Raw genomic sequence first — 72,089 nt, 5'->3', positions numbered from 1 at the left:
GGAGTGTAAATATGCTAGGGGTGAATGAGCTGAGGGTATTTTCCTACCTGCACTTCAAAGAGGTCCCGCTAAGCCAGAGACCCTCAGTCTAGCGAAGTGACAGGGATGAAACACCTTAGAGCACCAAAGTGTAAACATGGCCGTAATCTTGATAAGTGCCAGATCCTGGGCCATTGACATCTTGGGACCAACCCCCAGACTAAGGGGCACCGTAAAAAGGGTGTATCCCAGGTATGCTTAGTTGCATGGGTGTCAAGCTGACACGTGCTTTGCACACCGGAAAGCCTGTGTGCCCGGTTTTGCAAACTGCGGGCAAAACGGAGATTGGTGGGTTACATATTCACACGGAGGGGTTGGGTGAACATGTTAGGGATAGACTGGATCACCCTATAACTGTGCCTGCCGGACTATCCCCAGTGTGTTCCAGATACGATTCATGATGTGACTATGCTTTACGCAGGACTTCGTTCAAGCACATCGAAACCAATAATTTACCCCAAACTTTGGAATTCGCTAGCCCTGGTGACTCCCGAATAAATGCCTATGAACTTTAACGAAATTCTTTGATTTGGCAAAGTTATTAGATCGGCAACTTGCAATCTAGCCGACGGGACCTTTAAACAGAGACTGCATTTCTTGCGCTTTCTCGCAAAGGACATTGTATTTCATTTTCCCATCCCAGTATGTGTTGTATTAAGTGTATTCTGAAGTTGTCGTGTGTTTGTCTAGTAAGGAAATAAATCACAAATTATTTTGCTCCTTTTGTGTTCAATCGAGAATCCCAAAAATATAAAAAGTGTTGATAAGTTTGTGTCCACCGTGACAACTGGTACCCCATTTATGCTCACTACTGTGGCCTTGGCATTTACTAGCGTCAAATCGTCTAGTTGGGCAGAGGCAAACTTTACGGGAGCAACTTGTAAGTCTTGAAAATCTAGTTCTGGGGGGTCCTCAACCGCAGGTCCTTCGCCTGCCATACCCTCTAACAGAGAACCAGGGAGTACAGGATCGGGGACCTCAGACACCAAGGGCACATCATGGACACAATCAGACTTTCTTTCCCACAGTTCCCAAAACCACGGGAAATCATGACCCACTAATACCTCGTACATCAGATTCGGCACTACCACGACGTGATGATGTACTGGGCCGATAGGGTTTTCTATGTACACTCATGCAGCCGAGTAAGTGCGATCATCCCCATGGATACAGGTTACCTGTAAGGAGATTCCTGACAGAAACCCAGACTTAACCAGATGTGCAGCGACCAACGTGTTTGTACCGCCAGTATCAAGCATTGCTCTTACAGGTACCCCATCTATTTTGACTTCACACATCGTATTCTTCTCTAAATGTCCCTTCTCTATAACAGTTTGCTTAACAGCAGGAACCCCGCCCGAAAAATAACCCACAGAAATGTCACATTGCATTCGGTCAGAGTTCATAGAACAAACTGCCGCCACATGTCCAAGTTCATGGCATTTGTAACATTCAATGTACTTCCCAGAACTGGGTCGGGGGGGTTTTCTCTAGTCTACTGGAAAGAATGGAACTGGAGTCCCTCCGATGGGCCGTGAGACTTCCAACTCCTTTATGTGAGTCTATGAGTCCTTGTGGCCTGTTAGGCCGAGGAACCGTCTTACCAGAACTCCTGACGTGTGGGGATCGGCGACCGGGAAACTCGTCGGGACTTGGACTCCGGGACATCTCCTCAGCAGCAAAGTGGCATTCCACTAAAGCGACCAACTGCTCTGCATTTGGGGGATCATTCTGGCTGACCCACATCTGGACAGTGTGAGGAAGACCCCGCAGAAACCGGTCTATGACGGCCCTTTCGACAACGGCGGCGGCTGTACATTCGTCAGGCTGGAGCCATTTTCACGCAGAGTGGATGAGGTTGTAGAGTTGGGAACGTGGAGTCTTTCCTGCATCATAATGCCAGGAGTGGTACTGCTGGGCCCGATGCGCGACAGTGACATCTAGCCGTGCCATAATCTCAGCCTTCAGGGTTTCAGAGTTTTTCGCTTGCTCTGGCTCCAAGTCATAATAGGTTTTTTGTAAGTCACCCACCAGGAAGGGAGCAATTAATCCAGCCTACTGCTCGGATGGCCATCCTTCGCGGGCTGCTGTACGCTCAAAAATTGATAGGTATGCCTCAACGTCATCATCCATCGTCATTTTCTGGATGAGGTGAGATTTTATCTGGTGAGCAACCTGTGGGGCCCCGCCAGTCTGGGCGGTAATTCTCTCTCCCAACACACTGAGCTCCTGGTGTTGGCAAAGGTGCGCCTCGTGTTGCTCTTCATGTAGCGTCTGATGTAGGGACAGCACCATCTGCTGTACTAACAACGCAGTGCTTTAAGTTTGTGACTTTGTCAGCCGCTGTATATTCTCATCATGGGATTTTGACAATTGTTGCAATCCCTGCATTAAAGTAGCAGCACACTGTTTGGCTGCGCTGTAGAATAGCCGTATTCTCTGCTTGAGCACGCTGTACTGTGGTGAGATATTCCTCCATAGTTTCCACTACTCAGTGCCATGTGGACTGCCCGCATTAAACTCCACCAATTGTGACGTCTCAGTCCCAGCATAGGATCTTACAGTATGTCCACATCAAAGGCAGGAAAACTTAGAGTTTGTGCACAGGAGGGTTGATTTACAAGGTACAAATCAGGAACAGGATTAACTCATAACACAAAACAGAAATAAAAGACCTAACTTTTCAGGAGTTCTGACTAATACAGCTTAGTCCCTAACTAACAGTGGGAGAACTAACCTCTTTCCCCTCATTACACTTTGTACCTGCAGTCTCTCACATGGCTGCCTGTGTATGTGTCTTCAGATCAGCACAGCAGCAGCAGCACAGGAAACTGTCTGTGCTGCCTTTTACATGGTACCTCATTAATTAAGGCTCAGGTGAGAGGTAAGGGAACACACCCTGGAAGGTGCTGGGTCCTATGTACCTCCCCTAAAACAGCTTCTGCTTCAACACATCACAATAAATATATATATTTATATTAAGTTATGGTGGATGAAAAAGGCGATAAAAAACCTCCACCGTTGGCATTTAGCCAATAAAGAATATAACTTATGAGCACATTCCCAGTGTGTCACATTTTGCCTGAAATCCATTTTTACATGGAACTCTTATAAGGAAATGATCTGCTGTTCACACAGCTTTTAAACACAGCATGGGCTTAGATGCATAACCAGTCAAACAACAGAACCTCTAGTTCTATAGGTTACCATTGAAACTAACTTTTCATCAGCCACTTCTCCTATACTACAGCATTTTCCTCCTCATTGTGTGCTCCTATTTATCAACTTTCCTCCTCACTTGAGTTACAGCTTATGATTGGTCATTATTGTTTTTTTTTTTAATTTATTGTTGCTTATATATGTTTTTTTATATCTTATATATGGTTTAATAACATAGGAACCTTGATTGTCCTGTTTTATTAAAATGGTCATATTTTCATATACTACTGGCATTTGCGCTCTTCTTTTTTGACGCACACGCACACGCACACTCCTTACTCAGTTGGCTCAGCCGTTTGTCCGGATCCACTAGAACATGGTCTTTTAGGGTGAGTGACATGAGGAGACGTGAGACAAAGTTCCCTTAAAGCAGGCTTCTGCCTGGTTTATTCAGTCCCAGGCACTGGGACTACAACACTTTGAAAACAATGTACAAAGTGAACCCTGCTCAACTGAGCAATAACTAGACACAGGTTGGGCGGGTTGCCCGCTTCCAAAAGATAAAAATAGCAAACGTCACCGTCAAAGGTAGTACAGAAATGATTTACCCTTTTAGGGGGAAGGGTTCTCCCCTTTCTGCTTGCTGGCAGCCTTCCAGCCTTCCTGCCTCCAGGCTCTTGGAGAGGGGGAGATGAGCCAGGAAACCAGCTTTAAATACCTGTTTTCTAATTAGCAGGACAGGTGACAGAAATCAGTCAGCAGACAAACTCTTATACAAACAGATACAAGTGCGCAACTATATACCTCTAGTGTAAAATAATTTTCATTAACCCATTAACCACCTATGTGATAAAGTGGTTGAAAAAAACAACCTCTAGATTGAGAATAGGCGTCTGCAGCTATAATGTTAGGGATGTTAACACCCCTAGAACAACTGAAATGCAAAGAAAACAAAAGCGCAGACGCACATGGTGAAGTATGTACAAGAAATATATATATATTATTAAGGTAAGATATCTGCGTACATCAGATTAAAAAGTTATCAGCATTTCATGTGCAATGACATTGGTTACCTGACGTCACACAGCCACTTTTGGGTCGACGGATGTTCACTTTGCTGCCTTTGGAAGAGATCTCTGTCTGGGAACACGCTGCCACGGCACCTGGGAAAGACCCTCCGCTCGTCCTGAAGGTCCAGGTAAGGGCCGTTGAAACCACCACTGCGTCCGGCTGATTGCCGATGGAGCGCCCTCAGGAGTCAGAGCTCTGGAAAACCCCGCCGGGCTGGTTCGTCGAGTTTCCCGTATGTGGTTCATGACCCGCCGCAAAGTGAGGATGGCCATAAAGTGAGATAGCGCGTCACTTCAGTAATGCCAAAGTCCACAAAATTTTGTGAAAGACTGAAATAGATAGTCAGCACGCAGATTGTGATCAGAAATACAGTAGGGGCTAAAAAATCTATCCAACGTGTTTCGTAGCATGAGCTACTTCATCAGGGATATTAATTACATAAATTCAGGAATATATATACCCTAAAGCCACATCTGATAGGTCAAACACAAGAGCATATTGCACCAATCGAATTGCGAATTAGCCATGTCACACATATGTGTGTATAAATAGGTCATTATTAGCCTCTATTCTTAACAGGTTTAACCCCATCAGGTGTGGCCAAGATAACATTAACATTACACAAAACACTTTTATTATAATTGGATAACATATCAATAAAAAAACAATATACTGTATATTTATAAAAAAACTGCCATAATGATCAATAAAAAGTATATACAGTATATGTGGCTCTGAAATAAAACAAACAAGCAGTTAGTACTTATTCAGGAGGAATATGACAAATATTGAGAATACAGATCCAACACAATAGATTTGCAAGACAAAGCACAGAAAATTATTCTTTTGGACACATTCAATATAAACACCATAGGTCTATATTCTCATTTAGACCATTGATACCTAATGTATCAAGTTTCTGTATCCAGTATGTTTCTTGGACAGAAACATCCTTTAGTCTATCCCCTCCTCGTCTGCTCCGAGGTATATGTTTGATCCCTTTAAAGGTTAGGGATGAGGGATCTTTATTATGATGGGTAGAATAATGGCGACTTACGCTGTGAGTCTGTAGGGCATTTTTAATATTTCTCACATGTTCTTGGAAGCGGAGTTTAAGACTACGCTTCGTGCGGCCTACATATTGCAGGCCGCACGGACACTCTAATAGATACACTACAAAGCTAGTATTACAGTTTATAAAATCCGTAATATTGAATGATTTATGATTCTTACATGACTTAAATGTTTTTCTTTCAGGATGAAGGAATCTACAAATGCAACACCTTCCACACAGGAAGTTCCCTATTAAACTAGTACCAAGCCAGGATTGTCCGGATTTGGGATTCACACACTTCCCGATATCACTTGGAGCTAGAGCATCTTTCACTTGGAGCTAGAGCATGCCTTCCTGTAGATGAATTTGGGAAATGAGCTAATGTGACCACTTAGAATCGGATCCGTCTATATAATTCCCCAATGTTTTTTAATAACCCCCTCTATCTTTTTGTACATTGAGTTGTAATTAGTAATAAAAGGAACCACTATTTTGTCACCAGTTGTATCAGTATTGGTCTTATTCTTGGGTATCAACATTTTGCTACGATCCATATTCCTAACTTTCTCTAATTCTGACATAAGTTGTTTATAATCATATCCCCGTTCCATAAATCTCAAAAAGAGAAATTGTGCTTGTTTCTCGAAATCGGCTTCATTGCTGCAATTCCTCTTCACTCTCATAAATTGGCCTCCAGGTATGTTACTTATCCAAGATTTCTTATGGTTACTGGAGGCCAATAAGAGGTTATTAGTATCGACCTTTTTGAAGAAAGTGGATGTAGTGACACCCATTTCTTCTGACGCTAGTAGGTTCAGATCCAAATAGCTGACATTCTCTGTGTGTGTGACGTGGGTGAATACCAAATTATGGTCGTTTGTGGATCGATTCACCCAATATATTAACACTAACGACCATAATTTGGTATTCACCCACGTCACACACACAGAGAATTTCAGCTATTTGGATCTGAACTTACTAGCGTCAGAAGAAATGGGTGTCACTACATCCACTTTCTTCAAAAAGGTCGATACTAATAACCTCTTATTGGCCTCCAGTAACCATAAGAAATCTTGGATAAGTAACATACCTGGAGGCCAATTTATGAGAGTTAAGAGGAATTGCAGCAATGAAGCCGATTTCGAGAAACAAGCACAATTTCTCTTTTTGAGATTTATGGAATGGGGATATGATTATAAACAACTTATGTCAGAATTAGAGAAAGTTAGGAATATGGATCGTAGCAAAATGTTGACACCCAAGAATAAGACCAATACTGATACAACTGGTGACAAAATAGTGGTTCCTTTTATTACTAATTACAACTCAATGTACAAAAAGATAGAGGGGGTTATTAAAAAACATTGGGGAATTATATCGACGGATCCGATTCTAAGTGGTCACATTAGCTCATTTCCCAAATTCATCTACAGGAAGGCATGCTCTAGCTCCAAGTGAAAGATGCTCTAGCTCCAAGTGATATCGGGAAGTGTGTGAATCCCAAATCCGTACAATCCTGGCTTGGTACTAGTTTAATAGGGAACTTCCCGTGTGGAAGGTGTTGCACTTGTAGATTCCTTCATCCTGAAAGAAAAACATTTAAGTCATGTAAGAATCATAAATCATTCAATATTACGGATTTTATAAACTGTAATACTAGCTTTGTAGTGTATCTATTAGAGTGTCCGTGCGGCCTGCAATATGTAGGCCGCACGAAGCGTAGTCTTAAACTCCGCTTCCAAGAACATGTGAGAAATATTAAAAATGCCCTACAGACTCACAGCGTAAGTCGCCATTATTCTACCCATCATAATAAAAATCCCTCATCCCTAACCTTTAAAGGGATCAAACATATACCTCGGAGCAGACGAGGAGGGGATAGACAAAAGGATGTTTCTGTCCAAGAAACATACTGGATACAGAAACTTGATACATTAGGTATCAATGGTCTAAATGAGAATATAGACCTATGGTGTTTATATTGAATGTGTCCTAAAGATTAATTTTCTGTGCTTTGTTTTGCAAATCTATTGTGTTGGATCTGAATTCTTAATATTTGTCATATTCCTCCTGAATAAGTACTAACTGTTTGTTTGTTTTATTTCAGAGCCACATATATATACTTTTTATTGATCATTATGGCAGTTTTTTATAAATATATATATATTTTTTATTGATATGTTATCCAATTATAATAAAAGTGTATTGTGTAATGTTAATGTTATCTTGGCCACACCTGATGGGGTTAAACCTGATAAGCATAGAGGCTAATAATGACCTTGTGACAGGGTAAATAAAAGCCACCAGCTACACTGGCGACACACTTTATTCGAGCGTGGCTAGTCCCACGAATTCGGGTATACCCGGGTGTATTGAGGTTTGTGACTGTTTTCTGCCCGAGTACATTGAGTTATTTTCCAAGCAGGGATTGAAGCATTTTATTCCCGCTGGCTGCAATACTGCACAGTATATATATATAAACTGCATTACAATTCATGAATTTATGCCATCTGGTAGACACGCGAAGCATTGCAGCTTATTAAACCCTAATCATTATCATTTAACAGATCAGCCGCCCATCAGCCAGGCATGAACCCAGGCTGGGAAGGCAAATGCAACGGGGCTTGTCAGAGGTTAGGAGTGGCGCATTCCAGGTATCTGCCAGGTACATACCGGGTATTTGCTCGAATAAAGTGTGTCGGTGCAGTATATGCCTGGAAAACCTATGTCTAGTCTGCAGTGCAGCAGTGACTAGGTTAACTCCAGCTGGGAACCTCAGGACAATTAGTTGGATCCCAGCTGCCTAATCAAGGTGTGTTAAAACCCCAGGCTGTAGACACATGGGGGCTGGCTGTTGAGGAGAGAGGAGTAAGCTACTGAAGAGATTACTGAAACAAGGTCTGTTATCAAAGTACATGAATTATGAACTGTCTATCTCCTGCATAGAAAAGGGTAGCTGCCTGATTTTTACAGTCTGCTAAAGAGAAACTGTTTTGTTTTGTCTGCTGAAGAAAAAGCCAGTTTTCTTTTTGTTTGCTGATGAAAAGCTATTTTTGTTTTTGTGTGCTGTATATCTTTTATTTATTTTTTTCCCAAAAGTTTTTTATTAGGCATTATTTGATATACATTGTATGCTGAGTAATCATCATATTGCCTAATACAGGTTTTCTTGTTTTAATGACAGTGAGAGGGAAAGACTCAACGCGCCCCAGACTTTCAAGCGTGGGTCGGCAGGGTTGGCGTGAGGGTAGAAACAGAGAGTAGGGGGGGAGGGGGCAGAGAGGGAGAGATAGGGGGGGGGAAGGGGTCTGAGGATGGGAGGGCCCTTCCTCCTCAGTCCAGCGCACGAGATTCCTCATTTATTACGGTCCTCTGTTGTGGGGGGTAGCCATCTTTAGTCTGCCATACGGGTCAGCCATGGTTCCCATGTGTTGTAAAAGGGCTCCGTTTTCCTTTTTAAGAAGGCCGAGAGCTTTTCCATTAACATAACTTCCTGTATTCTGTTTTTGACTGTTTGCCTAGTGGGGGGAGACACCTTCTTCCACGAGGCCGCCACCGCACATCTAGCCGCCGTAAGAATGAAGGAGATCAATTTTCTTGTTGGGTGGTCAATGTTCTCGATTGGCCTTGCCAGCAAGTAGGTCAGCGGATCAATGGGTATTGTGAGGTCTGTGACCTCTGTGATTAGAGTCTGTATGGTTTCCCAGTATTTCTGAATTTCTGTACATGACCACCATATGTGGGCCATGTCACCCTTTTGTCCGCAGCCTCTCCAACATAGGTCGGAGGCCAGAGGGTAGATTTGATTTATTCTAACTGGGGTAAGATACCAGCGAAACAGTATTTTGTATATATTTTGTTTGATTGTGGTACATATGGAAGTTCCTGAGGCTGAGTCCCAAATACTTTCCCAGTCCTCTCGGTCTATAACCATGCCCAATTCTGCTGCCCAATGGAGCATGTAGTCATGAACCGGGGCATCTGTTGCCCTTTCTAGTTCTGAGTATATTTGCGTTATTAGACCTTTTTGGTGTGACGTTTCTTTGCATAGTCTTTCGAAGTTCGTGAGAGGGGGAAATTCCAACGTTGGTGATATTGATTGGATGAAGTGCCGGATTTGGAGATATTTAAAGACGTTCAATCCCCGTATTTCGTATTTGTTTTGTAGCCTTTGGTAGCTCAGGAACTCTCCTATGCTCAAGAAGTCGGCAATCGCCCTTATCTTTTTAGTCGTGAATTGCTCAAATTGTCTGGGCTCACAGCCTGGTGGAAATTTGGGGTTTTGGGTAATTGGTGTGAGTTGGGATTTGGCGGTTGTGAGCTTAAATTTCAGTTTGCATTTCGTCCAGGTCTCCCATGTGTGTCTCATCGGTCCTAATTGGAATTTGTTTTTCTGCAAATCTTCCCTGCTCAGGGACCAAAGGCATGCTGGCAGAGAAGGCGTGCTGGCGTATTGCACTTCTATGTCTAGCCAGCAATATTGGCCGGGCTCCGCGTTCCATACTACTACTACCTGTCTTAACTGGGTGGCTTGATAGTATCGCGTAATATCAGGGACCCCCAGGCCCCCTTTCCCCCTCGAAGCAAGTAGAACTGTCCCTGCGACTCTGGGTTTTTTCCCCTGCCAGATGAAGTGGAGAATTTGTTTCTGGATATTTTTCAATTCTGTGCCAGGGATGTGGATCGGGAGTGTCTGGAAGTAATATAACAATCTGGGGAGTATGTTCATTTTCACTGAGATCATTCTCCCGATCCATGAAATTTGGTATGCTCCCCATTTATCTAGGTCTAATTTAATTTTCCGAAAGAGGGCCGGATAATTATGATGGTATAGAGAATGGTAGTTCCCCGATATCTTTACTCCCAGATATTTGATATAGGAGGAGCTCCATCGGTAGTTAAAATTTAGCTTAAGAAGTTTCATCTCTGGCTCTGGCAGGTTGAGGTTTAGTGCTTCGGATTTATCGTTGTTGATTTTATAGCCTGATATAGCTCCGAAGTCTAAAAGCTCTTTTTGTAGGTTTGGGAGGGAAATCTGGGGTTTTGAGAGTGTTAGTATTATATCATCCGCAAACAGGGATATTTTGTAATGCGAACGTCCAATTTCTATCCCTTGAATATCTACGTTATTTCGGATTGTAGCCGCTAGGGGTTCTATAGTTAGTGCGAAGAGGAGGGGGGACAAGGGGCACCCCTGTCTCGTACCATTTTTAATGCTGAAACTCTGGATACTGCCCCCTGGTAATTTTACCGTTGCGGATGGATCTTGGTAGAGTCTGCGGACCCCTTCTAAGTATGCGTCTTTAAAGCCAAATTTACGCATGGTATGGTCTAGGAATAGCCAGTCGATTCTATCGAACGCCTTCTCTGCGTCTAAGCTAAGTAGTATTGCTTTGGTTCCTGTGAGGTGGATATGCTCAATAATATTAATTATTTTACGTGTGTTGTCCGAGGCCTCTCGACCTGTCACAAATCCGACTTGGTCTATGTTTATTAGCCTCGGTAGGATGGGCTTTAATCTGTTGGCCAAAATTTTGCTATATAGTTTGAGGTCGTTATTGAGAAGGGAGATTGGACGGTAGCTTCCACATTGCATCGGGTCTCTGCCTTCCTTATGAATTATGGCTAGGTTGGCAAGGGACATGGAGGTGGGGATCGAATTTCCCTCCAAAAAATGGTTGAACATTTTTAATAGATGCGTGGATAGTATGGGCAAGTATCTCTTATAGTAGACATTAGTGAAGCCATCAGGGCCAGGAGATTTGGAGATCTTCAGTGCTTTTACTGCTTCTTCTAATTCTTCTTTTGTGATCTCCGCGTTGAGGACCTCATTTTCCTCTTCAGTCAGGGTAGGGAGTTGACATTTGTCTAAGTATTTTTTGATCGATTCTGATGCTTTTGGTTCTGGTCGACCAGTTTTGGATCTTAAGTTATAAAGTTCTGTATACTATTTTGTGAACTCAGCTGCTATTTTTTTGTCACTGTATTGTGTCTCACCAGACCTATTCTTGATCGCTGTTATTTGAGACCTCTTTTGAATGCCTCGCAATCTGCTGGCCAAAAGCTTGTCAGCCTTGTTACCCTTATCATAATAATGTTGATTAGTCCATTTAAGGGCTTTTTCCACGTCTTCCATTTGGGCTTGTTTGAGTTTTTGTCTGGCTATTGTTAAGGCTTTAAAGGTTTTTTTTGCGGGATTAGCTTTATGGGATTGCTCTAATTTTAAGATGTTATCAATGAGTTCCGAAATCAATTTTTGTTTGACTTTTTTCCTATGAGAGGCAAAAGAGATGAATTTGCCTCTAATTGCCGCCTTATGGGCTTCCCATAGGATCGCTGGAGATGAGACCGATCCTGAGTTAAAGAAAAAGTAGTCCTTGAGGGAGGCTCTGATCTCTCTCTCTATCTCAGGGTGGTTCAATAGGGAGTCGTTCAATCTCCAGGAGTATGATGTCTTTTCGAATGGTGTGGATAGGGTTAAGGTGATTGGGGCATGGTCTGACCACGTGATGGGGCCGATGTCTGATTTCGTGGTTGCCTCTAAGATATTTTTGGTCAGCAGAAAATAATCTATGCGCGAATAGGTCTGGTGAGGTGCTGAGTAAAAGGTATAGTCTCTCTGGCCCTGATGTTGGGATCTCCATATGTCCACCAATGAGAACTCGTCCATTAGTTCTCTGAACCTTTTCCCCGTGATTTGGGAGTGGGTTGTACGGGGGTGACCCATTGCGGTTGATCTGTCCTCGGTGGGGTTAGAGACCATGTTTAGGTCTCCCCCACTATCATCGATGACAGATATCCCGGGTCAATGCCCTCAAGCACTGTTTTTAGGAATTCTGTTTGGTTTTCGTTTGGGGCATATACATTGATTAGAGCGATTGCTGAGCCCGCTAAGGAGCCATATACCACGGGAAATCTACCCTCTGGATCCATGGTTGTTTTGACATGATTAAATGGAGTTCCTTGTCTGATTAGTATAGCCACTCCTCGCTTTTTACTACTAAATGATGCAAAAAGCATGTTGGAAACACTTTTTTGAATAAATTTGGGGGGTCTTGTGATGTGAAGTGGGTTTCCTGTAGGAATACGATGTCTCCCCCTGCCTGTTTCATGTCTTGGAGGGCTTGCCTCCTTTTTCTATTATTTTGAAGTCCATTGACGTTAAGTGATACTATCTTCACTGGGCGTTAGAAGTCATTTACTGCTTTTTGCGGTCGTGATTTTTAGGATCCCTCCCTTCCCATCTGGGGGGGTCTTGATTTTGTAGCTTAAGTGTGCTCTTAGCCCTGGCAAACATCTCGGGGTGGCATGTTTTTTTTGACAGGTTGACTGAGTGGACCGAGGAGGGAGGGGGGAGGGGGTGTGGGGCGGGGTGGGGGGTAGGACTGCTGGGACAGGATCAGCAGTAAGGAGAGGAAGAAGATAAGGTTCGCGTTTGAACCTAACTGGTAGTTGCCTGGTCCTTGGGCGACTTTCTTTTGGGCATTCGTGCCCATCGGGGTTGACTCCGGTGTCGGCAGCCGGTGGGCAGTAAAGGGGGGGCCGAACCCTCTGGTTCTTTTTTCTCCCCTGAACCCTCTTTCATGTCCTTTGTTCTCACAAAAAGGGGGGGGGTTCTCTCGGGGTAGGGGTTGTCCTTTCGGGGGCTGTAGGTCGTGGGCATTTTCGCCTTGGGGTATACGAAAGAGAAAGAGGGGGAGGGGTGGGAAGGGGGGGAAAGGCGGCAGGTGGGGGGATGGGAAGGGGGGAGGGGGGAAGGGGGTGAGGGGGGGGGGAATAGATAAGACAAAAAAGAGAGATCATAGAGGGCATTTCAGCGTCACAGATAAAGGTATGTGCACAGTAGGTAGATAGGTATTGACATTAGGCTATCATGCATACTTTTATGTATCAATGTTCGTGGCAGAAAGAAGTGGGAACTCTCTTAGATACGTCCAGATCTTGGAGAGATACTTGTGAAGGAGATCAATATCCTTACCTTTCCCATGTTTATACATTGTTACTCTTGCGTGTCGCTGAGTCTATGGGAGCATGGATCATGGGGAGAGGAGGGGGGGAGATGAGGTGGGGGGGGGGGGGAGAAGAGGAGGGGGGGGCAAGAGGAAGGATAGGATGGCGGTGGGGACGGGGGTGGGGGTGGAGGGGAGTGGGTGGTAGTGGGAAGGGGTAGTGGGGAGCATTTCGGCGCATTGCTTTGGTTAACTTGTACAGTAGATATACAATTATTCACCTTATTAAGTCATACAAACAATTATATCATGATAACCTCAGCTTTGGTTGCATAAAGAGGGGTGGGGAGCCCTTGTGATGGGGTTCGTATTCATTGTAATACCTGGGGGGGAGGGGGGGCGGGGGGAGGAATAGGGAGGGAGATGGAGGGGGGAGGGGAGGGTGGGGGGAGGAGGGGGTGATTGGGGGTAGGTCCATGGGAGGGTTGCTGTGAATCCATGATTGGACACCTTTGGGTATGTGGATTGACTTGCTAGCTACATTCGGCGTAGCGGGCGCTTTAAGCAGTGTGGTCATCTCAGGACACTGTTCCGCTCGTTATTCTGTTTTGAGTTGCTTCTGGGACGTGGCACCCTGTGTTTTTGAAGTGGCAGGTGAGGCGATCTTTGTGCTGGATGGCTAAGTGGGGAGCGTTTTAGGAGGGGGGGGTGGTGGAGGGGAGTGGGTGGTAGTGGGAAGGGGTAATGGGGAGTATTTCGGCGCATTGCTTTGATTCACTTGTACAGTAGATATACAATTATTCACCTTGTAAGTCATACAAACAATTATATCATGATAAGATCAGCTTTGGTCGCATAAAGAGGGGTGGGGAACCTTTGTGATGGGGTTCGTACTCATTGTAATATCTGGGGGGGGGGGGCAGGGGGAGGAATAGGGAGGGAGGGGGTAGGGGGAGGAGGGGGTGATTGGGGGTCGGTCTGTGGGAGGGTTGCTGTGAATCCGTGATTGGACGCCTTTGGGTATGTGGATTGACTTGCTAGCTACATTCGGCGTAGCGGCTGCTTTAAGCAGTGCGGTCATCTCAGGACACTGTTCCGCTCGTTATTCTGTTTTGAGATGCTTCGGGGGACGTGGCCCCTTGTGTTTTTGAAGTGGCAGGTGAGGCGATCTTTGTGCTGGATGGCTAAGTGGGGAGCGTTTTAGGAGGGGGGGATGTGGGGGAGGGGGGGATGGGGGGGAGGGGGTGGAGGGGAGTGGGTGGTAGTGGGAAGGGGTAATGGGGAGTATTTCGGCGCATTGCTTTGATTCACTTGTTCAGTAGATATACAATTATTCACCTTGGTAAGTCATACACACAATTATATCATGATAAGATCAGCTTTGGTTGCGTAAAGAGGGGTGGGGAACCTTTGTGATGGGGTTCGTACTCATTGTAATATCTGGGGGGGGGGGGCGGGGGGAGGAATAGGGAGGGAGGGGGAGGGGGGGAATAGATAAGACAAAAAAGAGAGATCATAGAGGGCATTTCGGCGTCACAGATAAAGGTATGTGCACAGTAGGTAGATAGGTATTGACATTAGGCTATCATGCATACTTTTATGTATCAATGTTCGCGGCAGAAAGAAGTGGGAACTCTCTTAGATACGTCCAGATCTTGGAGAGATACTTGTGAAGGAGATCAATATCCTTACCTTTCCCATGTTTATACATTGTTACTCTTGCGTGTCGCTGAGTCTATGGGAGCGTGGATCATGGGGAGAGGAGGGGGGGGAGATGAGGTGGGGGGGAGATGAGGTGGGGGGGAGATGAGGTGGGGGGGAGATGAGGGGGGGGGAAGAGGAGGGGGGGTGATGGGGGGGTTGGGCAAGAGGAAGGATAGGATGGCGGTGGGGAGGGGGGGAGGGGGTGGGGGTGGAGGGGAGTGGGTGGTAGTGGGAAGGGGTAGTGGGGAGCATTTCGGCGCATTGCTTTGGTTAACTTGTACAGTAGATATACAATTATTCACCTTGGTAAGTCATACAAACAATTATGTCATGATAACCTCAGCTTTGGTTGCATAAAGAGGGGTGGGGAGCCCTTGTGATGGGGTTCGTATTCATTGTAATACCTGGGGGGGGAGGGGGGGGGGGGAGGAATAGGGAGGGAGGAGGAGTGGGGAGGGGGGGGGGGGGGTGGGGGGAGGAGTGGGTGATTGGGGGTAGGTCCATGGGAGGGTTGCTGTGAATCCATGATTGGACACCTTTGGGTATGTGGATTGACTTGCTAGCTACATTCGGCGTAGCGGCTGCTTTAAGCAGTGCGGTCATCTCAGGACACTGTTCCGCTCGTTATTCTGTTTTGAGTTGCTTCGGGGACGTGGCACCCTGTGTTTTTGAAGTGGCAGGTGAGGCGATCTTTGTGCTGGATGGCTAAGTGGGGAGCGTTTTAGGAGGGTGGGAGGGGGGGTGGAGGGGAGTGGGTGGTAGTGGGAAGGGGTAATGGGGAGTATTTCGGCGCATTGCTTTGATTCACTTGTACAGTAGATATATAATTATTCACCGTGGTAAGTCATACAAACAATTATATCATGATAACCTCAGCTTTGGTCGCATAAAGAGGGGTGGGGAACCTTTGTGATGGGGTTTGTACTCATTGTAATATCTGGGGGTGGGGGTGGGGGGAGGAATAGGGAGGGAGGGGGTAGGGGGAGGAGGGGGTGATTGGGGGTCGGTCCGTGGGAGGGTTGCTGTGAATCCGTGATTGGACGCCTTTGGGTATGTGGATGGACTTGCTAGCTACATTCGGCGTAGCGGCCGCTTTAAGCAGTGCGGTCATCTCAGGACACTGTTTCGCTCGTTATTCTGTTTTGAGATGCTTCGGGGGACGTGGCCCCTTGTGTTTTTGAAGTGGTAGGTGAGGCGATCTTTGTGCTAGATGGCTAAGTGGGGAGCGTTTTAGGAGCGGGGGAGGGGGGGTGGGGTGGAGGGGAGTGGGTGGTAGTGGGAAGGGGTAATGGGGAGTATTTCGGCGCATTGCTTTGATTCACTTGTTCAGTAGATATACAATTATTCACCTTGGTAAGTCATACACACAATTATATCATGATAAGATCAGCTTTGGTTGCGTAAAGAGGGGTGGGGAACCTTTGTGATGGGGTTCGTACTCATTGTAATATCTGGGGGGGGGCGGGGGGAGGAATAGGGAGGGAGGGGAGGGAGGGTGGGGGAAGGAGGGGGTGATTGGGGGTAGGTCCGTGGGAGGGTTGCTGTGAATCCGTGATTGGACACCTTTGGGTATGTGGATGGACTTGCTAGCTACATTCGGCGTAGCGGCCGCTTTAAGCAGTGCGGTCATCTCAGGACACTGTTCCGCTCGTTATTCTGTTTTGAGATGCTTCGGGGGACGTGTCACCTTGTGTTTTTGAAGTGGTAGGTGAGGCGATCTTTGTGCTGGATGGCTAAGTGGGGGCGTTTTAGGAGGGGGGGGGACGGGTCAGTGAGGGGAAGGGAGGGGAAGGGAGGGGGTGGGGGGGGCAGGCAGGGGTAGGAGGTGGGGGGGGGGGGTAGGAGACTCTTTGATGGGAACCATATGTGGTGCATAGTTGGCTGTTTGTTTCTGGGAGTGCAATGTTAATCGCGGTTTGGTGGTTATTCTGCTGTGCGCCCATCTTGACGCGCTGGGGGGGGATGGAGGGGGGGGGAGTGAAGAGGATGGGGGGGACTACTGGGGGGGGATTGGTCCGCTTTTTAGTTTGTTGAGGCAGATAGTGAAAAACATTTTAACGTAACTGTAACATGATTCTTAACAGGGATTTGAACTGCATATAAGAGTGGCGGGGGGAGGGGGGGTGCAACATGGAGGGGATGTTCAACAGTCTCAACGGGGGTAACGGGTCTTCTTGTATCAGTCTAAGTAGGGGGCCGGCTATATCTTGCCGATATAACGTTTATCTGGGGGGAGGATATGCAAACCTGGTGTGGGCGAAGTCCGCTGATAGGTCGAGGAGTTCCCAGCGGGGCTTGGCAGGTGAGGCTGCCAGGTGGATCGGGTTTCCCCTCTCCCGCCTCCGCGCCTCTCAACTCGCCTGTTCTGCTAACAAAGGTGTATGTGTCGGCTCCCGCCGACCATGCCATGGGGTGCCGGGGTCTCTCGGATCAATTGGCCAACAGGATAAAGGCAAACGGATCCGTATGGGCCCTCCACCCTCCCCTGGGGCCCTCAAAAGGAAATCAAAGGCCCTGGATCGCAGGGCTTCTCCTCCGGGCGATCAGGTTTGTTGCTCCAGTTGGCCGGTCAATCTCTCCGACGCTCTGATGGGTCTCCGCTCCTGACTTGCTCCTCGTGTCTCCCTCCGCGCGTTGTCCCGTGCAGGCGGCAGTGTCAGGCCTAGTTCGCGGGCGAATCCCTGCATCTCTTCTGGCAGTCTGAGTGATCTCTGCTTTCCTCATCTGTTTACTACGAGCCGGAACGGGAATCCCCACCGGTAGGGTATGTTGTTTTCCCGCAATAGTTGGGTGAGGGGCTTGAGTTCTCTGCGTCTCTCAACTGTGATCCTAGCGAGGTCACTAAATATTTGCACCGGTTCATTCTGAAAGGTCAGGTTGTTCGCCTCTTGGCTCGCCGCCATCACTTTCTCCTTCGTGGAGTAGCTATGGAGGCGTACTATGATATCCCGCCTTCGTTTCGGGTCATTTGAGCGGGGACCCAGTGCGCGGTGTGCGTGATCTATTTCTAGGTCTCTTCCGTCCAGGCCCATGCAGAGTGGATTGAAAAGATCAGTCAGGTAAGGCTTTATTAGTTCAGGGAGAACCGTTTCCGGGACATTCCGAATCCGGAGATTCTGCCTCCGGTCCCGGTTCTCCTGATCTTCTATGCTGTCTTTCAGGAGTCTGACTTCTTCTCCCAGGTGCATAATCTCCTCATCTGCTGCAGCTTGAGCTTGTAAGGATTCTTCTAATTTGCTCTCTAGGTCGTCTGCTCTCTGTGTGAGAGTTCCCAGCTCTTCTCGCAGGCCTGACACTATCTCCTTAAGGTCCTGCTGGAGGGTTTTGTGGAGTCTGTCGTGCATATTTGAGAGAAGTTCCTCTAGGTAGGAGCGTGTTATTTCCCTTTCTAGGGTTGGTTCCTCAGCGGGCATGTCTCCGTCACGATGCGGGGATGTGGCCGCGTGGTGTCCGACGCCATCTTGGGGTCCCTGCATGCTCTCAGGGCCGCGTTTTTGCTGCGGCTGAAAGTACTTCGGGACGCCCTTTGAAGCTTGCGCTATTGCCTTCTGTGGCATGCTGTGTGGTTCGGACGTCTTTTAAGGGTCGTCTCTGCTGTTTTTGTAGGGGGTAAAGGTCTTTTCTGATCGTTTTATGCTCGAGGGTTCTTGGAGCTCCCTGACTAACCCACCATCTTGGATGATGTCACCGGAAGTCTCGTGTGCTGTATATCTTTTAAGGCTAAATAAATAGGCCGTGTCAAGAAACCCACGTGTGTAGTTGCATGTACCCTGCAACATATGGTGTTCAGAAGTCCTGGGATTTTTTCAAAAGGCTCCTGCAGTTAAAGGGCCACACACACACACAAGAATGGAAAAAATGTTGAAAGAGTTTCTGTGCGAGCAGACCAGACAGCAGGGACAGTTAATGCAGGAGCAGGCCCGGCTGCAAGCGGAGAGAGATGAAAGACTACAGGCAGAACAAGATGAGCAGATTGCCAAGCTGCTGACCCATTTCCAAGGGTCTGCCAGTCCAGAACTTGCAAGCAGACCCCTGATACTCCTGAGGAAATTGGCGCCGAACGAAGATCCAGAGGCTTTTTTACTGACATTTGAAAGGGTTGCCGAAGCTCAGGGCTGGGCTACAGATCGCTGGGCAACTGCTTTGGCCCTGCTCCTCATAGGAGAAGCCCAGGCCTCATATCAGGGTCTCCCAGCAGATCAGGCAATTGACTACCGACAAGTAAAAGCCGCCATACTGGATCGCTTAGGTCTGACCCCAGAGACCTACCGGCAGCAGTTCCGGAACATGAAGTACACCGCTAAGATGAGACCCCGGGTCCTCGCTCAGCGATTATTGGACTTGTGTACGCGCTGGATACAACCCGAGGAGTGCACTAAGGAGGCAATTCTGGAGCAGGTGGTTTTGGAACAATTTCTACAAATAATACCCCCTTCCGCACGCTCTTGGGTAAAGCGCCACGCTGCTGAAACCCTAGCTTTGGCGGTCCGACTCGTGGAGAACTTCCTTGGGGCTGAGCAGCAGGTGAGTGTCCTGGACCCGACTCCACCGGCACTTGCGGATGCCCAAAAAGGGAGGTCGGATCAATGGGGAACCTACGGCCCGTCCATACGCAACCGCCAAGTCCAACGGAAGGAGCAGTCGTTCCAGCAAGGATGAAGTCCAAATGGTGGTCCTCGCCGAGACCCTCATCTCCTTCCAGATGTCAGCTCATCGCAAAATGAGAGGAACTTCTGAGGACGTCGCCCACAGGACCCACCAGATGCCTGGTCTCCAGTAACCAGTTCAGCGGAGCGCTATCCACAGCCCCCTCCTGCGAGGGACCCCTCCCCATGTTCCGCCTGCGGAGAACAAGGCCACCGGTATGTGGACTGTCCACAGATGGATTGTTCATTCAGCAGAACCGTCGCCTCTGCCTTTACTGGGGAAAATTACAAGCCCTGGCTACTTCCAGCCCTGATTGGGGGAAAAACCGTCCAGGCCCTTGTAGATTCGGGCACTGGGAAAACTCTGGTCCTCCAGGAACTGTTACCGCCTAACGTGTGTTCTTTTGACTCCCCATGGAGCATAGAATGTATACACGGCGATGTAAAACGCTATCTGACGGCCAAAATACGGCTACAGGTAAAAGGTCAGGAGGCTTACCTCGTAGTAGGAGTCGCTCCTTGGCTCTCTGCCCCCGTTGTGCTCGGTCGGGACTGGCCTTGCTTTTCGGACCTCATGGCCCCAGTCTTTCATGAGGAGCCTCCTTCTAGGGCTCAGGAGAACCCTGGCAAACTGTTCCCCTTCTCGGCTGACCTTTTTCCAAGTAGACACCGGGTTCAAAAGACTCGGAAGCAAAGACGCTCGGACAAACAGGACTGGTTGCAGAAATCTGGGTCTCAAGGTGACCATTCTAGTAGCCAGAAGTCACAAATGATGGCTGGAGATGGCCAGAGGGAGGGGGATATGGGCCCTGGAGATTTACCAGACCTGTACCTCCCTGACTTTCGCCAGAAGCAAAGGAAAGACCCAGTCCTTACTAGACAGTATGACAAGGTGGTGAAAATTGATGAGCAGATTGTAGATGCACAGGGGGTGATAGTGTTCCCCCATTTTGAGCTATCAAATGATATCCTATATAGGGTGAATAGGCAGACACAAACAGGGGAGGTCACCAGACAGATATTGGTTCCCAAGGCGTTTGTTAAATCTGTGTTCACTCTAGCCCATACTGTCCCTTGGGGTGGTCACCTGGGCAGGGATAAAACATTGGACCGTATTTCATCCCGATTCTATTGGCCAGGGATGCATAGTGATATTGCTAAGCTATGTGCGGCATGTCTGGAGTGCCAGCTAACTAGTCCAGAAGGACAAAAACCAGCCCCTTTGGTTCCTCTACCCTTGGTGTCAATTCCCTTTGAGAGGATTGGGGTAGACTTCTAGACCTCTAGAACCTTCTGCGAAATGACACAGGTTTATCCTTGTAATAGTTGATTATGCAACAAGATATCCTGAGGCGTTCCCCCTGAGAAAAGCAACGGCGAAGCAAGGAGCAAACAAGTTGTTGGAACTGTTCTCATGGGTTGGACTTCCCCAGCTTATGTTGACAGACCAAGGTACAAATGTCATGGCTAAACTGATGCAGGATGTCTTAAAGTTACTAGAGGTCAAGTCTGCTCGGACATCGGTCTACCATCCACAGACTGACGGATTGGTGGAAAGATTTAACCGAACTCTAAAAGGGATGCTGAGGAAATTTGTAGATTCAGAGAAGAGAGCCTGGGATGAACTTCTTCCTTTTCTGCTGTTTGCAGTGCGGGAAGTTCCCCAGGCCTCCACGGGATTCTCTCCATTTAAATTGCTCTTTGGCCGCCAACCCCGGGGTATCCTAGACCTCCTAAAGGAGTCGTGGGAGGAACAGCGGTCCCCTTCTAAGAATACCCTGCAATATGTACTAGACCTTAGGAAGCGCCAAGATGTGGTCGGCCATTTTGCCAGGGAGAATCTTAGATCAGCCCAGGACAGTCAGGAGAGACATTACAATCAGAATGCTCGCATCACAGTGTTTCACCCAGGAGACCAGGTGATGTTATTGTTACACAGTTGCGAGAGTAAACTCCTGGCCAAATGGCAGGGCCCATTCGAAGTACTCTGCCGTACGGGTGATGTGGATTACGAGATCGCTCAACCAGGGTCCAGGAAGGGTAAACAAATTTACCATGTGAACTTGCTAAAACCCTGGAAGATGCAGCGGTCTCTATTCATCCACCCGGTGGAGGAGGAAACGGACTTGGATCCTTAGTCTCCACGGGAGAACATCGTGAGTGATGATAAAATCCCAATGGGTAAACAGTTGTCCTCTGAACAAAAAGGGGACTTGTTAGCAATAATTACACAATTCCATGATGTTTTTTCTGACTTACCAGGACAAACTAACTTAATTTCCCATGCAATCGAGACAGCACCTGGGGTAAAAGTACGTTCCCGTCCTTATAGGTTGCCTGAAAGTCGTAGGGCTCTGGTAGAGAAGGAGGTACAAGAAATGTTACACTTAGGAGTGATTGAGGAATCATGCAGTGAGTGGTGTTGTCCACTAATTATGGTCCCTAAACCCGATGGGAAGGTAAGATTTTGTGTGGACCTCCGAAAGGTCAATGCGGTATCCAAGTTTGACGCATATCCGATGCCAAGGGTGGACGAATTAATTGACGCCCTTGGTAACGCGGAATATATATCCACGCTGGACTTGACAAAAGGATACTGGCAAATACCCTTAAAGGAAAAGTCCAAATGCAAAACAGCCTTTGCCACTCCCATGGGTTTTTACCAGTTTGTGACAATGCCATTTGAACTGCATGGAGCCCCAGCCACATTTCAGAGACTCATGGATAAGGTACTGAGGCCCCATAGGAATTATGCCGCAGCCTACCTAGATGACATTGTCATTTATAGTAAACACTGGCGGGCCCATCTAAATAGGCTGAAAGCAGTCCTCAAATCTCTAAGAGAGGCAGGGCTCACAGCCAACCCTAAGAAATGTGCCCTGGGTAAGGCGGAAACCAAATACTTAGGGTATGCAGTGGGAGGTGGAAAAGTAAGGCCACTAGCCGACAAGGTAGTTGCCCTAAAAGAAGTTCCGACCCCCCAAACAAAAACGCAAGTACGCTCTCTGCTGGGCTTAGCAGGGTACTACCGGCGGTTCATCCCCAACTATTCGGAAGTGGCAGCCCCTTTAACGGACGTCACAATAAAGTGTGCCTTACACAAGTGGTATGGTCAAGGGATTGTCAGAGAGCCTTTGAGGACATAAAAAGGTGTCTATCAGAGGGTCCCATCCTTAGAAGCGCAGACTTCAACAGCCCTTTTATAGTGCAAACAGATGCATCAGAGATAGGTCTAGGGGCAGTATTGTCACAACAGTTTGAGGGAGTTGAACACCCTATCCTTTTCTTGAGTAGGAAATTGTTCCCGAGGGAAAAAAACTACTCAGTGATTGAGAAAGAGTGCCTCGCAGTAAAGTGGGCAATCGAGGCTTTGAGGCATTACCTGGCAGGAGTCCATTTTACTTTGGTGACGGATCATTCTCCACTGAAGTGGTTAAATAGTATGAAGGATTCCAATGCTAGATTGACTAGGTGGTATATGGCCCTCCATCCCTTCTCATTTGAGATTCAGCACAGGCCGGGAAAAGAGAACGCAAATGCTGACTTCTTTTCTAGAGAAGGGCTGGATGGTCGGGCTTTCAGCCGTGTGTAGCCCCAGCCACACACTAACAGGGGAGGAATGTGACAGGGTAAATAAAAGCCACCAGCTATATGCCTGGAAAACCTATGTCTAGTCTGCAGTGCAGCAGTGATTAGGTTAACTTCAGCTGGGAACCTCAGGATAATTAGTTGTATCCCAGCTGCCTAATCAAGGTGTGTTAAAACCCCAGGCTGTAGACACATGGGTGCTGGCTGTTGAGGAGAGAGGAGTAAGCTACTGAAGAGATTACTGAAACAAGGTCTGTTATCAAAGTACATGAATTATGAACTGTCTGTCTCCTGCATAGAAAAGGGTAGCTGCCTGATTTTTACACTGTCTGCTAAAGAGAAACTGTTTTGTTTTGCCTGCTGAAGAAAAAGCCGGGCTGGTGGGGGGGTGGGTGTGAAAAACGGGCTAGTGGGGGGGTGTGATGCTGACATGTGAGGGGGGGTGGGCTGCTGACATGTGAGGGGGGGCTGCTGACATGTGAGGGGGTGTGGGCTGCTGACGTGAGGTGCAGGGGGGGAAGTGATCTGAGGTGCAGGGGGGGAGAGAGTGATGTGAGTTGCAGGGGGTGGGTGTGATGCGAGTTGCAGGGGGGGAGAGAGTGTCATATTGAGGGGAGGGGGATGAGGATGATGATGAGAGGTGCTGGAGAAGAGATGATGATGATGATGATTTAACCCGTGCGGCCCAATTTTTTTTTCCTTAGAGCAGTTCGGCCCTTCTCACTTTACGAGTTGGGTAGGCCTGCTTTAGGGTATATATATTCCCGAATTTATGTAATTAATATCCCTGATGAAGTAGCTCACACTACGAAATGCGTTGGATAGATTTTTTAGCCCCTACTGTATTTCTGATCACAATCTGCGTGCTGACTGTCTATTTGAGTCTTTCACAAACTTTTGTGGACTTTGGCATTACTGAAGTGACGCGCTATCTCACTTTACGGCCATCGTCACTTTGCGGCCGGTCGTGAACCACATACGGGACACTCGACGAACCAGACCGGCGGTGGTTTCCAGAGCTCTGACTCCTGAGGGCGCTCCATCGGCAATCAGCCGGACGGAGTTGTGGTTTCGACGGCCCTTACCTGTAAGGGTTCCTTACCTGGACCTTGAGGACGAGCGGAGGGTCTTTCCCAGGTGCTATGGCGGCGTGTTCCCAGACAGAGATCTTTTCCAAAGGCAGCAAAGTGGACATTCATCGACCCAAAAGTGGCTGTGTGACGTCGGGTAACCAATGTCATTGCACATGAAATGCTGATAACTCTTTAATCTGATGTACGCAGATATCTTACCTTAATAATATATATATATATATATATTTCTTGTATATACTTCACCATGTGCATCTGCGCTTTTGTTTTCTTTGCATTTCAGTTGTTCTAGGGGTGTTATCATCCCTAACATTATAGCTGCAGACGCCTATTCTCAATCCAGAGGTTGTTTTTTTCAACTACTTTATCACATAGGTGGTTAATGGGTTAATGAAAATTATTTTACACTAGAGGTATATAGTTGCGCACTTGTATCTGTTTGTATTCTGTTCCTTCACTTTATTAGTGCTGCACATTTTCTCACTGTATAATTAACTCACTTATATCTGCGTAGATAACATATCAGTATGGTATGGAGCCTAACAGCGTGTAGAGCCAAACGTGAGGAGGCCTTCTCTTTGCAGAGGAGCCCAAAGTGATTGTTGAGCCACTTAATGATCATGCATGTATGAAAGAACATTTTAAAAATCTAGAAAAATTGTTAATAACTGAAAGTAAACAATGGTTTGAAAGACGTACCATGCAAAGGTACCTAGATTGTGGGAGATTGCCCAGAGGGCTTCGTATTTTAAAGAACCCTACCTTCGGTAGAGACAACGAACACTTTATGAAGGAGTGGATACGTATTTGTGATTAATGTTCCAATGACCTAATACGCCTCTTCATCTTTGAAAGGAGTATATCACTCAAAGAGCTGGGAGCTTCAATTGATGAGCAAATTAAAATTATGGAGCCTCTAATCATAAGTGTAGATTGCTCTGAGATGGACCACGAAGTGTGCGCCAACTTAGAGCAACATGATGATGAGACTGTCAAGACAAAGCACATTAAATTTTTCAGAGATAAAAATGATTACGACACAAATAGACAAAGAAACTGGGCAAAGGACGAGGGTAAGAGAAAGGGAGCAGACACTAAAATCACGAATGAACCTAAGGGGGATAATAGTGGTCGTCTCATTGAAAATATAGAACATCAAAATGTTTATAGAACAAATGAACAATCAAGAGATAGAGGCAGAAACCCAGGAGTACATTAGTATATGGATAGAAGAGACTATCCAAGGAGAGACAGGTCGTACCCTAAAAGAGAGGGATATCCCAGAAACCCTAATTACAAAGGGAGGAATTATGACGAAAATTATAATCATAATAGGAATAGACAAATGTATTACCATCAGCAACATGATTCTCATTGGCCTCCTGCTAGGGTTCCAGACCATCTACGTGTGATTCGTTCTGCTCCCTCTCCCTCTTCTCCATCCCTTTTTTTAGACCTGATAAGAAACAGGCACGGTCCCCCAGAGAAAGAAATCAAGACAGTAGAGAACCACAAACAGGTGACCTCTGGGATAAAACTAAAAAGAACGTTACCCGAAGAGGGAAAAGAGGAGGATCCGGGGTCCAAACGAAAAGAATATTAAAAAGTCAAAAAATCCCGATCGATAGAGGTATTTTTAATCTGTCTTCGGTTATTCTTACGGATGACCAGAAAAGGGTTTTAAGCAGAGGGCTTTCTTTTTCCAAGTCATGCAGAGCAAACTCCTTTCAACTTTTTAAAGACTTACAGAAATTCATAAGAAATATTACACTCAAAAGACATTTTCTTAAATCTGAGAAGGAGTCAACTGTTAACTTAGACCCAATCCCCAGTTCAGAACCAACACATGAAGATCAAGTTTGTATTCATACCCCCTTTAGGGCCCAGTCAACATTTTATCCGTACCAATCTAAAGGTAACCATGTTGATACATTTTTCGACATGGTATACAATGATCTTAATAATCTTACTGATAGTGGGAGAGTAGATAACATCAGACATAACATAACAAAAGCAGAGAGCCTTGCATTAACATTTTTGCAGGACAACCAACAACTTATTATGAGACAGGCTGACAAAGGAGGAGGTGTGGTATTACAAGACCACTCTGTTTATGAGCAAGAGGCACACCGACTCCTTTGTGACCCTGTCTTCTATAAGAAATTGGTATCAGATCCCACTAACATGTTTCTAATATCACTTAAGGAGCTCTTAGACGAAGCATTATCCCTAACTATTATTACAACAAAAGAACATGGTTTTCTATACAACAAATCACCAAAAATACCGTTTTTTATAATCTTCCAAAACTGCACAAATCCCTGGTAAACCCACCGGGACGACCTATAGTCTCATGTATATCCTCACTGACCGCAAATCTTTCCCAGTATGTGGACTACTTTCTGCAAAATATTGTAGGGGAACTTCCTTCCTATTTAAAAGACTCCTCTGCTGTAATAAATCTATTTGCAAATTTTAAATGGAAAAAATCATACAGGTGGCTCACGTGCGATGTACAAGCTCTGTACACAAGTATTCCACATACTAAGGGAATTGCGGCTGTTGATGATTACCTGAAAAAAGACTTAAAACTTACAGATCTAAATAGATGGTTTATTCTTAAAGCTATTGAGTACGTGCTAACCCATAATTATTTTATTTTGCTTTCCCAGTTCTTCTTGCAGGTTTGCGGAACTGCAATGGGCACACGTTTTGCCCCCAGCTTCGCAAACCTGTATATGGGGAACTGGGAGGAAATATTAATTTGGCAAAATAATCAATTTCAGCATCATATAGTGGTATGGTGTCGCTACATAGATGACATTCTCTGTGTGTGGGAGGGAGATGAGGAGTCTGTGGATCGTTTCACCCAATATATTAACACTAATGACTATAATTTGGTATTCACCCACGTCACACACACAGAGAATGTCAGCTATTTGGATCTGAACTTACTAGCGTCTGAAGAAATGGGTGTCACTACATCCACTTTCTTCAAAAAGGTCGATACTAATAACCTCTTATTGGCCTCCAGTAACCATAAGAAATCTTGGATAAGTAACATACCTGGAGGCCAATTTATGAGAGTTAAGAGGAATTGCAGCAATGAAGCCGATTTCGAGAAACAAGCACAATTTCTCTTTTTGAGATTTATGGAATGGGGATATGATTATAAACAACTTATGTCAGAATTAGAGAAAGTTAGGAATATGGATCGTAGCAAAATGTTGACACCCAAGAATAAGACCAATACTGATACAACTGGTGACAAAATAGTGGTTCCTTTTATTACTAATTACAACTCAATGTACAAAAAGATAGAGGGGGTTATTAAAAAACATTGGGGAATTATATCGACGGATCCGATTCTAAGTGGTCACATTAGCTCATTTCCCAAATTCATCTACAGGAAGGCACGGAGCTTGAAAGATGCTCTAGCTCCAAGTGATATCGGGAAGTGTGTGAATCCCAAATCCGTACAATCCTGGCTTGGTACTAGTTTAATAGGGAACTTCCCGTGTGGAAGGTGTTGCATTTCTAGATTCCTTCATCCTGAAAGAAAAACATTTAAGTCATGTAAGAATCATAAATCATTCAATATTACGGATTTTATAAACTGTAATACTAGCTTTGTAGTGTATCTATTAGATTGTCCGTGCAGCCTGCGATATGTAGGCCGCATGAAGCGTAGTCTTGAACTCCGCATCCAAGAACATGTGAGAAATATTAAAAATGCCCTACAGACTCACAGCGTAAGTCGCCATTATTCTACCCATCATAATAAAGATCCCTCATCCCTAACCTTTAAAGGGATCAAACATATACCTCGGAGCAGACGAGGAGGGGCTAGACTAAAGGATGTTTCTGTCCAAGAAACATACTGGATACAGAAACTTGATACATTAGGTATCAATGGTCTAAATGAGAATATAGACCTATGGTGTTTATATTGAATGTGTCCTAAAGATTAATTTTCTGTGCTTTGTCTTGCAAATCTATTGTGTTGGATCTGTATTCTCAATATTTGTCATATTCCTCCTGAATAAGTACTAACTGCTTGTTTGTTTTATTTCAGAGCCACATATATATACTTTTTATTGATCACTATGGCAGTTTTTTTATAAATATATATTGTTTTTTTATTTATATATTATCCAATTATAATAAAAGTGTATTGTGTAATGTTAATGTTATCTTGGCCACACTTGATGCGGTTAAACCTGATAAGCATAGAGGCTAATAATGACATGTTTATACACACATATGTGTGACATGGCTTATTCACAATTCGATTGGTGCAATATGCTCTTGTGTTTGACCTATCAGATGTGGCTTTAGGGTATATATATTCCCGAATTTATGTAATTAATATCCCTGATGAAGTAGCTCACGCTACGAAATGCGTTGGATAGATTTTTTAGCCCCTACTGTATTTCTGATCACAATCTGCTTGCTGTCTATCTATTTGAGTCTTTCACAAACTTTTGTGGACTTTGGCATTACTGAAGTGACGCGCTATCTCACTTTACGGCCATCCTCACTTTGTGGCCGGTCGTGAACCACATACGGGACACTCGACGAACCAGCCTGGCGGTGGTTTCCAGAGCTCTGACTCCTGAGGGCACTCCATCGGCAATCAGCCGGACGGAGTTGTGGTTTCGACGGCCCTTACCTGTAAGGGTTCCTTACCTGGACCTTGAGGACAAGCGGATGGTCTTTCCAAGGTGCAGTGACGGCGTGTTCCCAGACAGAGATCTTTTCCAAAGGCAGCAAAGTGGACATTCGTCGACCCAAAAGTGGCTGTGTGACGTCGGGTAACCAATGTCATTGCACATGAAATGCTGATAACTTTTTAATCTGATGTACGCAGATATCTTACCTTAATAATATATATATATTTCTTGTACATACTTCACCATGTGCGTCTGCGCTTTTGTTTTCTTTGCATTTCAGCAGACAAACTCTTGTCTGGATCCCTCATCCCTCAGTTCCAGCACCTGCAAAACAGTGGGATGGAGTACATGCCTTCTGTGACTGCGCTTTCCAGCACTTTCCAGCCTAAACAGGATATAAGCTGTACAGTATCCTGGGAGCCCTATATATCGAATTTATTACCGTTCCCTGGTTTCTGTCACTATATATATATATATATATATATATCTATATATATATATCCATGTAGATAGAGGTATCAGTACCGTGTTAGCGAGCTTCAATAATCAAAAAATAAACGATACCGTTCTGTGACTAACAAAATGCTTTTATTTGTGCGAGCTTTCGAGATACACTGATCTCTTCTTCCGGCAATGTTACAATGAATGAAGCAAGCAAAGGATATACTTAAAAAAATAAAAATTAAAAAAGAAACTGCACAGACTGAGGCTAAGAATGAGATACTCTGAAGCAGCCAGCACAACAACTACATTCCAAGAGACACTGTTTTTAAGTATACCCTTTGCTTGCTTCATTCATTGTAACATCGCTGGAAGAAGAGATCAGTGTATCTCGAAAGCTCGCACAAATAAAAGCATTTCGTTAGCCACAGAACGGTATCATCTATTTATTTTTTGATTATATATATATATATTTAAGACTTTCATTCATAATTGCCCTGATGAAGTCACATGTTGTGACGGATTGCGTTGGGCCACATCACTGACATCACGCCGTTCCCCTCTCCATGACGTCTTCTTTGTGTGGCAGCTTCTTGTACACAGCTGATTCTCAATTCTCGAATACAGAGACCTGTTTGCCGGTTTGAATCATGCGAAGCGTAATCAGCGTGTGAGATACACTGGATCCCTCCAAACCAACAGGAGGGACATTACCAGTCCTGCATCTTGCTGAGACGCTGTGACTACTCATCTTCATCTGCTGGAACCGGCTGGTGACCATTGTCTATGTAACTGCTTTTAAACTTCCTACACATGTGGGCGCTACTTAGATTACTTTTTAAAATAATTGTTATTTCTTTATTCTGTTATGGAGTGTGCGCTCTCTCTCTCTCTCTCTCTCTCTCTCTCTCTCTCTCTCTCTCTCTCTCTCTCTCTCTCTCTCTCCAGTGAACACAGAGCAACTAAATAAAATGCATGTTGTTACTTAAGATTCTTTAACAGTCAAAAGGAAGACAGCCTGAAGGGTGTGTTATTATCACAGAGACAAACATGTTTTCCTGATATTGGAACAAAGAGCAGAGTTGCTCAATAACTGAGCAGATTATTAGAGATTTGCTATAGAGCATACAGAACCGGTTAGGCTGCTTACCTGGCTAAAGGAGATACATGCTAAATACTTTTAAAGTTGTTTATAACCTTACAAATGGCACCCTTAATGTTCTTCTCTGTCATATATATCAGAAGGATAACATTACCCAGAATCCCTTGGCTGCAGTGGAAGCATTGTTTGCTAAGCACTAAGGGGGAGCGACAGGGTTGCAGACCTGTCTCAGACATGCAAATGTACCCACAAGGGATATTTTTATTTGCTGTACAGGTTATAGTGGTGTGCTTTTCTCACTTTTTTTAACCCACCATAACAATTTTAATGTCTGTTTAAAAATAACAGAAATTAATGAATATGCAATTCAAATTCATACATCTAACTTATGGTTAAGAATAACTACTTTTTTTTTTACCTTATTGAATGAGCACTTCTCAATGTTGTGTTTTATATTTAAATATATACAGGTAACAGTGTCCCCCCCCACCCCCGGCCCCCAATCGCAGATAGGGGCCATTATTGTATGTGGTGCATACCTGCTGGTAACAAGAGGGCTGAGTCGTCTGCGATTACTTTGGGACACAGGAACAGGCTTCTGGGGTCCATACCCCAGATAATACTTAGCAATGCAGCGCCTCCATCTGCTGTAGGCGCCAGGGATGTATGGAGATGATTTCCCACAGTAGAACTTGTACTCTCCCCCCATTGAGATCACACACCAGGCCGGAGGTATATTGCAAACAGGAACGATTTATTACTACAGTCTTTGCAGTAATACATAGCTACTCAGCAGTCTTCTGCTGGTTACAGTCTCTTTACTCGCAGCTATTACTTGAGATGGTCCCTCGACCGCCACTACAAGCCAAGGGCACCTGCAGCCGTCCTAACTCTTTCCCACCTCCCTAGTGGAGGCAGAGAATTGATCACACTCACTCCTCCCCACAGGGAAGAGCACATTGTTAGGCCCCAATCTCAGGCTCCCAGACCTGCCTTCCTCAGAGGGAAGGAACAACATCCAAATTTAGGGCGGTCCTGCCCTTAAGTACAGTCAGAAGGTGGGCATCCTGTTGTCCCAGCTACAACAGGATGTGCCACCCTCTGCTGTCACTCAAGCACAGTACCAAAGGTGAAGGAAAAACCCCATACCAACTACTGGCAAGCCTGTGAATACCTGGCTTTACTGCCAGCTCATTGGGTAGAATAGAAGCCAGGGGGTACCCGCTACACTCTCCCTCTGGTAGATTCCCAACGACCCCGCTTGTGTCCTAAATTTTCGGGTACCATCTCTGATGAAACCTGAAGAACAAAATAACATTTCACACGATCACCCATTACTATGCAGGATATACATTTCAATAGGAAAAACAGCACTTCATGTATTCACAAACACATAAAATGGCTGTAAATTTTAACGTAGGTTCCTCCAACATGTGGAACCCTTCCTTCAGTAATAGTGCTCCGGATCAGACTTTTGCACTAGCACGCCTGACTCATCAGTGACTGTAATAGAGAACACCCTTTTTGGATTTCTTTCCGAGATGTACTCTACTCTGTCCCAATACACTGAATGCCCAACCTTCCAAACTTATACAAGATAGGCTATCCTCTCATGTATATTATGAAAGGTACTCCAGTTGTGTTCTTGTATGTAAGCTTTTACAGCTTCCACTAGCCATTGTTCCCTGTTAGCGTCAATTTCTCTCATTATTGGCTATGAGACTTATGGATATTAAAACCCATGAGAGCTCCGATATTTCTGCAATATGTGCCGTTCAGCTCGACTAATCTTGGTGAGTCGACGACCTTCAGTTCGACCTGGCAATACCCAGTACAAGGGTTCTTGCATCGGCGGTACATAAGTGGTAGCAACATTACCTGTAGGCTTTATAAGACCCGCTAGAATTTCTGTTTCTTCTCTTCTCATTTCTTGTGCTGCTGCGTCAGGACTAAACACTCCTACTGCCCACCAATCATGCACTATATCCTCGGTTTCGAGTAAGAAGCTTGTGAGGTCCATAAAGGGTACATATCCCTGAAACCCAAACTGCAACCATGGATATGGACTAGTGGACTTTGTTACAGCCAACCCTGTATGTAAGGTAGTGTCAGTGGATATGGAAATATCTGATGTAACAGACATTGCATAATGACTAAACCCACTATTTACACTGCAAATATCTACATCATCAGCAATTACATTGTCATCAGCAATTACATTGTCGTCAGCAATAGCATTATCATCCGTCAGCATCTTGTTCCCATAAGACTAGTCCTTCCAGTCTGCAGAGGGAACATGAGTCCCGCAAGCTCCTCTTTTTGGAGTAATGTTCTCTCGCGGCTCTATCAGGTTCACCATGCGGTAACCCACCATCGGACAATCGGGCAGACAGGGTTCCCTGGTTGGCAGAGCAGCAAGAGTCCTGAAGACCAGCTGTACTTGTCGAGGGCAAATGGCCTCTGTATGTGTCCAAGTACTGAACAATTACATCCCTAGGACCTGACACTAAAGTAATACTCTGTCTCGGCAGAGCAGCAATGGGTTTTGGCTTTGGTGTGGACTTGTGCAAATAGTCCTAATACTGGGCCAAAAACGCAGGGGTAGGAACATCCGGACACACCGGAGTTGATGCATCTTTTCGGGCCACTTTCTGGCTACCTCTGCATTCACTCATAGAGCGAATGAACGCTAGTGGGGTAACAGAAAAGGTAACAGCAGTACTCACCGGAGCAGGGATCGAGGGCTTTTCATCCGCTCCAGCAGTTGCTATCCGCAGGATGTCATCTCCGGCAAGTGATACAGGATCCTGGTGCTTGTCCAGATCCTTCACTGGAAGGGCATCGACGTCCGGTCGTTGAGTAGATGTGGGATCTTTGTTGACGTCCGCCACGTGGACATCGGCACCGGAAGATACCTCCATCGGTACCGGAGACGCACTGACTAGGCCTTGGTTCACCTCCAAAATCGGTAGGCTCATCCGCTTCTCAGGTCTCACGGTCACAGTCATCAGTATGGGACTCCGATCTCTCTCGCACCATTTGGGTCATCGCCAATCTCGGCTGGCAGAATCATCAGTGGCCGAAACACCACCAAAGAGCGGCGGCTACTGATGCAGGAAGAGGGAAGGGACACACCCGCAGGGGAAAGGCACCGGATCATTTCCGCGTCCACAGTGGCTATTGGCAAGGCCTCTCCAGGCTCCTGCGCCTCTGGGAACAGCGATGCCTCCTCACCCCAGGTAGTCACCATACCCGACATCTCGTGGGCTGGTTCCGGCTAACCGACCGTCTCTGGTTCCTCTGCGGGGACTGGGTCTGGAACCGTCTCAGCCATTCCAGCAGCTATTGGGACACTGGAATCCCTTTGGGCCTCAGGTAGGGCAAACGGACCATCTGAAGCCTCCATGGTTGAGGTAGCGTTTTCTTTAGCAGCGGCATTGACCGCCCAAGTATTGGGGCCAGTCGCATCCTTCTCTGTGAATTCCGTAGGCCTCGTAAGCATAGGCCTCAGAAATGGTGCTCCGCAGCGGGCACACTGGGCTCCCCAGGCTAGTTCGTCACTTGGGAAATCACACTTGGGGTAGAGGCACCACAAGTACCTCTTCCCTTCCACAGTGACCACCAAGAAACTTCCTAGTAGTCGGTAATGAGTACACTCCATGTCGCTGTACTCAGTGTTCACTGAACACAAGGGCACAGTAAAGGGTAGCTTGATCCTTTCACTTGCTAGGCTCCGAAGATAGGGGCCATTACTGTATGTGGTGCATATCTGCTGGTAACAAGAGGGCTGAGTCATCTGAAATGACTTTGGGACAGAGGAACAGGCTTCTGGGGTCCATACCCCAGATAATACTTAGCAATGCAGCGCCTCCATCTGCTGTAGGCGCCAGGGATGTATGGAGATGATTTCCCATGGTAGAACTTGTACTCTCCCCCATTGAGATCACACACCAGGCCGGAGGTATATTGCAAACAGGAACGATTTATTACTACAGTCTTTGCAGTAATACATTGCTACTCAGCAGTCTTCTGCTGGCTACAGTCTCGATCACGGGTTATTAGCTATCACGCACTTTTTACATTTATCACATCTGTCCACTTCACTTTGCACTTTTCTATTAGAATCTATTAAATTTTTATTAACTCACAATTATTTCTTATTTGATTCACGTTTTTATTTACAATTATTAGGCACTGCAATGGGCACAAGTTTTGCACCATCATATGCAAACTTATTCATGGGGTTATGGGAAGCACAATATATATATCACAGTAATAATTCTTATCGTTCACAAATTATTTACTATAAAAGATTCATCGACGATCTCATTATTATATGGGACGGCGATGAATCATCACCTGTAGCATTTATAAACACACTTAATATCAATAATGTTAATATCAAATTCACTTATGAACAAAATATAAATTGCATCAATTATCTGGACCTGCTCCTTTACATAGACCATGACATGCTAATCCAAACTGACATATTTCGCAAGCCAAACTCCCGAAACACACTACTGTCAGCCAAAAGTTGTCATCCACAATCTTTAATCAAAAGTATTCCGAGGGCCCAATTTGTAAGGTTGAGACGGATATGTTCTGATGATGAGAATTTCTCTTTGCAGTCACAAGCACTATTTGAGAGATTCCAAGCCAGGGGTTACAAATATACAGATATCCAGACAGCATACGAGTACGCTATGACTTTGGATCGCCCTGGAATCCTCGATAAAAAGAAAAAAGACAAACATCATAAGGGGTACATACAATCTAAGAGCAAGTATAGTGATATGAGTCCATTATTCATCACGACTTATAGTCGCCAATCCAAGCTTATATGCGACATTGTGCATAAACATTGGCACACCCTGTGCCTTGATAAGGATATTGCTGAGTTTACCTTGAAGGGACCAAAATTTTCATTCCATAGGGCTAAGACACTAGCATCACACCTCTCGCCAAGTCACTTTCAAACTAAAACTGATCTTAAAAGAATTGGTAGTATTCCTAAAGGTTTTTATGCATGTGGAAATTGTTCCATGTGTAAATATGTTCATAGTACAAAATTTGTCCAAACTGACATCAATGGAAAAAAATATTTTATTAAAGAATTTTTGAATTGTAATACATCCTACACCATTTATCTTTTGAGATGTGGTTGCAAAAAATTGTATGTGGGACGAACCATTCGGCCAGTCAAGAACCGCATTGCCGAGCATGTCAGGCTTATTAAAAAGAATGATGTATCTCATCCAGTTCCCAGACACTTCTCCAGATGCCCTAAAGGGGGAATAGCCAACTTTTCCTATATGGCAATTGAACATATCCCTTGTAACGCTAGAGGAGGCCATAGAGAGGAGGTATTAAATAAACAGGAAATGTATTGGGTGTACACTCTGAACACACTCCATCCGGCCGGCATCAATCAGGAGTGGGAACTGAAACACTTCCTGATGGGGTAATGGCTAAGTTTTGGGGTGGGTTCACAGTGTTCACCCAATTACATTGTGATCTGGGAGGTGACATATTAAGTTACTGTCTGTCATGCGGTTGCCACTGTATTCATGGATATGAATTATGTGAATAAATTGATAAAATGTTTATATCCCTTTAAGGTGAATCTTGATACTGAAAATGCTTTATAAGTACTGAAAAGATGTTATAAGTACTAGATATATGAAATCCTTTGTTATACATCTGTATACTTCCATTAATTGATACAGCTTTATATAATAATAATGATGCTGGTAACTTAAAACATCAGTAGTTGTGTTTTTAAATTTATCCATTATATGTTCTGTTTTGTTTTTAAGATTTTTCATGTGTATGTTGTAAATACCTTGTTGTGCAGCCATTGCTATGGGGATTGTTGTGGAGATAGTTATCCACTTTAATGATTAATCTACCACAGGTGAGGTTTAAATACGTTCCCTGTTTCTATTGGTGGCATACACTCACCACTCCCTATATCTATTTGGCTGCCATACACTATCAGCACTCTTTGAAAAAGTCCATAGCCTGGACGAAACATGTTAGAGTGGTTGCCTGATGTTTGCTGCTAGCGATCAATAAAGTTTTTTTAGACATCCATGCGTTGGCTGCTGAAGTTGCTGTGAACCACGGACCATCCTACCCCCTTCTTTCACAGTAAAGGGTAGCTTGATCCTTTCACTTGCTAGGCTCCGAAGATAGGGGCCATTACTGTATGTGGTGCATATCTGCTGGTAACAAGAGGGCTGAGTCATCTGAAATGACTTTGGGACAGAGGAACAGGCTTCTGGGGTCCATACCCCAGATAATACTTAGCAATGCAGCGCCTCCATCTGCTGTAGGCACCAGGGATGTATGGAGATGATTTCCCATGGTAGAACTTGTACTCTCCCACATTGAGATCACACACCAGGCCGGAGGTATATTGCAAACAGGAACGATTTATTACTACAGTCTTTGCAGTAATACATTGCTACTCAGCAGTCTTCTGCTGGCTACAGTCTCTTTACTCGCAGCTATTACTTGAGATGGTCCCTGGACCGCCACTACAAGCCAAGGGCACCTGCAGCCATCCTAACTCTTTCCCACCTCCCTAGTGGAGGCAGAGATATGATCACACTCACTCCTCCCCACAGGGAAGGGCACATTGTTAGGCCCCAATCTCAGGCTCCCAGACCTGCCTTCCTCAGAGGGAAGGAACAACATCCAAATTTAGGGCGGTCCTGCCCTTAAGTACAGTCAGAAGGTGGGCATCCCGTTGTCCCAGCTACAGCAGGATGTGCCACCCTCTGCTGTCACGCAAGCACAGTACCAAAGGTGAAGGAAAAAACCAAAGGTATCTTTGCTACAGTGAAATCCAGATACCCTTAATGAAGTATGCAAGATACCAATAACAACCCTAATACAGTATATAGGGAAGGAGGGGGAAGGTAGTAACTATATGCAAGTGCACATAAGTATCTATAACCTTCTAGGGTTGTGATCACACCTAGTAGTTAATGTGTGTTAAATAGTGTTCTCCCCAGGAAATGGCTGGCGAGCCTATTAGTATCATAGGCATATGATTGAACCAGTTGAGACTATACTGGAACTATTGACATCCAGAATGAGTTGTCATCATAGGGGTGGTCAATATCTGACAAACAGCATAGTCTGAATGTACTGGATTTAATGAACCTTGTCAAGGTAGATGAAACCACTGTGGGTGATAAACAATGATAAAGGTTGTGTGGCAGGACGGCCTCGCGGCGGGGTCAGTAAGACGCTTGACACGATGGGAAACTTTAAACACTAGTGGTTTATTAGCCATAACCAAAATAAGTACGGGTGCACTGTCCCTTTAAGAAACTACTTTCTTGCAAATTAAAGCCTAGTCCCGTTAGGGACACTAACTCACTTCTTGAGCCCTTACTAACAGGACAGCCAGCTAATCTGGTCATGCCCAAAACATGCTACACAAACGATATCCAATAAGCATAATAAGAATAAAGTCTTATCTGTTTCAGCTCCAACAGCAAACAGGAACATGGTTCCGGGTAGCAGGCTTTGTCCAGCCTCGCAGCAATCTGTATCTTTATCTTTACCCTGGGTTGGGGTCCCAGCTGGTCCCAGCAGCCTAGCTCCTCACAGGACTGGGGGACCAGATCAACAGCAACGGCTTCCAGCCGGGAGAGTTCTCTCCACCTTCCTGTGGAAAAACAAGCTCACTGTGTGTGTGTCACTTCCTGCTTTTAAACCTGCAGTCTCTCAGGCCTCCTGCTTAATTAGGCTACAGGTGTGCTTCCTTCTGTCTGAGGAGATTAACACTCTGTGAACTGGCTGCAGCGTCTCTCCATTCACTATTCCAGCCTACTGAGTCAGTGACTCTGTCACAGGTGTCACAGGACTCCAGGAGCAATATAGGACCTTGATGGCTGGAACAGCAGGGAATGCAAGGATCGTCGTGGTCACTGGCAGGGTTCAGTGGCAGGCAAGGATCGTCGGGTTCACAGGCTGAGATCGGTGGCAGACGGCAGGGATCGTAGTGAGGTCCAGGCAGGGGTCAGCAGCAGGAAGGCAGGAAAGGGCAGGGAAGCAGGAACAGGGCAGGCGAGCAGGAACTGGGATCAGGGAGCAGGAAACAGATAGGGGCAAGCTAGATCATAGGCAAGGGCCTTTATTACAGAACAGGAACAAGCTAAAGCAGAAGTCAGGGAACACAGGAACACATACACAAAGTAAAGGCAAAGAGGTTCAGTAAACAGGAAACTATAAGAGGGGCGAAGACAGGAGCACCCAAGAGGAGACAAAACCGAGGAAAACCAAGAGAGCGTTCTCCGGACCATCCTCCAGTCTCTTCAGGGAGACCATGATGAAAGGCAGACTCAGGGTGGCCCACATCTGGTGGTTTGTTAACAGGCAGAAGGGACTCCAAAGGCACAGGCTGTATAAGACCATCAGAAGGACGACAGAAGGATGCAATTCTCTCTTGGGATGGTTGAGAATCAGGGTGCATCAACCCAAAAACCATGAGCAGCAAAGATGTCTTTGCCGTGGAGGTCACAGACTCGGCAGAGGGTGCATCAGGTACTGATGGGCAAACAGAAGAAAGCGTGCTTGTCTTCTCACTGGGAACTAAGGAACCAGCAACGGGTACATCAGGGACTGCAAGGAAATCCGGGAGAGGTGCATTTATCCTCATTTCTTCCTTATTGCTGGCGTGACCGTGTGCATCGGGTTAAGCATTATCGATCTTGGTCCTTCTACTTTGCATTCTCTGGAAAGCAGACTGTATCACTGCAATGGCCTTGCAGATATGCTTATAAGAGTGCACAGCTTGCTTGGTTATGATATAGGATCTATATCCGGACTGAATCACCCCAGCAGCTCTCTTCACTTCCTTATAGCATCTTTGTTGCTGATATTTCCTGACATTGGACTGTAGTAGAATCACTCATTCCTTCAAGAATTCATACTTTTTTCGTTGCTGTCGCATTCTCCAAATTGACTGAAGAATGCAGGCTGCTTTATTCTGGCGATATAACTGATGAATTTTCATCTCTCTATAGGCGGCCTGTATGATGACAGCTGCAGAGTGTTTGCGCAGATAACGCTTTCTCCAGCCTTCCTTGGATGAGGGCTCTGTAGTATCTCTGAAATATTAGGCTGCGCTTATAGTGTCGGCAACAGTGATGTGACGTCGCGGCAAAACAAATATATTGCCGCCGTCGCGTGCGCTTATAGTAGAAGTGGCGCCAAGGAGCGACGGCATGGTTGCAATCGCTTGAAGTCAAGTAAATTTGATTTTTCCAGTGACCACAGCGTGACGTCACCGCTGCATCGCTGTCGCCGGCGACGGCACTATAAGCGCAGCCTCAGGATGCTTCTATTCTTTCTTTTAGAGTCTGCTCTGATTTTAGAACGTTCTAACTGGAAACATAGGGAGTTACCTTTTTCCTTTTCCAAGGCACCCTCTGCTTCTTCCAGTGCCAATTGCATCCTTGAGTTTTCTTGCATCAATAACCTCCTCTATTCTAATTCATGGAGTTTCGTTTCTCCATCACTGACCTGGACAGAGAGAACTGAATTATTTTCTTGCAGATTCTTGCACTTTTGGTTTACAGTTTCTAAACCACTGCTAAATCCTTTGAAGATCTCTTTCCATGAACACACCTCTGAGTCAAAGTGGTGAATACTCTCCTGGGAGGCTTCCAGGTCAGGCTCAAGGAGAAAGCGCAAACACTTGCGTGAAACACGTGGGAGGACTCCAGGAGCAATATAGGACCTCTTTGGCTGGAACAGCAGGGAATGCAAGGATCGTCTGGGTTACCAGCAGGGTTCGTGGCAGGCGGCAGACCAGGATAATTTGGGTCATAGGCTGAGGTTGGTGGCAGGCAAGGATCATCGGGGTCACAGACTGAGGTCGGTGGCAGGCGGCAGGGATTGTAATCGGGTTCAGGCAGGGGTTGGCAGCAGGAAGGCAGGAACAGGGCAGGGAAACAGGTGCAAGGCAGCCGAGCAGGAACTGGGACCAGGGAGCAGGAAACAGATGAAGGCAAGCCAGATCATAGGCAAGGGCCTTTATTACGGAACAGGAACAAGCTAAAGCAGAAGTCCGGGAACACAGTAACATACACAAAGCAAAGACAAAGAGGTACAGGAAACAGGAAACTATAAGGAAGGCAGAGACAGAAGACAGGAGCACCGAAGAGGAGACAAACAGAGGAAAACCCAGAGCAGGCAGAAACAGCAGCACACACGGTGGACCGACAAGGAACAGAAAGGGAGAACTCCTAAACTGTCAGGATATTCTTGGCAGAGGGCTAGCTAGTACAGGGGTTAGAGCTAGTACAGGGGTTAGGGCTTGCCGGAATTGTACGTTTATTAATTTTAATTTTCAGTTGGTTGGAGGTTGTTGGCCCCTCTTCTTGTGGTTGAAGCTCACCCACCCCACTTTGTAAGTAGCAGGTTTTTTCATGACCTGTGCAGGACAGGTCCACTGAGGCCATTCTCCCTCCACCAGAGGTAAATGAGAAATTTCACAGGTAGGGTTAGGACATGCATACTGGTCGTGACGTGACTGTAGGCTTATAACGCTTTGGCCAAAGTGTTTAACTAAATGACCATAACTCATGAGAATACTAACATTGAAGTATTTAACTATGTATTTTGTCACATTGGATGTAGCACTGGGTATTTTTGTCTTTTGTTGTATATGGTGTCATCTACTATGAGAAGGAGTGGCTCAGTGTGTAAAGACACTGACCTTGGGCAAGTCACTTTATCTCCCTGTGCCTCAGGTACCGAAAAACATAGATTGTAAACTCCATGGGGCAGGGACCTCTGCCTCCAAAATGTCTCTAAAGCGCTACGTAAAACTAACTGTTAGGACCAGTAGGTCAGGCCAGAATCTGCACTTGTGTTAAGCATCCATGTTGTCTGATCATAACTAGTTAAGATTCTGTAGTCAGCCTTTTGCTGAAATATAATTCCTAATGCACTCAGTTTCTGCCAAATTACATTTCCTTTCTTCCTGCTCAGGATATTGCTAAGATACTTTTTGTATTGTCAGTTTCCTGCTCTTTTAGTTAGAATACAATAGACTGGTTCTATGAAAGAGGCAAAATTGTATAACTTATTTGCTAGAGATTCAAGGTCTCATTTGATAACAGACAATGAATAAGCTATGTATTCAGACATTGCTTGTATTGGGAGAAACACTTCCCAAAATCATGCCACTAATATGTCCCGCCCCTAAATCACGCCTCTAATCAAAGCTACGCCCAAGACACACCCAGGTTACGCCTATGTTACGCCTATGTTACGCCTCTAATCAGTATCTTCTTTTTCTGGTATAAAAGTCATTACCCTATGAATAATAAATGGAGACAAAGGATTTGAAACCTGGCTTGCGTTACGTTTAATTTCTTTTGTATTCCCGGGCCTGTAAGTTCATCAAAAATCGGAGATAACAAGTAGCAGTGCGTGAAAGCTTCCCGGGGGAGTCTGCTGCAAACGGTGCAGATGTGTGTAAATCCAGTCACAAGGCCTTCAGCTTTCTTGGCAGAGGAAAGGTTCCTCTCAGTTCTGAAGCCTAGGCAAGGAAAAAGGTTTTCCTTCAGTTTTGGCATCTAGAAGTGGGGATTCACAAAGGCGGCAAGTGAGTATGTGTGATTTTTACATTGTCTCAACCCCCTCTGGGAATTTAAAAGACCTAAATTGTGACTGTGGATTGAATTAGAGGCCCTTGACAAAATTTTTGGTTACAGTCCAGTAAATTTTGTGCATGACTGGACTGTTATCTCTGATCTAGTTGAACGACCATTGTATATTGTGTAAAGTATAAGAATTGTATTATTCTTTATCTGCAATTATTTGTCATAATTTAGCTGTTTTTCTATAAGCTACTAATGGTTTATGCTGGTCCCAAAAATCAATCAGGAAGAATAGCTCAGAATAATGGTGTCTGTTTTAATTGTGTTGGTTTTGGTCATTGGCAGAGAGTGTCAGAGTCAGAAGCAAAAAAGTGCTGCCTCGCCCGTGGGGGCTCAGAGTACAAGTCTCTGTAAAAAAAAACAAAAAAAAAAACACGCTACCTTATGTAAAAGTGTTTGTTTGTAACCCTGATGAATTTTTTTCTGAATGAATTCTTGTGTGAAAGATACTGTGGGTCATGCTGATTATCATATGTGTATAGATCGCACCCATGCATTTGCAGATAATTGCAGAAAATATGAATATTAGTTGCTCATGATGAAATCTAAATTTTAAAAGGTTTTAAAAAGGTGTACGCCAAATATAGAGATAAATACCTCACAACAAAAAGGGAGTATATTCAGCTCTGTCCCTGGTTATAGTTTGAAAGGTTTATTCGTCCTGGCCAGGCGAAGGCTTTTTAAACTGGACATTTTCTTTTAGTTTGCGGTATTTCTATCTTAACGAAAGGAGGGGCACAGCCTCACCCATACAGTTTAAAGAATGTGAAGCATTCACATTACAATTAACTAGCTCTGTGCTTAAGCAGTTTATTTATCAGAACAAGGTAATGTAGAACTGTTTTGTTATCTGTTTGTTATTTCTGTGAAGTTGGCTGGCTGTGTATGAGAGACGTTTTTGTGTTGTGTGTCCTGTATTGTGTGTAACCAGTAAGATAACACATTTCAATTTTATTTCTACAGGATTAAGATATGTTTGGGAATGTTTTTGTTTAAAAATGCTGGTAAAAGCTCCCAAACACTGTTTGAATTATATATTGTATTATATATGTATATAACGCCATCAATGTGCATAACGCTTCAAAGGAGGGTGTCCGTGATGGCAAATGCTGCAGAGAGGTTGAGTAATATGAGCAGAGTGTAATGATATATGTCTTTAGCAGCATGGAGGTCATCAGTTATTTTAGTGAGAATTGTCTCCGTTAAATAAGCAGTATAGAAGCCATACAAGACAGGTAGGGTCAAGCTTGCTGTTTTTTTAGTCATGGTATAACTGTTGCATGTTTGAAGATATTTTGTTTTAGTTTGAGAGGGCAGAGTTGAAACGGGATAGCATAAAATTGTATTGATGGAAGTTTGCAGGAATATGAGATTTTCTTTCAGAAGGCATTCAGGGGAATGAGTGGAAGAATATTGCATGCTCTTGTTGGCATAGATTTGGTGTTTATAAGTCATTTGAAATATTCCCGTTATTTAATTTTTGAAAGGCCATACAAAATGCAGTTTTAGGACAGCGTGGAAAGCTTCATATTTAACATTAAACTAATGTTACAATCCCCTGCGTGAGGGATTAATAAGACAGCGAAACCCGTTATCTGCTATCCGTACTTTGAGGTTTCTGGCGAAAAGCCTGGAACAACTGTCTGTTTGCCCAGAAAGAAAAAAAAAAGCGCTTTGAAAATTATTTTTTTTTAAAGTCAGAGTGTCTTTAAAAGTTAATGCTGGCATACATACTCAGCGAGAAGCAAATAGCAAAAGAATTCTCAGAATTTTACCTTAAATTATACAATTTAAACTTCCCAAAGAATAGATCATCTGGATCTGAGGCTATCTCTGAGTATTTGGGGAAATGCAAACTTCCAAAACTTACAGAAGAAAATATTTTAGAACTAAACAAGGATATAACACAGGAAGAACTTCTAGAAGCCATTGCTCAATTTAAAGCCAGTAAAACGCCGGGCCCAGATGGCTTTTCAAACCAGTACTACAAAAAATTTAAGATGGTACTAGCCCCATATATGCTGGATATGTTTAATTCGTTCCTAGGGGGAGCAGATATTCCGACAACAATGTCTAAAGCAAATCTAGCAATCATACACAAGGAAGGGAGAGACCCATTACAATGCGGTTACTATTGCCCCATAGCCCTCCTTAATTCGGTTCTAAAACTTTTTAGCAAAATCTTGGCAAACCGACTCACCCCAATATTTCCCAGTCTAATTCATATAGATCAAGTCGGGTTTGTCTCGGGAAGACGGGCCTCTGATAATACCAGAAAAATGATCAACCTTATAGACCATGTACACCTCTCAAATACGAAGGCTATCCTGTTGAGTCTAGATGCAGAAAAAGCGTTTGACAAGATAAGATGGGACTTCTTAGATCAAATTTTGATCAAATTCGGATTTAGGGGCCAATATTTAGAGGGGATCAGAGCACTATACAAAACTCCCACAGCAGTCGTGAAACTCCCAGGAGGAGACTCAAACCCCATAAAAATCACTAATGGAACCCAACAAGGATGCCCCCTATCTCCGCTTCTATTCGCCCTCTCCATAGAACCCCTGGCAGCGACAATTAGAAACGACAAGAATATCAAAGGTATTGAAATTGGAGAGACAATTTACAAAATATCCCGGTTTGCCGACGACATTATCCTAACCCTGTCCAACCCACTGATGTCCCTCCCAAACTTACAATCCCAATTAGACCAATTTAGTAAAATTTCGGGATATAAAAGTAACAAGGAAAAGTTGGAGGCACTGAACCTTTCATTAACAGCATCAGAAGTCAAATTGCTACAGGCAAACTTTAATTATAAATGGAGCTCGATAAAAATTAAATATCTGGGAATACAGATAACGAGCTCTTTTAAGACCCTATACCAGCACAATTATCCCCCTCTCTTCGAAAAGATTAGAAAAGATCTTCAGAGCTGGAACGAATATCAGATCTCTTGGCTAGGAAGAATAGCCACAATTAAAATGAATATCTTGCCAAGACTCCTGTATTATTTCCAGACGCTTCCAATAGACATTCCACTAGCAGAACTTAAAAATATTCAGAATAGAATTTTTCAATTCACCTGGAAAAACAAAAGACCAAGGGTTGCTAGAACAATTTTGCTAGCTCCAAAAGATTGCGGAGGTCTGTGAGTCCCGGATATCACCAAATACTATTTGGCGGCCCAACTAAAACAAATAATAATGTGGAACAACGACCCAACTACAAGTTGCTGCTGGCTGGGGATTGAGTCTACCTATGCAGGACCCCTTTCTCTGCCGGCAACCCTTTGGACCGGGGGGGGGGGAAGGGAGAGCCTAGCAGATAAATTAAAACTGGGAGCAATGAGGTGTACATGGAAGATATGGACAAGAAATAAGGAGAAATATCATGTGGCATCTTCCCCCACTCTAATGACCCCCATATTTAGCAATCCTGAGTTTATCCCAGGCTGCCTCCCAAAGGGACTTAGGAAATATAAAGAGCTAAGGTTGGTAAAAGCTGATGATTTTGTATCCAAAGATAAGATTCTTGCACTTCCAGACTTGGAGAAAAAACATAAAACTACAAATTTACCGATATTTGGTTACTTACAAATTCGACATTACCTACAAACAGTCTCAAAAGACACAGTGTTTTCTGCTATGACAAAATTTGAGAGACTATGCAGAAGAGGTTATTATTGCAAAGGTCTGATTTCTGAGGTATATCTGGGCCGGGCGTCAACTGCGGCACAATCTAAGCACGGTTACATGCTAAAATGGGCAGAAGACTTAAACCTAGAATTAGACAGAGACGACTGGGAGGATATCTGGGAAGCGGCCTCTAAAACATCAATTTGCACAACTATAAAAGAAAACATATCCAAAATTCTGTTTCATTGGTACCTAACCTCAAATAGGCTGACCCAGATTTTCCCAGGGTCCTCAGATTTGTGTTGGAGAGGATGCGGGCAAAAACTAGACATGGTGGAATTGCCCAAAAATTCAGGGGTTCTGGATCATGATACAAACAATGATACGAGAACTCCTGGGGGTAGAGATAGAGGTGGACCCGCTGGTCCTGGTGCTGGCTAAACCAATAGAGGGACTACAACCCCAAGAGAACAAAATGATAAGCCACGTCCTCACAGCAGCTCGCTGCTCGGTAGCAGCGGCATGGAAAAAAATAAACGCCCCCTCCAAGCAGACAGTACTGAGACGTGTAAGGGAAATAAGATTAATGGAACTCCTCTCGGCACAGCTGGGTCAAAAGGTAGATAAATTCCATAAGGTATAGTCGGTATGGCCAGACAATTAATAAAAGAATACATGGGCCACACAATATTGGAGTTAATAAGACCCCCGCCCCCCACTTCTCACTTCCCCTCTACAGCCCCCCCCCCTCCCTCTTCTTTCTTGCTTTTCTCTCCACTTTCCTTTGATTTACTCAGAGAGAGAGAGATGTCCGGAAGCGGCTGCTTCCTCAATAGGTTGTTAAAATTTTAAAAATAACAAAAAAGTATTGTAGAAGTTAACAGATGTAAGTTAATTAATATATAAGAAAAGAAGACAACAAGAGTATTATTTATGTTGTAATATAATGTTTAATATTTCTTCTTTCTGTAAATTGTGAAGTGGTAACAGATTTATGTTAAAACCTGGTATATGATGTCATTCTCTCAAAAACAATAAAAAAATTGAAACAAAAAAAAAAGTTAATGCTGGCTGTGTGCTCAGCACTTTGCAAAGAGTTCAAAATTATTTGTCTATTTTAAAAGGAAATCTCTTGTTCAGGATTTCAATATTTTTCTTATATTTACAGGTTCACTATTGTTAATGCCACAGTTGTTAAAAGACCTACTGCAGGCTTTTTCTTTTAACACAAGCAGTAAATATTTTTATAGTCGCTACACATACCAATCTATTTACCAGTTTAATTTTGTTATATATCAAGCAACCTGTTTTCATTACTATTTTTGTATTTTTGTTCACATAATTATATAGATAATATATGAACAAAAGAGGGGAGATACATAGGTTATTGAAGGACACTCTGAGATCCCTATAGAGGTTCCAGATCTTGATACTGTATGTTGTAAATAATACACAATGCACAGCAGGTTCAGAATTTATTTGAAGCAATGTCAACTACAAGGGCTCTTGCAGTAATAAAGGTTGCTGCAGGGCTGACAGGCCCCTGGTAAAATAATAATAATAATACCTTTGCAGATGTCACAGCAAAGCAGGTAGCAAGCCGTCCCTATGTTGAGGGATATATCATATCTGCCAAATTTATAATTTTGTAACCATTTATTCGTTTTTGGGTATGTCCTGGACATAGAGTTAAGGGACAGGGGATATATAATTGCAAGTGCAGTTGCATAAGTGAACAGGGTATACATTATTGTAGGCGGACGCTCACAGAGGTATGCAAGGGAGACTGATTATAGTGAAATTAAAAAAGCCTTTTATTGCATCTGTTTCCTTAACATCAGGAAACCATCCAAACAAGGGTTAAACAAAGCTTCTATTCACTTGGGAGTATTTCTAGTGAAATACTATGCAGTTCACAACTCCCTTAGATAAGCATGTCTCCCAGCCCCAAACATATAGCATGAGATGAACAAATATAAAAAGTCTTGTATATGAAAGTCTTATCTGTTTGTAGTGGTTTGGAGGGAAAATCTTCTCTGTCCCTGGTTCAGCTCCCTTTTCCTCAGGGTGTGTCAGCATTCAGGTTTAGAAGTTTCCCCTGTGTCTTGAAAGCAGCTCTGCTGTTTCTTCTGGTAGGGCTCAAGACTGTTTGTCTCCAAGTTCAGCTCAGGTGTGAGCTAAGGAGTCTCACTTCCTGTCTCAAAAGACAGGCTTTTTTAAGCCATCTAATCAGGCAGGTGGTGTTTGTTAATTGACTACCAGCAGTTAACCACCACACTGCTGGCTTAGAGGCACATTACCTGAACAGGAATAACTCCCCTGTTACATACCTCCCCTGTTTGTGGGAAGCTCGGTCTTGCCACGGCCAAAGCCCATCCTTCCACTCTCATTCTAGATATCTCTGTGACTTGAATGAGAGTGGATGGAGGAAGAGAACCCTCAGTCCTGCTGGGATTGGAGACCTTTCTCCAGTTTATTCGTGTCTCCTCCTGAAGGTGCTTGATATCAGCACTCCTCAGTCGCTCTAGGAGGACTTTTTCTAAGTATAGTCTTTTTGCTACGTGCGCAGTCATGAGATTTCCCTCACGTCGGGTGCTCGTCTTATTGTAGGCATACTGTATGGCAGCAGTTGCAGAGCGTTTAAAAACAGCCCTTTGAGTTTTCTGCTCTTGAAGCTGTCTCTCTGCCCTTTTCCCACTCAATGGGGTTGCTAGTTCAGCCTCTTTGGGGTTAAGTTGCAATTCCACACCCACTTCCAGAGAATGTCCCATCTTTTCAGCTTCATCAGCTAAGGATTCTTCTGGTTTTGATTCAGCACGTGTACCTTCTTTTGTTGCCTGTTGGGTGGCTGAAGGTTTTGCTAGTGCTTGTTTAGGTGGTTCAAATTTTGCAACCTTGTCTTTCAGATGAGCGGTATTCCCAGCTCTCACTGTACCCTTGTCTTCATGGGTTTTTGAGGCTGTGGGATACTGACGCTTAGTCAGGGTCAATACTTGTCCTTGTAGGACTGTAATCTCATCCGCGAGAGATCCCTGTTTTTTGAGTACGTCTTGCAAGTCTCTACTCATGGAATTTATCTGCACGCTTTGCTTTCTCTGAGCTTGTTCCACATTTTTATTGCATTGTGAAGCACTATGAATTTCTTTGCTCGAGCCACAGTTACTTGTTTTAGTTTCTGGACCTTCTTGTGCTCCCTTTTGTGCCGGGTCACCTGGGTTCTAAGCTTGGCCTCTAGCGATGCTTTGGTGACGCTCAGGGTAGCCTTCAGTTTCTCATGCTGCTTTGCGGGGACATACTGAGTCATCATACGTTCCTGCAGCACTTGAATTTCTTTAACAGCCTGCCGATTTTCTTCCTGCAGAGTTCGCTGCTTCTCCTTAAACTCATGTAGCTTTTCATTCTTTTCCTTGACTTCGTCTGTCAACTGAAAATTTTCTTCTTTCAGTTTTAAGTTCTCTCTTTTTAATCTTGAATTTTCTCCTTTTTCAGTCTCTGTACTATTCAGGGCCTCTTTTCAGTCCTCCTTCCATTTACTCACATCTGCTTTGAGAATGACAGTCTCCTGACGTGAGACTTCCTTCTCTAGGTTGAGGGTCTGAAGCTCCTTCTGAGAGACTTTGAGATCTGTATGAAGATTGACAATACTTTCTTTAGATATGTCCAGCTCCTCAGTGAGTTTGTTGTATAAGGGAATAAACCCAAAATATCCGGTGCTCGCAATATCCACAACAGGACTGGTATTAATGGTGAGTAAAGAGTCTCTGGTACATGTATAACAGAAAGTGAACAGCTACTGGGCAGGCTTGAAGATCCTGTGTGAAGGAGAACCACAGCCAGGCTCTGGCAGATAACAGTATATAGTACAACCTGGGTGGGGGGCTAGTGCACAGGGGAAATCCGAGACAAGAAAAGAGGCAACCAAAGGGCCACCCCTCTCGTGTGCTCACACTGGAAAAGCCTGCTGCCCTTACCCGACCCGGTCTCTTCAATGCCTGTGCCTGGCTGGTCTCGTCTCCTCGGGTGTCGCGCTGGCGTGTGACGTCATCCCCGAGGGCCGGCAGCTATGCTGCGGATGGTGGTAGAGAGCGCCCTGGGTCTCTTTGAGCGGGCGTAGTGAATAATTTCTATGTGCTCATCAGGAGGGGAATCATGAAGGTCAGCTCCCAGCTCTGCTTCGTAGCTTGCGTGCTCCACACCGGTAGTTGCAGTAACATGAATTGTAGTTGGTGGGTGGTCACAGCAACAGGAACTCAGCCGGATACATGAATGAATAAAAACAGCTTTATTGCACTATAGTGCTGCGCATCACAAAACGGAGAACACCTCTGACGCGTTTCGTTCCGTGAAGGAACTTTATCAAAGAGTACAAAGATCTCTCACACTGAAGTGTTATATACATAGTCCCTTGTCCTGATAGGTCAATATATAATTGCATGCAGATGATAACAATTAGCAATCAGTACTTATCATTACTGGGGGGGTCATGTGGACACTGCAGTGTATGAAATAGAACAAACATCAATACCAAATGGTAACATGTAAACATTACAAATTTAAACATATAATTTAAAATCAAGATCTGTGAATAGCAGCATATGTGATACCAAATAGTATCATCCCTTGAATTTTATTATGAAAACACAAGGATAGAACATATATATGGGGATATAGTCCAATGGACAAATGTCAAGAAGAATTAATGAAGCATATTAAACCTAATTCATAGATAGATTTATAATGACTAATGTGCGTAGAGCAACAAATGATGCATATTGATAATGTATATCACAATTCATACCTTAGTATACAATGAGTATTGTGCATAGAACTTGTATTTCATGCCTGCAGATAATACAAACAATGCAATAGTTAAATCTAGAAAAGTGAAAGGGTGATGCGTCCCTAATGAACAGAAATTAACCCCTTAGGGTATATGTGAGGTGCATTAGTATACACACTCCCAAGACTCTCCACTTTATCAACCCTGTAGGAAGTGTTTCAACTCCCATTCAACATTGATCCCATGGGGATGGAGAGTGTTGAGAGTGTGTATCCAATACATCTCCCTTTGGTTTAATGTATTTTCCCTGTTACCACCTCTGGGATGGCATGGTACATGTTCTATAGCTTTAAATGAAAAATTATTAATACTACCTACAGGGCATGAAGAGAAATGTCTGGGCACAGGATGATTAACATCTCTCTTTTTGATTAACCTGACGTGTTCCGCAATTCTGGTTTTCAAAGGTCTTATAGTGCGGCCCACGTACAGTAGACCGCAAGCACAGTTCAAAACATAAACAACATGGGAAATATTGCAATTTAGAAATGATCTAAGATAATATTTTTGACGATCATTGTTATATAAAATAAACTTAGTTTGAACCGCGTACCTGCACATTGAGCATTTGCCACAATGAAAAAATCCCTTTGGGATGCTATTGACTTTGGAAACATTCGATCCAGAGTTGAACATACTCGGAGATAAGTGAGCAGCTAGTGTTTTTGCCTTACGATATGTAAATTTGGGGCCACCCTTCACTATATCTCGAATATCTTTGTCAAGGGACAATGTGTGCCAGTGTTTGGCAATAATATTGCAAATCTGTTGTGACTGTGAATTGAATGTGCTAATGAACATGGGACTGTTAGTGGTAGTTGAAATTATAGATCGATCTCGCAACTTCTTAGATTGATAGTCCTTTGACTTTTTGCGAATAAGAGTACTTCTGTCCATGGCATCCGCTTTATTGAATGCAGATGTGATGTCATGGACAGAGTAACCCCTTTCCAGGAATCTGTCGGACATTTCCTTAGCTCTTTGAATAAAGACATCATTGTCCGAACAGATTCTCTTTAGCCTGACAAATTGTGCTCCTGGAATATTTTTGATCAAGGAGCGTGGATGGCAGCTATGTGCATTTAGAAGTGTGTTCCTAGAGTTGTCCTTTCTATAAATATCTGTTTGTATGTTCATGTCGTTGCCAACATACAGGAGCAAGTCAAGAAAATGAATATTATTAATATTATGTTGATAGGTGAATTTAAGATTATAATTATTAGTGCTAATGTGTTCAATGAAAGAAAAAAGTGAAACTTCATCACCCTTCCAAATAAATATCAAATCATCAATGTTTCTTCCAAAGTAAACAATATTGTGACGAAATGGATTGTGACTATGATAAATAAATTGTGATTCCCAAAGACCCATAAATAAGTTCGCATATGACGGTGCAAAACTCGTGCCCATAGCGGTGCCCAGTGTTTGTAAATAAAAACGCTTATCAAATAAAAAATAATTGTGAGTGAGTAAAAATGATATAGATTCTAATAGAAAAGTGCAATGTGATAAAGATAAAGTGGATAAATCAAGGAAGTGTTTAATGGCAGCAAGGCCGTGATGGTGTTCAATAATGGAGTACAGGGAGGTCACGTCCATGGTGACCCACCTGTACTCCTTGTGCCAAGTGAACTCCTGTATGCTGGCAACGAAATCAGTGGTGTCTCTTATGTATGAAGGTAATTGTGATACCAGTGGTTGCAAAAACCTGTCCACATACCGCGATAATCCATCTCCCAAAGATCCAATACTCGCTATGATTGGACGACCAGGAGGGTTGACCAGCGATTTATGGATCTTTGGGAGATGGTGAAATATCGGAATCACGGGATGTGGACAGGAAAGAAAATCAAACTCCTTTTTGTTGATCACATTCAAAATTTTTCCCATGTCCAGTAGCTCCAACAATTCATGTTGATACTGAAGTGTAGGGTTACTCCTAAGTGGTTTGTATGTAGTACAGTCACTTAATTGTCTCATTGCTTCTGTGAAATACTGATCTTTTGACAAAATGACAAGAGCCCCGCCCTTATCTGCACTTTTAAGTATTAAGTCATGATGTTTTTTAATGCATTCCATTTCTTGAATCTCAGTATATGAGAGATTACCTTTGGCGACTTTAGAGCAGGTGAACCCCCTTGCTAGTATGCGTAAATCGCGTTCAACAAGGTGTTCAAATGTGGTGATAGATGGACCTCTATTGAAACTGGGGCAAAATAAGGATTTTGGGCGATAACCCGAATCCTCTTTACCAAAGAAGGGTTGAGTGTATGTCATAAGTGGTTCGCCTGCCAGTTCCAATAGAGAGTCCATGTCTGAAAGAACACAAACTTCTTGGAAGTTCAAGGTCTGTATATCTGTGGTGATCAACGGATTAGCTTCTACAATTGTACCGTCTATGCTTTCAATATTTGCAAAACCATCTTTAACAGCAAACATCTTCCTCAGAGCTAGCTTGCGTGTAAACTTTTGTAAATCGATAATGGTTTCAAATAATTTGAAATTTTGACTTGGCGCAAATCCGAGGCCTTTATTGAGGAGGGACAATTGATCTAGGGTTAATTCCACACCTGAGATGTTAATAACATTGTTTGGAACCCCTAGTTGTATTTCTTGCGTTTCGTTCTGTTTTGACCCCCCTCGTTTCCTCTTTGATCTGCGCGTTCTCCCCGGCTTTTTGCACCCATATCTAAAAAAGCCGAGGAGGGTTGGCCAGACGATCTATTGGTTTTGGATGAAGAACAAGATGGTGTGATATTACTATCATAGTTTGTCATCCCACGGTCCCTAGATTGTTCTCTTGATTTATCAAAAGAGACCGAATGAGATCTAGGTTCTGGGTCTGAATAATCAGATTCAAAACTAGATGCTTCAATGCGTTTGTTTTTAAGGATAGATTTATTTGGGGCATTTACTGTCCCTCGTTTTGGGTTTTGACTCCTACCCCTTGGAGTACTGGTGCCCATAATGTCCCGTACAACAACCGGTTTTTGCCAGCAGTACACCTGATTTTTAGTGTAATCAATCCTATCTCTTTCAAATTTTTGTTGTTTCTTTTCACTGATGGTATTTTCAGATATTTCAATATTTGATGACAATGTTTTATCGTTCTTAACGAATTGCTCCCTTCTGCTGAAAGGTTGCAATTTGATCTGAAGGATTTTAATGTCAGCCATTAGAATGGATTTTTCCTTAGTTTTTTGCTGGATAATGAGCTCCATCAATTTTTTGGAGCAGGAGTCAAGTATATCTACCCAATCTAGTTCGAATTGTTTATTCATAAAACCGAACGATGGGACTTTTTTAATACGCAATCCCCTTGGGATACGGTTACATCTTATGTAATTCTCAAGGGAAGTAATGTCCCACCATAATCTTATATTTTCTGTTAACAGTTTTTCAAGTTTAACAAAATGGTGGGTCAGATCCGAGGGTTCATCACAAATTATTTCTGATACACCATCAAATAAATGAGTTGCTTTCCTTAACCTCTTTGTGTTATCATTACAGGTATGAACAAAGGTACTATATTCTTGTTCAACCAAGACATTGTCATCTCCACTGGATTCCTCCATAATAAAACAGCTAAGTAGATAATTCCCAAAGACAGGAGTAAACCAATAAACAATTACAAGCGAGTTCCTGAAATATACAGATCAGAGTATATATAATGCAAAATAGAATATATATATATATGTATATGCATAAGAACACCAGTCCGTCCTGAAGGAAAAAAGGCGTAAATAATATGAGTTGAATTTGAACGATAATAGTTCATGTGGGTATGAGCAACCAGGGTAAAGTAATGTCAGTTTGTTGTATAAGGGAATAAACCCAAAATATCCGGTGCTCGCAATATCCACAACAGGACTGGTATTAATGGTGAGTAAAGAGTCTCTGGTACATGTATAACAGAAAGTGAACAGCTACTGGGCAGGCTTGAAGATCCTGTGTGAAGGAGAACCACAGCCAGGCTCTGGCAGATAACAGTAAATAGTACAACCTGGGTGGGGGGCTAGTGCACAGGGGAAATCCGAGACAAGAAAAGAGGCAACCAAAGGGCCACCCCTCTCGTGTGCTCACACTGGAAAAGCCTGCTGCCCTTACCCGACCCGGTCTCTTCAATGCCTGTGCCTGGCTGGTCTCGTCTCCTCGGGTGTCGCGCTGGCGTGTGACGTCATCCCCGAGGGCCGGCAGCTATGCTGCGGATGGTGGTAGAGAACGCCCTGGGTCTCAGCGATCCTGGATCTCTTTGAGCGGGCGTAGTGAATAATTTCATACAAACAGATATTTATAGAAAGGACAACTCTAGGAACACACTTCTAAATGCACATAGCTGCCATCCACGCTCCTTGATCAAAAATATTCCAGGAGCACAATTTGTCAGGCTAAAGAGAATCTGTTCGGACAATGATGTCTTTATTCAAAGAGCTAAGGAAATGTCCGACAGATTCCTGGAAAGGGGTTACTCTGTCCATGACATCACATCTGCATTCAATAAAGCGGATGCCATGGACAGAAGTACTCTTATTCGCAAAAAGTCAAAGGACTATCAATCTAAGAAGTTGCGAGATCGATCTATAATTTCAACTACCACTAACAGTCCCATGTTCATTAGCACATTCAATTCACAGTCACAACAGATTTGCAATATTATTGCCAAACACTGGCACACATTGTCCCTTGACAAAGATATTCGAGATATAGTGAAGGGTGGCCCCAAATTTACATATCGTAAGGCAAAAACACTAGCTGCTCACTTATCTCCGAGTATGTTCAACTCTGGATCGAATGTTTCCAAAGTCAATAGCATCCCAAAGGGATTTTTTCATTGTGGCAAATGCTCAATGTGCAGGTACGCGGTTCAAACTAAGTTTATTTTATATAACAATGATCGTCAAAAATATTATCTTAGATCATTTCTAAATTGCAATATTTCCCATGTTGTTTATGTTTTGAACTGTGCTTGCGGTCTACTGTACGTGGGCCGCACTATAAGACCTTTGAAAACCAGAATTGCGGAACACGTCAGGTTAATCAAAAAGAGAGATGTTAATCATCCTGTGCCCAGACATTTCTCTTCATGCCCTGTAGGTAGTATTAATAATTTTTCATTTAAAGCTATAGAACATGTACCATGCCATCCCAGAGGTGGTAACAGGGAAAATACATTAAACCAAAGGGAGATGTATTGGATACACACTCTCAACACTCTCCATCCCCATGGGATCAATGTTGAATGGGAGTTGAAACACTTCCTACAGGGTTGATAAAGTGGAGAGTCTTGGGAGTGTGTATACTAATGCACCTCACATATACCCTAAGGGGTTAATTTCTGTTCATTAGGGACGCATCACCCTTTCACTTTTCTAGATTTAACTATTGCATTGTTTGTATTATCTGCAGGCATGAAATACAAGTTCTATGCACAATACTCATTGTATACTAAGGTATGAATTGTGATATACATTATCAATATGCATCATTTGTTGCTCTACGCACATTAGTCATTATAAATCTATCTATGAATTAGGTTTAATATGCTTCATTAATTCTTCTTGACATTTGTCCATTGGACTATATCCCCATATATATGTTCTATCCTTGTGTTTTCATAATAAAATTCAAGGGATGATACTATTTGGTATCACATATGCTGCTATTCACAGATCTTGATTTTAAATTATATGTTTAAATTTGTAATGTTTACATGTTACCATTTGGTATTGATGTTTGTTCTATTTCATACACTGCAGTGTCCACATGACCCCCCCAGTAATGATAAGTACTGATTGCTAATTGTTATCATCTGCATGCAATTATATATTGACCTATCAGGACAAGGGACTATGTATATAACACTTCAGTGTGAGAGATCTTTGTACTCTTTGATAAAGTTCCTTCACGGAACGAAACGCGTCAGAGGTGTTCTCCGTTTTGTGATGCGCAGCACTATAGTGCAATAAAGCTGTTTTTATTCATTCATGTATCCGGCTGAGTTCCTGTTGCTGTGACCACCCACCAACTACAATTCATGTTACAGCTCCTCAGTGAGACTGTGTAATTCCTTTCTGGAAACTTCCAGGTCTGTGCGGCAGCTGTTGGTCTCATGATGTGAGGCATCCAGTGCTCTGCGGAGTGTCTGAACCTCTTTCTGAGATATGTCCACCTCTCCGGACATTGTTGACCTCCTGTTGTGAGGCATTCAGCTCTATGCGAAGAGTGTGAAACTCTTGCTGGAAGACTGTCATCTGCTTTAGTGCCTCCTCATACTTCCGCTTCAGCTTTGTCATCATTTTATCAGATTGGCTTTGCTTTTCATCCATGCCGGAAATAGTAGCGTTTGCAGTATCTAGCTCAGTCTTGAGATCATCCAATTCTGTTCCAGATTCAGAGTACATTGCGAGCACTGTCTTCTGTAACTCAGCATTATCTTCTCTCTCAAGTTTCAATTGTTCTCGAAGTAGATCACAGTCACGCCTGGCAATTTTCAGGGCGTCTTCAGGGCTGGTCAAGGGATCGTCACTCACTGGTTCTGGCTCCGCTTCCCTGGGATGACTGGTTGAGGGTTCCTCCCTGTTGGCACCAGACAAACACTTCTTTGGGGTACACGACTTCTGTCTTGGGCCCTCTGGATATTCGGTTAACCGCGGGACGAATTCTCCATTTTCTCTAGGCTGCAGGGCAACTCGGTCCCCCTTTTCCTCCACAGGATCTGCGGACGTGTCTGTTCCTTCCACGGTAAGGGAAGAACCTCTTTTCTTTTTCCGCCTTTTTGATTTGGATGACTCCGTCCCTTCAGGGATATTGGGGTCTCCATCTTCATTTGAAATTTTACCAGCGTCACTGGATCCACCCGGCTTTTCTTGCAACTGTAATAGCTGACGGAAATATTCGGTGATCCACTGCTCCCGCTCTGTCTCCTGCTGATCATATTCGTCATCAAAGGGAGCGGTCTTTTCTGTTCATGCCGAGTTCAGGCACCCCCACCATTCTTGGGGTGTTTTGTGGGTGTGACTTGGTTCGGGTTCCCCGTAAGAGATGTCTTCCTCTTTATTGGACTGGAAGGGCCACTCTTCCATGGGGTAGGGTTCATTACAGGAACGCTGCATCTTGTCCTCCATTTTTAGGCTATCAGGTGTAATTTTCTTCCTGACCTCAGGAGGCGCTATTGCAGCTGTTGCCACTGTATTTGCTAGAAACCCCAATCGTGGTAGTCCTACAGGTGGGCATATTTTGCTTGTAGAGGTCGTAGCTCTCACAGGCATCTCTGTAGACTTTTTCTTTCTTGGTTAAGTTTTACAATATCAGCAGTGCTGTGCATGCATTTTCTCTCATCAGGTATACAAGATCTGCAGTTGCTAGGTAAAAACGTCTATTTGCTTTACACCATTTACTTGCTAGGTAAATCTCTCATTAGGTATGCTGAATGTGTAGTTGCTAGGTAAAAACTTCTGTTTGCTTTACACCATTTACTTTCTAGGTGCAATCTCTCTGCTTCAGCCAAATAATGTGATTTTCTGCTTGAGTTCAGTTTCAACTTTGGGTATTATGACATTCACTCTTCACACTTTGGGATACCTTTTACACAGTTCAGCAATTCCTTTTTTTTTTAGTAGGCAATTTTACCCCAGCACTTGTTTACTGAAAATTCCCCTGCTTCAGCACAGTCTTGCATCAATTTTCACATTTTTCTGCATATACTTCATTCACAACTGGTAGTCCTATGCGGTGTGGCAGCCTTTACTTGCAGAATCAGTACCGCTCATGGGTCACCATCTGTATTCACTGCTTCAGCTAAACATTTGAAAACAACAAACGCCTGTCCCTTTTAAGGGCTAACTCACTTCTTGAACCCTGACTATGGCTGGAAGGCAACCCCCCTATTTCAATGACCATATTACACTTTGTGATAGGCAAATAAGGTTTACCTGCTTCAGCAGTCTGTCTGTCTCTCTCTCTCTCCTCTTGGGATTGGGGAAAAGAGTCCATCTGTGGTTTTGCAAGTTTCAGTGCAGTCGTGTGTATCACTTTAACTCTGGTCTCTGCTGCATGAGATTTTTTTTTTTAAGTTGCTCAGACTGTTTGTAGGCAAAAATCAAAAAAAAATTTCACAGAAAAAATCTCCGGTGCTTTCTAACTTCAAAGACCACCTCTCGTCCCACTTCGGACACCATATGTAGGCGGACGCTCACAGAGGTATGCAAGGGAGACTGATTATAGTGAAATTAAATAAGCCTTTTATTGCACCTGTTTCCTTAACATCAGGAAATCATCCAAACAAGGGGTAAACAAAGCTTCTATTCACTTGGGAGTATTTCTAGTGAAATACTATGCAGTTCACAACTCCCTTAGATAAGCATGTCTCTCAGCCCCAAACATATAGTATGAGATGAACAGATATAAAAAGTCTTGTATATGAAAGTCTTATCTGTTTGTAGTGGTTTGGAGGGAAAATCTTCTCTGTCCCTGGTTCAGCTCCCTTTTCCTCAGGGTGTGTCAGCATTCAGGTTTAGAAGTTTCCCCTGTGTCTTGAAAGCAGCTCTGCTGTTTCTTCTGGCAGGGCTCAAGACTGTTTGTCTCAAAGTTCAGCTCAGGTGTGAGCTAAGGAATCTCACTTCCTGTCTCAAAAGACAGGCTTTTCTAAGCCATCTAATCAGGCAGGTGGTGTTTGTTAATTGACTACCAGCAGTTAACCACCACACTGCTGGATTAGAGGCACATTACCTGAACAGGGATAACTCCCCTGTTACAATTATATTCAGGGCATTTCACATTTTTAGCAGAATAGTTACAGTGGAGTGTTTGAGGTGAAAGCCAGGAGTGACTGTGGGTGTGTGACAATAGCCATGAGCGCAGGTTGTTGGGATGCTTGATTTGTGTGGCGAGTTTTAAGGTTAGTTAGTAATTAAACGACTAATAGGTTGACACCATTTGCATCAGAGAAAATGGCAGATGGCAGTTAGGTATGAAGGAGAGTAAGTGTGTATTGGGAGAAGAGAGATTGATTTGTAGTTTGAGGCAGTGTTTTTGTCCCCATTTTTGAAGATTGGGACAACTCTGGCAGTTTTCCAGGTCTTAGGGATATGGCCTGCAGACAGGATAGAGTTGATAATGGAAGCAATTGGTTTGGCACATGCTGAGGTACCAAGTTTTAGGAACTTGGATTGTAGCAAAGTCAAGTCCACATTGGTTGCTTAGTTTAAAATTTGAGGAGCGTTAATAGGGGATATCTCTGACTTCCGGTGACGTCATCCAAGATGGTGGGTTAGTCAGGGAGCTCCAAGAACCCTCGAGCATAAAACGAATAAAAAGCTCTTTTCCCCCCAACAAAACCACCGGAGACTAACTTACAAAGACGTCTGAACCACACAGCATGTCACACAAAGCAAAAGCGCAAGCTCCAAAGGGCGTACCAAAGTACTTTCAGCCGCAGCAGAAACGCGGATCAGAAAGCATGCAGGGAGCCCAAGATGGCGTCGGACACCACGCGGCCGCATCCCCGCAACGGGACAGAAACCAGCCCGCCGAGGAACCAACCCTGGAAAAGGAAATAACGCGCACCTACCTAGAAGAGCTGCTCTCAAGCATGCATGACAGGATCCACAAAACACTCCAGCAGGATCTTAAGGAGATGGTGTCAGGCTTAAAAGAAGAGCTAGGAAACCTCACACAGAGAACGGAGGACCTGGAAAGCAGACTGGAAGAATCCCTACAGGCCCAAGCCACAGCAGACGATGAAATTATGCGCCTGGGAGAAGAAATCAGGTTCCTGAAAGACGGAATGGAGGACCAGGAGAACCGGGAACGGAGACAGAATCTACGGATTCGGAATGTCCCGGAAACGGTTCTCCCTGAACTAATAAAGCCTTACCTGGTTAATCTTTTCAGCACGCTCTGCACGGGCCTTGATGGAAGAGATCTGGAAATAGATCGCACGCACCGCGCACTGGGTCCCCGATCAAACGACCCAAAAAGAAGGCGAGACATTATAGTACGTCTCCATAGCTATTCCACGAAAGAGAAAGTGATGGCGGCGAGCAGAAAAGCTAATAACCTTAAATTCCAGAACGAGCCCATGCAAATATTCAGTGATCTCGCTAGGATAACAGTCGAGCGACGCCGAGAGCTCAAGCCCCTCACCCAACTGCTGCGAGAAAACAACATACCATACAGATGGGGATTTCCATTCCGGCTCATGGTAAGCAGAGGAGGAAAGCAGCGATCACTCAGGCTGCCAGAAGAAATGCCAGGATTCGCTCGAGAGCTGGGCCTGACACTGCCACCTACACGGGACAACGAGCAGAGGGAGATGCGAGGAGCAAGTCAAGAGCGGAGACCCATCAGAGTGTCGGAGAGGCTGGCCGGTCAGCATGGCCAGAAAACCTGATCGCCCGGCAGAGAAGCCCTGCGACCCAGGGCCTTTGATTTCCATCTAAGGTGGAGGGCCCCTGTTTGCCTGTTTGCCTTTTATCCTGTTGACCAGCTGATCTGGGAGGCCCCGGCGTCCCACGGCCTGGATGGCGGGAGCTTACACATACCCCTTCGGTATCAAAGCAGGCGAGTTGAAATGCGCGGAGGCGGGAGAGGGGAAACCCGATCCCTAAGGCAGCTCCATCTGCTAAGCCCCGCTGGGAACTCCTCGACCTATCCGCAGACAGAGGACTCCATCGTCCAGACCAGGTTTGAGTATTCCCGCCCAGATAAACGTTATATCTGGGTCCGGCAAGACATAGCCGGTCCCCTACTGTAAGGGTCTGGGAGTCACGCCGCCCTCGGCGTGCTCCTCACTTACCGGCAGCTCCGACGGGCCCTCCCGCGACACGCAGGCAGCCTCTCTCCGGAACGCCAATCACTACTCCACGTGGGCGTGCGTGCGCACGCCAAAACTCCCCTTCTACTCTCGGTCCGGTGGCTACGCTCGGTCACGCACAGCTACACAGAAGCGCGGCCACACCAACCCCTTAAAGGCACAGCACCTCAAACCATTGCTGCAATCCAATGCAGTCTGACTACTGGGCTTTATGGCTCCTCCCCTGGGACTCATGCTGGACCTATCCCTGCCGTAGCCTGGCCCTTCCACACACCCCCACCTTGCTGCGCTGCCATTGGACCCGCTCTCCTACAGTGTCACTGACTCGTTGGCTGAGCATAGAACCAGTTGTTCTCATCACTCTCTGCCTCCCTAGTCCTGTCTTGTCCTGTTTTGTTTTTGCAGTCCTCCTCGTGTACCGAACCGGCTTCCGCTACGTCTACCCGCACCTCTGGCATCCCGAACTCGGCATACGGCAACACAACTCTCCGCACCTCTGGAATCCCAATCCTGGCAAACGGTAAACGATTACGTCCTTATCTCTAACCCCGGACTTTGCATACAGCACCCTCTACCATCCGTACCTCTCCTGCCCCGATCCGGACTCCCAGACCACTCTACTCTCAAGACGTGCCCTCGTGGCTGTGGGTGGCGTTATATCCTATCCCACCTCAGCACCGCGGTCCCGTCTTGTTTGTGGTGAGCACGCCCTGACATTATGCTCAGCGCTACAAACATGGACCCCGCTGAGGTGGAACGCACTATAAATGCCCATACTAATCTCTTCACCAGGCTAGAGACTTATTTGGAACAAGCTGATAGGAGAATGGATACGTTACAGCAAAGCCTTCATTCGCTTACTGTTCAAGTCCGAGCTCTCAGTCGGCAACCTTCACCCGTGTCTTCCACAGCTTCCGCAACCGCCTTTCCAGCACCTCTGTTTGCTTTGGAACCTCGTATTCCGGCTCCCAAACACTATGCCGGGGATTCCCAAGGATGTAGGGGCTTCCTTAACCAATGCCTCATCCAATTTCGACTCTCGCCCTCACGTTTTGTCTCTTCTGTCTCCAGGGTCGGCTATATCATGGCTCTTCTCATCGATGAGGCGCTGGCATGGGTTTCTCCCATCTGGGAACAACAAGGCCCTCTCACACAGGACATCGATCTCTTCGTCGAGGAATTCCGTAGAGTCTTCGATACTCCTGCACGGCAATTAACGGCAGCATCTTCTCTTCATCACATAACCCAGGGAGATCGACCCGTCGCCCGGTATGCTGTGGAGTTCCGTACACTTGCTGCTGAGACGGGTTGGAATAACAAAGCACTACTGCTGCGGCCAAGTTTATTCGAGCATTTGCCCGTTCTTGGCCGCAGCAGTAGCCTGGCGCGCGCCCGAGTGTGACGGGCGCGCGCCGAAGCAGCGGAAGAGCGCCCTCCGATCGGGGCGCTCTCCCTTCCGCTGCCGGGTCCGCCGGGTCCCCCGGAACCCCCTGCCGCTGTCCCGCGATCGCGGGACACCAGGGCTCCCTCGGGGAGCCCCTGGACGCGCGTGCAGGGGGCGCACGCTCCCGAAGACGCGTGACCGCGCGTCTATGACGCGCGGCACGCCGAGGGGCGGCCACTAGCAAGCCGGGAAATCTCCCGGCTTGCGGTACCGACCACACTGCAATAAAGTGTGTCGGTACTGTATCTTCAGCGTTTTGGCAAGGTCTGTCTGAATCCCTAAATGATGAGCTCGCAGCGCGGGAACGTCCCACTGACCTAGAGGATTTGATCAGTCTGTGTGTTCAAGTGGACCAGCGTCTACTGGAGCGGAGAAATGAACGTTCTCGTTACGGTCAACGGGTTTCAAGGCATCTTGCTCCATCGTTCATGGCTCCTACACCCCCTTCCGTGGACGTCCCGGAACCTATGCAGTTGGGAGGTAACAAGCTGTCTGCTGCTGAAAAACAACGTCGGCCCAATGCCGGTCTCTGCATGTACTGTGGCAATTCCGGTCACATATTACCCCAGTGTCCCCACAAGCCGGAAACGCCAACTCCCAATGAAATCCCGGAGAGTTTCATTGGGAATACTGACACTTTCTCCCATCGTCAAAGACGTACTTCCCACCAGGATAATGTTGCCTATAACACTGACTGGAGAGGGATTTCACACTCAAGCATGGGCGTTCATTGATTCCGGTTCCGCAGGCAATTTCATCGATGAGACTTTTGCTAGACGGAACAATATTCCATTTATCAATAAGAAGACGCCAGTAGGTCTGGAGGCTATTGACGGTTGACCTCTACAGCCGGCATTCATCACGCTACAGACAGTGCCTCTCCTACTGCAGTTCGTCGACGTCCATACGGAGATCATTACTCTCGATGTTATCCACACTCCCTCTGTTGAGCTGATTTTGGGTCTTCCTTGGCTTCAACTCCATAAGCCTCGCATGGACTGGACGGATCGGGAACCTATCCAGTGGAGTGCTTCTTGTGCCAAGACATGTACCAGGATTTTCCAGAAGATTGGTGGGTTGACTACCCTGCCAGAGAAGGTCAATTCCCTACCTTCTGTGTACTGGGAATTCCGTGATGTGTTCGACAAAGCACGTTCCGAGGTTCTACCTCCGCACCGTTCGTTCGACTGTCCGATTGACCTACTACCCGGGGCACCTCTGCCCAGAGGACGATCCTATCCTCTCTCTCTCCCAAAGACTAAAGCTATGAACACTTACATTGCAGAGAATTTAGAGAGGGGTTTCATCCGAAAGTCTTCCTCTCCAGTCTGAGCAGGTTTCTTTTTTGTAAAAAGAAGGACGGTTCTCTTCGTCCATGCATAGACTACCGGGGTTTGAATAACATCACACGCAAGAACCGCTACCCACTGTCCTTGATACCGGAACTCTTCGACCGTCTCCAGGGAGCAACCATCTTTTCTAAATTGGATTTAAGAGGTGCCTACAATAGTAAGTAAACGTAATAGTAAGGATACGTGAGGGGGATGAGTGGAAGACTGCTTTTAACACCCACGACGGCCACTACGAATACCTGGTCATGCCGTTCGGTCTGTGCAATGCACCAGCAGTTTTCCAGGATTTCGTCAATGAGATTTTTCGGGACATTCTTAACACATTTCTTATCGTTTACCTAGATGACATCCTAATCTTTTCGAAATCTCCTCAAGAACACATCAAACACGTTCAACAAGTGCTGTTACGCCTCCGGGAGAACCATCTCTTTGTGAAATTGGAGAAATGTCAGTTCCATCTCAAGTCGTTGGCTTTTTTGGGATACGTTATCTCTGACTCCGGATTCAATATGGATCCAGAGAAACTTAAGGCTATCTCGGACTGGCCCCGTCCGACCACTCTCAAAGCCGTGCAACGCTTTCTAGGTTTTGCAAATTATTATCGATGCTTCATTCGCAATTTTTCTTCTATGGTATCTCCCATAACTGATCTCACTAAGAAGGGTGCAGATCATTCATCATGGTCTGAGACCGCCATACGGGCATTTAATCTGCTAAAGAAGGCTTTTGTGTCTGCCCCTATCCTCACCCACCCAGATCCTAAACTTCCATTTACCTTGGAGGTAGATGCCTCGGACATTGGGGCTGGGGCTGTATTATCCGAAAGGACCTCTCCCTTAGCCAGACTACACCCATGTGCCTTCTTCTCGAAAAAATTTTCGTCCGCAGAACGGAATTACGATGTCGGGAACCGGGAGCTTTTGGAGATCAAATTGGCATTAGAAGAGTGGAGACATTTCTTAGAGGGTACGGAGACACCTATAACCAGTGTTCGACAATTATATACATTTACTCGCCTGGGGCGGGTGGATTTAACCCCCGGGCGAGTAAATATTGGCCCAAGCAGCACACATGTATTTTTTAAATATCCCACGCTCGCGCTGCTGATTTTCCCGCGCTCGCGCTGGAGAAAAAAAAAAAAAGCCGGAGGCGGGTTCATGTTGTTGGGGGAGATTACCCCGCTCTCCGGCTCTCTGAGCAGTGGCTTCCCTCCTCAGCGCTTCTACTCCTCCCCCTTCCGGCAGCCAGCCCCTTCCACGCCTGTATGCCTCAGGCCCCTGCAGGGCCATCTGTCGCCCCCCCTCCCTTCCATCGGGCCATCTGTCGCTCCCATCCCCTCCCTTCCATCGGGCCATCTGTCGCTCCCCCCCCTCCCTTCCATCGGGCCATCTGTCGCTCCCCCCCCCCCCCTCCCTTCCATCGGGCCATCTGTCGCCCTCCCCCTCCCTCCCATCGGGCCATCTGTCGCCCTCTCATCGGGCCATCTGTCCCCCCCCCCCTCCCTCCCATCGGGCCATCTGTCGCCCTCTCATCGGGCCATCTGTCGCCCCCCCCTCACTTCCATCGGGCCATCTGTCGCCCTCTCATCGGGCCATCTGTCCCCTCCTCCCTCCCATCAGGCCATCTGTGCCCCCCCCTCCCATCGGGCCATCCGCCCCCCCACCCCAATCTCTCCCGGCCTCCGTGACCCCGCGTGACAGCTCGGATCAGCCCGTCGTGAGAAAATGGTATCCTCCTTCACCATCTTCAGCAACTGAGCTGAGGCTGCCGCTGCCCTCATGTCCCGGCCGCATCACTAGCCCCCCCACTCCTCTCTCCCCTATGTCCGGATCCTTCACTGCCACCCGGTGACCCGCGTGACAGGCGCCGAGGGCGACACCCGGCCTGCCGGTTCCTCGCCTGTCACAGAGACCGGAGACCACAGCGATCCACGGTGAGTAAGGGGGGGGAGAGTGTGTGTGTGTGTGTGTGTTGTGTGTTGGTGTGTGTGTGTGTGTGTGTTTGTGTGTGTGTGTAGGTGGGAGTGTGTGTGTGTGTGTGTGTGTGTGTAGGGGGGAGTGTGTGTGTGTTGGGGGTGGAGGGGGGAGAGAGAGACCACAAGTAGTCAGTCACCCACCCAGTCAGTCACCTACCTACCCAAAAGGTCACCCACCCAGTCACCTACCTACCCAACCACCCAGTCAGTCAGTCACCCACCCAACAAGTCAGTCACCTACCCACCCACCCAAGTCAGTCACCTACCCACCCACCCAACAAGTCAGTCACCTACCAACCCACCCAACAAGTCAGTCACCTACCCAGTCTGTCAGTCAGTCACCTACCCAGTCTGTCAGTCAGTCAGTCACCTACCCAGTCTGTCAGTCAGTCAGTCACCTACCCAGTCTGTCAGTCAGTCACCTACTCAGTCTGTCAGTCCGTCAGTCAGTCACCTACCCAGTCAGTCAGTCACCTATCCAGTCAGTCAGTCACCTACCCAGTCAGTCAGTCACCTACCCAGTCAGTTAGTCACCTACCCAGTCAGTCAGTCACCTACCCAGTCAGTCAGTCAGTCAGTCACCCAGTCAGTCAGTCAAGTCAGTCACCTACCCAGTCAGTCAGTCTCCCTCTCTCCCCCTCTCTCTCCCACTCTCCCCCACTCTCCCCACTCTCTCCCTCTCTCCCCCACTCTCTCCCCCACTCTCTCCCCCACTCTCTCCCTCTCCCCCCTCTCTCCCTCTCCCCCACACTCTCTCCATCTCTCCCCCACACTCTCTCCCTCTCTCCCCCACACTCTCTCCCTCTTTCCCCCACACTCTCTCCCTCTATCCCCCACACTCTCCCTCTCTCCCGCACACTCTCTCCCTCTCTCTCCCCCACTCTCTCCCTCTCTCTCTCCCCCCTCTCTCCCCACACTCTCTCCCTCTCTCCCCCACACTCTCCCTCTCCCCCTCTCTCCCCCACTCTCTCTCTCCCTCTCTCTCTCCCACACACTCTCTCCCTCTCTCCCACACACTCTCTCCCTCTCTCCCCCACTCTCTCCCTCTCTCCTCCACTCTCTCCCTCTCTCCCCCACTCTCTCACTCTCTCCCTCTCCCCCCCCACACTCTCCCTCTCCCCCTCTCTCCCACAGTCTCTCACTCTCTCCCCCAGTCTCTCCCTCTCTCTCCCTCTCTCCCCCACTCTCTCCCTCTCTCCCCCACTCTCTCCCTCTCCCCCCTCTCTCCCCCCCTCTCTCCCCCACACTCTCTCCCTCTCTCGCCCACACTCTCCCTCTCCCCCTCTCTCCCCACTCTCTCCCTCTCTCCCACACACTCTCTCCATCTCTCTCCCTCTCTCCTCCACTCTCTCCCTCTCTCCCCCACTCTCTCACTCTCTCCCTCTCCCCCCCCACACTCTCCCTCTCCCCCTCTCTCCCACAGTCTCTCACTCTCTCCCCCAGTCTCTCCCTCTCTCTCCCTCTCTCCCCCACTCTCTCCCTCTCTCCCCCACTCTCTCCCTCTCCCCCCTCTCTCCCCCCCTCTCTCCCCCACACTCTCTCCCTCTCTCGCCCACACTCTCCCTCTCCCCCTCTCTCCCCACTCTCTCTCTCCCCCACTCTCTCCCTCTCTCCCCCACTCTCTCCCTCTCTCCCCCACACTCTCCCTCTCCCCCCTCTCTCCCCCACACTCTCTCCCTCTCTCCCCCACACTCTCCCTCTCCCCCTCTCTCCCCCACTCTCTCTCTCTCTCTCTCCCCCACACTCTCTCCCTCTCTCCCCTACTCTCTCCCTCTCTCCCCCACTCTCTCCCCCACTTTCTCCCCCACTCTCCCTCTCCCCCCCACACTCTCCCTCTCCCCCTCTCTCCCCCAGTCTCTCCTTCTCTCCCCCACTCTCTCCCTCTCTCTCCCCCACACTCTCCCTCTCCCCCTCTCTCCCCCAGTCTCTCCCTCTCCCCCCCACTCTCTCCCTCTCTCTCCCTCTCTCCCCCACTCTCTCCCTCTCTCCCCCACTCTCCCCCACTCTCTATCTCTCTCCCCCACACTCTCCCTCTCTCCCCCACACTCTCTCCCTCTCTCCCCCACTCTCTCCCTCTCTCCCCCACTCTCTCCCTCTCTCCCCCACTCTCTCCCTCTCTCCCCACTCTCTCCCTCTCCCCCCTCTCTCCCCCACACTCTCTCCCTCTCTTCCCCACACTCTCCCTCTCCCCCTCTGTCCCCCACTCTCTCTCCCCCACACTCTCTCCCTCTCTCCCCCACTCTCCCCCACACTCTCTCCCTCTCTCCCTCTCTCCCCCACTCTCTCCCTCACTCTCTCCCTCTCTCCCCCACTTTCTCCCACACTCTCTCCCTCTCCCCCTCTCTCCCCCAGTCTCTCCCTCTCTCCCCCCCACTCTCTCCCTCTCTCCCCCACTCTCTCCCCCACTTTCTCCCCCACTCTCCCTCTCCCCCCCACACGCTCCCTCTCCCCCTCTCTCCCCCACTCTCTCCCTCTCTCCCCACTCTCTCCCTCTCTCTCCCCCACACTCTCCCTCTCCCCCTCTCTCCCCCAGTCTCTCCCTCTCTCCCCCACTCTCTCCCTCTCTCTCCCTCTCTCCCCCACTCTCTCCCTCTCTCCCCCACTCTCTCCCTCTCACCCCCACTCTCTCCCTCTCTCCCCCACTCTCTCCCTCTCTCCCCCACTCTCTCCCTCTCTCCCCCACTCTCTCCCTCTCTCCCCCACTCTCTCCCTCTCACCCCCACTCTCTCCCTCTCTCCCCCACTCTCTCCCTCTCTCCCCCACTCTCTCCCTCTCTCCCCCACTCTCTCCCTCTCTCCCCCACTCTCTCCCTCTCTCCCCCACTCTCTCCCTCTCCCCCCTCTCTCCCCCACACTCTCGCCCTCTCTCCCCCACACTCTCCCTCTCCCCCTCTCTCCCCCACTCTCTCTCCCCCACACTCTCTCCCTCTCTCCCACACTCTTTCCCTCTCCCCCTCTCTCCCCCAGTCTCTCCCTCTCTCCCCCTCCCTCTCTCCCTCAGTCTCTCCCTCTCTCCCCCTCCCTCTCTCCCCCACTCTCTCCCTCTCTCTCCCCCAGTCTCTCTTCTCTCTCCCCCTCCCTCTCTCCCCCACGCTCTCCCTCTCTCTCCCCCACTCTTTCCCTCTCTCCCCCACTCTCTCCCTCTCTCCCCTACTCTCCCTCCCCCACTCTCTCTCTCTCGCCCCCACACTCTGGATCTGGATATCTTATTTACCCTATATATCTTAACTGCCCTATACTACACCGAAATAACCTATACTGCTGTCTTCCAGATCTGACTCACGCTTCACACGGAAGACATCAGAAGACAGGTAGGGAACACATCCCCTCCAATGTATAACATTGCGGGAATGATGGTACCTGGACATTGAGGGACTGCGGATCAGGTAAGATCCCAGGCGGGATTGCTGCTTCAGATATTGTGAAGTGGGGACGTCCAGACACTGGTTATGGGGTTCAGGAAACTAGTCATTCACACCTGGCTTTTATTTCTAGATCCGACATTTACACAAACACACACACACACACACGTAACAAGAACTAATTGTAGTATAATGTAATACAATAAATACATTTATGTCAAAAACGAATGTTGTTATGACTAGGAATTTATTAAATGTATTTTATTTATATATTTTATTTTAAAGCGGGGTTGGAGGCGGGACTAGGGTTGGGGGCGGGACTAGGGGTGGGGTTGGGGGCGGGACTAGGGGCGGAGTTGGGGGCGGGACTAGGTGGCGAGTAGATTTTTTGGTTGGGCGAGTAGATTTTTGGGTGATTTGTCGAACACTGCCTATAGCCATACTCACAGACCATAAGAACCTTCTCTACTTAGAAGGGGCACGTCATTTGAGCTCTCGACAAGCCCGCTGGGCACTATTTTTTTCACGATTCAATTTTCTTATCTCCTTTATTCCTGGCTCCAAAAATCTAAAGGCGGACGCCCTGTCTCGACAGTTCCTGGCAGAGGACAAGTCTGAAGAACAGCTAGAGACAATTATTCCCTCTAGATGTATCCTGTCCGCCAATTCCTTTGATATTTTGGACAAAATTCGATCCGAACAATCACAAATTCCGAGGGGGCTCAAGGTTCCGGAGGGAAGACTCTACACGGCACCCCAACACCGCAAAAGGGTTCTCGTGTGGTGCCATTCCTCTAAATCAGCAGGACATCCAGGGATACGGAAAACCAACGACCTTGTTCAACGTACCTTCTGGTGGCCAGAGAGGGCTAAGGATGTGGAGGAGTTTGTTAAAGCGTGTGGCACGTGCGCCCGCAACAAAGTACCTCGGGTCAAACCAGCAGGCCTTCTTCCCTTACCCATTCCAGATCGCCCCTGGAACCATATTTCTATGGACTTCATTGTAGAGCTTCCAGACTCCAAAGGAAAGAATACGATTCTTGAGGTCATTGATCGTTTTTCCAAACAGACTCACCTTGTTCCCTTGAGGGGTCTTCCAAATTCCTCCAGGCTTGCGGATATTTTCATCCAGGAGATTTTTCGTCTTCACAGAGTTCCTGCAACCATCGTCTCTGATCGTGGGTCCCAATTTGTGTCAATATTTTGGCGAGCCTTTTCCCGTAAAATGGGTATCTCACTTCAATTCTCCTCGGGATACCACCCACAGACCAATGGGCAGACAGAGAGGGCCAACCAAAACCTGGAACAATGCCTTCGGTGTTTCATAACCGTTACACAGGATGATTGGGTGGATCTGCTTCCTTGGGCTGAGTTTGCTCTTAACTCCCTTCGCAATGACTCCACTCAAGAATCTCCCTTCTTCATAAATTGTGGTTTTCATCCTTCCCGCCTACCCTTCTCCCCTCTATCCTCAGGAGTACCAGCGATTGACAAACGCATCTCCCAGCTGAAAGACTTATGGACGAGGATTCAGGAGAACTTAAAGGTAGCTACAGGGAGACAGAAACTCCAGGCAGACCGCCTTCGACGCCCGGTTCCGGAATTCATCCCAGGAGACAGGGTTTGGCTTTCTTCCAGGAATATCCGACTAAAGGTTCCTACTATGAAGCTAGCACCTAAGTTCCTCGGTCCCTTTCCTGTGGTCAGGAGGATTAATCCTGTGGCTTATCGCCTACGCCTTCCACCCTCGATGAAGATTCCGTCAGTCTTTCATATATCGTTGCTTAAACCAGCATTCCAGAGTCCTCACTTTTCTAAGGCCACGTCTCCTCCACTTCCTCTTCTGATCCAAGGTCAACAGGAGTACGAGGTTCAGGCTATCCTGGATGCTAGGATTTCCAGAGGTGGTGTACAATACCTGGTCCACTGGAGGGGGTTTGGACCAGAGGAACGTTCCTGGATTCCCCACCGGGATCTCCACGCACCTCGACTCATCCAGGCTTTCCATCGTAAGAATCCCTCCAAGCCATCTCATGGATGCCCGGAGGTCGTCCCTGAAGGGGGGGGGGTACTGTAAGGGTCTGGGAGTCACGCCGCCCTCGGCGTGCTCCTCACTTACCGGCAGCTCCGACGGGCCCTCCCGCGACACGCAGGCAGCCTCTCTCCGGAACGCCGATCACTACTCCACGTGGGCGCGCGTACGCCAAAACTCCCCTTCTACTCTCGGTCCGCCGGCTACGCTCGGTCACGTGGCTGCAAGCACAGCTACACAGAGGCGCGGCCACACGGAGCCGCACCAACCCCTTAAAGGCACAGCACCTCAAACCATTGCTGCAATCCAATGCAGTCTGACTACTGGGCTTTTTGGCTCCTCCCATGGGACTCATGCTGGACCTATCCCTGCCGTAGCCTGGCCCTTCCACACCCCCCCACCTTGCTGCGCTGCCATTGGACCCGCT

Source organism: Ascaphus truei, chromosome 14 (assembly GCF_040206685.1).
Source record: "Ascaphus truei isolate aAscTru1 chromosome 14, aAscTru1.hap1, whole genome shotgun sequence".
NCBI classification, from domain to species: Eukaryota; Metazoa; Chordata; class Amphibia; order Anura; family Ascaphidae; genus Ascaphus; species Ascaphus truei.
Note: the sequence above shows the minus strand (reverse complement) of the source record.